The sequence below is a fragment of the Camelina sativa genome, chromosome 5 (genome assembly GCF_030686135.1).
Source record: "Camelina sativa cultivar CO46 ecotype springtype chromosome 5, ASM3068613v1".
In the NCBI taxonomy this organism is placed as follows: domain Eukaryota; kingdom Viridiplantae; phylum Streptophyta; class Magnoliopsida; order Brassicales; family Brassicaceae; genus Camelina; species Camelina sativa.
Genome location: NC_141884.1, coordinates 10,465,886 through 10,528,532, shown reverse-complemented (window position 1 = coordinate 10,528,532; position 62,647 = coordinate 10,465,886). Strand labels below are relative to the sequence as shown.

General features: G+C 39.1%; 7 protein-coding genes and 1 long non-coding RNA gene across 18 annotated transcripts; 5 read left to right on the top strand and 3 right to left on the bottom strand.

Annotated features, from left to right (window-relative positions):
- Positions 1 to 4,080: 4,080 nt before the first annotated feature.
- LOC104786437 (putative E3 ubiquitin-protein ligase ARI11) lies at positions 4,081 to 6,524 on the top strand. Its single transcript, XM_010511858.3, has 3 exons — positions 4,081 to 5,456; positions 5,935 to 6,034; positions 6,128 to 6,524. Exons 1-3 carry the CDS (start codon positions 4,260 to 4,262, stop codon positions 6,391 to 6,393), a joined length of 1,563 nt encoding a protein of 520 aa, XP_010510160.2. The 5' UTR covers positions 4,081 to 4,259; the 3' UTR covers positions 6,394 to 6,524.
- Positions 6,525 to 6,883: 359 nt separating this feature from the next.
- LOC104786435 (UDP-glycosyltransferase 74C1) lies at positions 6,884 to 9,623 on the top strand. The gene is made up of 3 exons (XM_010511852.3): positions 6,884 to 7,455; positions 8,233 to 8,593; positions 8,703 to 9,623. The coding sequence occupies exons 1-3, from the start codon at positions 7,172 to 7,174 to the stop codon at positions 9,426 to 9,428; spliced, it is 1,371 nt and encodes a 456-aa protein (XP_010510154.1). The 5' UTR covers positions 6,884 to 7,171; the 3' UTR covers positions 9,429 to 9,623.
- On the bottom strand, positions 9,589 to 13,254 carry LOC104786436 (integrin-linked protein kinase 1). 7 transcript variants are annotated; one of them, XR_015556646.1, is made up of 12 exons: positions 12,532 to 13,254; positions 12,368 to 12,442; positions 12,173 to 12,277; positions 11,999 to 12,084; positions 11,591 to 11,711; positions 11,410 to 11,489; positions 11,255 to 11,317; positions 11,032 to 11,153; positions 10,654 to 10,739; positions 10,285 to 10,419; positions 10,015 to 10,146; positions 9,589 to 9,836 (listed from the first exon to the last, which is right to left on the bottom strand). XR_015556646.1 is itself a non-coding variant. In XM_087449800.1 (12 exons), exons 1-12 carry the CDS (start codon positions 12,961 to 12,963, stop codon positions 9,830 to 9,832), a joined length of 1,434 nt encoding a protein of 477 aa, XP_087305926.1. In that variant the 5' UTR covers positions 12,964 to 13,254; the 3' UTR covers positions 9,589 to 9,829. The 7 variants fall into 7 exon arrangements, 3 of the variants coding, with proteins under 3 accessions (XP_087305926.1, XP_087305928.1, XP_087305927.1); XR_015556647.1 differs by having other exon boundaries at positions 10,285 to 10,409; positions 11,032 to 11,160; positions 12,532 to 13,204; XR_015556649.1 differs by having other exon boundaries at positions 12,368 to 12,438; positions 12,532 to 13,192.
- Positions 13,255 to 13,496: 242 nt separating this feature from the next.
- LOC104786433 (acetolactate synthase small subunit 1, chloroplastic) lies at positions 13,497 to 18,026 on the top strand. Its single transcript, XM_010511850.3, is given in 13 exon segments — positions 13,497 to 13,847; positions 14,117 to 14,330; positions 14,537 to 14,620; positions 14,744 to 14,812; positions 15,243 to 15,326; positions 15,479 to 15,631; positions 15,986 to 16,006; positions 16,008 to 16,073; positions 16,465 to 16,569; positions 16,650 to 16,772; positions 16,991 to 17,143; positions 17,381 to 17,446; positions 17,703 to 18,026. Coding segments are annotated over 13 exon segments (1,479 nt in total). The 5' UTR covers positions 13,497 to 13,596; the 3' UTR covers positions 17,793 to 18,026.
- A 1,357-nt stretch (positions 18,027 to 19,383) lies between these two features.
- Positions 19,384 to 22,338, top strand: LOC104749686 (ankyrin repeat-containing protein At5g02620). The gene is made up of 3 exons (XM_010471363.3): positions 19,384 to 20,771; positions 20,854 to 21,263; positions 21,342 to 22,338. Exons 1-3 carry the CDS (start codon positions 20,054 to 20,056, stop codon positions 22,206 to 22,208), a joined length of 1,995 nt encoding a protein of 664 aa, XP_010469665.2. The 5' UTR covers positions 19,384 to 20,053; the 3' UTR covers positions 22,209 to 22,338.
- A 118-nt stretch (positions 22,339 to 22,456) lies between these two features.
- On the bottom strand, positions 22,457 to 27,377 carry LOC104789098 (type II inositol polyphosphate 5-phosphatase 14). Of its 2 annotated transcripts, XM_087449794.1 has the most exons (11): positions 26,477 to 27,377; positions 26,129 to 26,381; positions 25,244 to 26,048; positions 24,881 to 25,005; positions 24,606 to 24,690; positions 24,258 to 24,423; positions 24,115 to 24,155; positions 23,726 to 23,993; positions 23,490 to 23,613; positions 23,046 to 23,406; positions 22,457 to 22,971 (listed from the first exon to the last, which is right to left on the bottom strand). In XM_087449794.1, exons 1-11 carry the CDS (start codon positions 27,318 to 27,320, stop codon positions 22,612 to 22,614), a joined length of 3,432 nt encoding a protein of 1,143 aa, XP_087305920.1. In that variant the 5' UTR covers positions 27,321 to 27,377; the 3' UTR covers positions 22,457 to 22,611. The 2 variants fall into 2 exon arrangements, with proteins under 2 accessions (XP_087305920.1, XP_087305919.1); XM_087449793.1 differs by having other exon boundaries at positions 24,115 to 24,423.
- LOC104749687 (uncharacterized) lies at positions 24,440 to 24,920 on the top strand. Its single transcript, XR_015556643.1, has 2 exons — positions 24,440 to 24,495; positions 24,567 to 24,920. It is a non-coding gene; the product is annotated as an uncharacterized LOC104749687 (long non-coding RNA).
- Positions 27,378 to 27,454: 77 nt separating the features above from the next.
- Positions 27,455 to 29,851, bottom strand: LOC104786432 (thioredoxin-like fold domain-containing protein MRL7L, chloroplastic). Of its 4 annotated transcripts, XM_087449797.1 has the most exons (7): positions 29,218 to 29,354; positions 28,943 to 29,101; positions 28,269 to 28,837; positions 28,056 to 28,137; positions 27,839 to 27,950; positions 27,640 to 27,755; positions 27,455 to 27,520 (listed from the first exon to the last, which is right to left on the bottom strand). In XM_087449797.1, exons 2-7 carry the CDS (start codon positions 29,081 to 29,083, stop codon positions 27,509 to 27,511), a joined length of 1,032 nt encoding a protein of 343 aa, XP_087305923.1. In that variant the 5' UTR covers positions 29,084 to 29,101; positions 29,218 to 29,354; the 3' UTR covers positions 27,455 to 27,508. The 4 variants fall into 4 exon arrangements, with proteins under 4 accessions (XP_087305923.1, XP_087305922.1, XP_010510149.1 ...); XM_087449796.1 differs by lacking the exons at positions 27,455 to 27,520; positions 29,218 to 29,354 and adding an exon at positions 29,684 to 29,851 and having other exon boundaries at positions 27,534 to 27,755; XM_010511847.3 differs by lacking the exon at positions 27,455 to 27,520 and having other exon boundaries at positions 27,534 to 27,755; positions 29,218 to 29,355.
- Between the last annotated feature and the right edge of the window lie 32,796 nt (positions 29,852 to 62,647).

Sequence of the window (62,647 nt, the reverse complement as noted above, 5' to 3'; positions counted from 1 at the left end):
CCTCAAAGCTGATGGCTCTTATGTGGATGATAGAGCGAGGTTGATTGAAGAGGAGATTCAAAGAGAGATTGATGCAGTCTCTCAACCCTCAGATGGCGCCTCACAAGGAGGTTCCTCTGTCACAGGGCTGACTCGGCTTCAGGAGGATGAGCTGTTCCATAAGGTAACATGATCTTATCCTCTACTAACTATTTGGAGCAGTTAATACATACTCTTATTCAAACATATCATTACCAGAAAATCTAGTTTAGTATTAATCTCTTAACTCTATCCTATATAAACGTTAACATTGTATCATATATTCTTATCTTCTTCACCAACTCTTCCTAGTGGTGTAGATTTTGATTTATACTTGTCTTACATATGTATATTGTTCTACAAGTATGAACTGCCATGAGTTACTACTTTTGTTGTCTACACTGTTTGATAACCTATACATATTCGCTTGTTTGCTCGAGTTAAAAGTGGGTGTTTGTGAGACAAATATTGATGTTTATGAGCAAAGATATTAACAACACTTTTTTCTTTAGGTGGTACCATCTCAGAATGGGAGGATCTTCGGTCTTGGGGGCAGAAACTACATCCGTGAGCGTGGAGAAAGCTCAGCTGGTGAAGTGGAAAGGATCTCTCTTGAACGTCAGCTCACATCTCTTCAAGAGCAACTGGCAGGTGTTGTGGAATTTATGAAGCAATATATGTCTGCAGGTGGCTCACAGTCTTTCCCATCGGCTCAACCAACTAATGGTACGAGTGCATCAGTTACCAGCCCAACTCAAGCCAACAACAGGGACAATCGAGATGCCAACCATGAAGATGCTGACATCCATCTCAGTCATCCAACTAATGTGCCGGATGAGACTCATGAACCAGAAGACGATGACGGTGATGCATATCACGGTAGTGACATCAACTGATGAACACTCAATATCAGGTTTCTTTAACCCCTGGTCGTTTGTTTTACTACTCTGAGCAGAGTCTTTTGTTTAATATCTCTGCTCTGCATTGTGGTCTTTTGCTCTGCTTTCTATTTCGGTTTAAAACTCTGCAGTCTTTTGTTCTAAACTCTGTTCTGTAATCTTTTTGGATCAAACTCTGCTGTATTTCCACTTTAAAACTCTGCTTCCTGTTTGATTATTTTGTTTTCCATGAAGCAACATATTAATCCTTGCATCAGAAGGCGACTAACGAGCCAAACTAACATTTCAAATAATTTACGGATCAAATCGATAGCTACGAGACACTTTTGTTGCAAGTTTGTTACAGATCTTTTTACAAACGTAGCTTTTTTAGTTACAGCTTATATTGTAATAAATCGAAACTAAGTGTTACACTCAGCCGTAGCTAACTCTTACTGAAGATCCGAAGCTATCTGTAGAAAATTTGCGACAAACTACTTGTCCCAAATGGTAACAAGTTACTCACAACCATCTTTGAAGATTTTTATGACTATGTAGCCACAACAAGAATTGTCCCTATTCGTAACCATTTGCTACTATTACGGTTGTCGGTTATTGTCTCAAAACTTCGTCAATAACTGTATCAATTGGTAGCAAATGGCTACACGCGAGGCTGTCTCTAATCTGTAGCTATTAGCGACGAATTGCTATGAAGGGAGTAGTTTGTGACGAGTAAATAATTACAACCAATTTTTGTAACAAATCTGTAACAAATCCTTTTTAGCTACAGAAAACTAAATATTGCCACACATTTTTTTGTAACTATACAACTTGTTTTTACTAGTGTGCAAACACAGGCGAGATAATTTTTAAACATACTAGGACTCAGACCCCCCCCCCCCCCCCCCCGCGATGTCGGGGAGGAAGTATTTTTAAAAAATAAACTAAATTTTAAATTATATATTATGAAAATATTTGAAAGTAATAGAATAGTTTGAATAAATGAATATTAAACATAAATTGTTAGTAAAAATACAACCACCAAAATCAAAAGTTATAATAAGAAAAGTATTATGGCAAAGAGACGCACCTTTGTAAAAAAAATTGTTTAAACTATTAGAAATATAAAATATCTAATATGAAGAATTATGGTAAAGAGCTACAATTAAAAAGCTACTACGACAAAGTGATCCTAACTGAGAATATTGAACTAATGGTTGTAATGAGTAAATGCAAATTTCTACTAAATAATTATAATTATAAAATATATTTAATAATGAGTGAAAATGTATCAACGAAAAATTTCAATTAAAATATGCAGCTTCTAAAAATAAAATAAAATAAATTTTAAATACTAAAATATTTTTTTAGCGAAAGTTATGATAAATTTTTAGCGAAAACTTATTCTGAACATCACACAAAACAAAAAAAAATAGTGAAAAATACTAAGATGGAATTTGAAAAAAATATTTGTAATAAAAACAATTACAATAGTAGTGGTAGATTATAGAATTTTAATTAAAATTTTAAAAGAATTTTTCTTTTAGATAAATACACATATTTAAAAGTTAGATTAATCTTATACATGTACATTTAGGAGACTCGAAATAAAATAACACTATATATACCATAGTAAATTATACATATTTTAAAGTAAAAAAAATTATGTGTACATAATTTTTCTTTTGTCAAACAGTTAAGATAAAATGTAATATTTGATATTATAAATATGATGTTTATGGATAAAACGAGTCCAATTATGAGTTTGATTACTAGGAAGACAAAACTTATGTGTAGTATATAACAATGTTAAATAAAATTTACGACAAAAAGTGGGTATATTCTCTAAAAAGTTTTACATCTATGTTAGTAATTAAGTAATGCTCACTCAGCCGATAAAAAAAATAGTATTGGAAGATGAAAAATAGTTATGATATGTCTTCATAATCAATATATTATAAGTGAGATAATAGAATGTGAAAAGAGAGTAGATGTAAGAGATGACGAATATATACTAAAAAAAAAAATAATAATTAACTATAAAAAATGGTAAAAGAAATAGATAAGTTATACATCACTTACTAAAATAAGTTTGACATCTACATAGATTTATATTTTCATCTTGAATAGTTATAATTTTATTCAACGGTTTGTATTAATAATAATAAAAATTATAGTCCCGCGCAACGTGCGGGTTATAAATCTAGTATGAATATAATTTTTAGTCAGAAATAAGAACTGTTTATAATTTTTAATTACTTAGTAAATTGATACTATAAATCGATATTCAATATATTAAAATTTGTCTAACACGAGTTAAAACCTAGTACGTACCACAATAATATTAATCCATGATTTTAAAATGTAAAAAATGATTTAAACAATCTAAATCCAAACTAAACCAAAAGATAAACAACAAAATAGTTATAAGTAAAAAAAAATATATATATATTGCATTTGCAGCACACCACTCAATTTTGATTATTTTTATACCATTTCTAATCATTTTCTTCAATCGACATAGTCTACCAATTCTCACATGTAACAAATTCTAGTTCATATACTATATAAATAAATAAAAAACTGAAAACGTAATCAAACTTTTCAAATACGATCGATGCAAACAATACTAGATCACCGATTAACATGAGCTTCGTTAATTATTCTAAAAAGACCGGATATATAATATGCGGACTTTAACATTAGACCAAAAACTACATTAGTCACAATAGATTCGGATCTAGCTCGAGTTACAAAACATTACATTTAAAAAATCCATAAATTTTTTAAAAAAATCTACCAAATATTAAATCAAATCTTAAATATCTTAGATTTTAAATTTAATTTTAATTTGTTTTTATAATGTTGATATTAAATAGAGAGAAAAAAAAATAAAAACTGTCATATTTACTTTTAAAATATCTTAACCTTCCACTCGAGAAAAATTCTTTCAACAAATTTCAGAACTTCTGTTTCTAGAATACAAGAGAAAAGGAAAAAAAACAAAATTTGATGTAATTTTTTAGTGAGACACATAATAGATATTTATATATTACTTATAAATATGTGGGACCTAGAGAAACTGTCATTTTTTAGTGAAGCTATACGTTTCAGTTTACTGAGATGAATACACGTGGCGAAAGCTATTGGTTATATGATCCCTAAATATTGAGCTTGAGAAACCCTACTAGTAGTAAGCCTACCTATAAAATTAAAGAGAAGCGGCGAGAACTTGTTAGAGTGAACCCTAACTTTCTGAGGAGTTTGATTTCGTCAGCTTATCAGAGTTTTGATTTCGTCAGCTTCCCAATAAATTAACCTCAAAATCGTTTTAGGGTTTTTTTTTTTTTTTTTGAGCGGGTCATGGATGATTCAGATGACGACATCATCTATATCGACTCAGACGAGGAGAATCTTCTCAGCGATGATGAAGAAAGAGAATCTGATGATAACTACGACGGATTAGCTGAGGACGACCATCAGATGTTACGATCTCAGAAAAGTTACAGAGTTCTCAAAGACGAAGACATCCGCAAGCATCAAAGAGACGATATCGAACGAGTTTCATCGCTTCTGTGTCTAAGCCAAGTCGAAACGATCGTTCTGCTTCTTCACTATCGCTGGAGTGTTAGTAAAGTTGAAGATGAATGGTTTACGGACGAAGAGAAAATCCGTGAAACCGTTGGTATACTGAAGGAGCCTGTCGTTGATGTCAATGGTGAAAAAGAAATCGAATGTGGGATTTGCTTCGAGTCATACACTGGAGGGGAAATCGAAAGGGTTTCTTGTGGTCATCCTTATTGCATTACTTGCTGGACTGGTTACATCACTACAAAAATCGAAGACGGTTCGGGATGTTTGAGAGTTGCATGTCCCGAGCCTTCTTGTTCCGCTGCTGTTGGTCAAGACCTGATCGATAAGATCGCTAAGAAAGAACATAAGGAGAAGTATTATACGTATTTTCTTAGATCTTATGTCGAAGAAGGGAAGAAGTTTAAATGGTGTCCATCACCGGGATGCGAATACGCTGTTGATTTTGGTGGAAGTAGTACTAGTAATTATGATGTTTCTTGTTTGTGTTCGTTTAAGTTTTGCTGGGATTGCTGTGAAGACGCTCACAGTCCTGTGGATTGTGAGACGGTGTCAAAGTGGCTACTAAAGAACAGGGATGAGTCCGAGAACACGAATTGGATACTTGCTAAGACAAAGCCTTGTCCTAAATGCAAGCGTCCGATCGAGAAGAACCAAGGATGTAGCCATATGTCATGCTCAGCTCCGTGTGGATTTTATTTTTGTTGGAATTGCCTTAAATCATTGAATGATCACAAGGCTTGCAACGGGTTTAAAGTAGACAATGAGGATGAAGCTAAGAGAATAAGGGCTAAAGATCTCATCGATAGATACCACCATTATTACGAACGATGGGCATTCAATCAATCGTCGAGGGTCACGGCTGTAAGTGATCTGGAGAAATGGCAATCGATGTGGCTTAAGGAGCTTAGTGCAATATTGGGCACACCAGAAACTCAGCTCCAGTTCACCGTAGAGGCATGGCTTCAGGTTAGTATAAGTATATATATAATGAATCTTTGATTTTAGTAACATGGTGAACCCCTTGGAAAAGTATGTGGATAGAATACAACAGCTGCGGCATAAAATTGAATTATTTACATTGTAGATAAACGATAAAAGCCTTACATTATATTGGAAAGATCATCTTGAAGATGAACAACCTATCATGGATCACTAAAAAGTGTGACTAAAATTATTCCACCATTATGCGCCTTGGGCTCTTTAGGTAGATCTTATTGATTACAAAAAAAAGGTATGTGGATTGTAATTTGTACAGCAGAACATAATCTAGGAATCACTACATAGTATAAAAAACGGGAAAAGCTTTATTAAATTGAAAAAAATCATCTTAATGCAAATTAAGTTTTCGGAATAGCGAAATCATTCCACCATTATGAGAACTATCAATGAGACTTTTGTTAATGACAACATTATTGTTGGCATGCAATTGATTGTACTGTTACAGATCATCGAATGTAGGAGGGTCTTGAAATGGACCTATGCATTTGGATACTACCTAATTAATCATGAACCCTCCAAACAACACTTTTTCGAGTATTTGCAAGGTCAGTTTTTGGTACGGAAACTCTTACTTTGTGTTTAATATTAATTTTCTCCATTAATTTTAGCAGAAGGTTTGTTGTGTTGTTGTTGCTCAGGAGAGGCGGAAACTGGTTTGGATAGACTTCACAAATGTGCAGAAGAAGAGTTGAAACAGTTTATCGCTAAAACTAAAGACCCCAAAAAACATTTTATGAAGTTCCAGGCGAAGTTAATTAGTTTGACTAAAACAACCAAATCCTACTTCGAAAATTTGGTGAACGCATTGGAGAATGGTCTTACTGTGACACACAAGGAAATCACCAAATCCACAAAAGGATATGAATCTCGTATCAAAAGACGTAAGGTGGTGGCAAAAGGTTAAAATTAATTTAGCAACTTGTGACTTATTTTCTTTGAAAGACTCTAGGGGTTTTATGACTTTTTTGTTTTTGTTTTCTTAAAACCTTATCTCTAATGATTATTTATATAGTAAGTAATTGCAAATTTGCTATATACTTTGGCTTTTGAATTTTGATTGTTTTATGTTTCCTTGTGTGCAAATTTGGTGAACCATAATTGTTAAGCTTCTCCGAAAAAATTCTCTAGATCAGTAAAAAAAAAAAAAATCTCCTTTTTAAGGTTAAAGAAAAATTAATTACCATTCAAAATATGGCAATGAAACTTCGACTAGCAAAACAAATGAGATCACACTACTTAGACATCTATAGAGAAAACAGCCAATACAAATATTTTCCAGATTATAAAGAGAGAAAATAATGAAAATAAAATACATATCATCGGACCCACGCACCCACCTAACCTCCTCCCTTCAGGGCTTTATCTACCCACCACCACCGCCACGTTTATTATATGCATTGGCAAGAATCTTCTTTCACCATCACAACTTTTTTAATCGTCGTGAAACTTGAAGATTGCTCATCCCTTCAAATTTTAGCCTCAGTTGAGTTAAAACCAGAAGAGAAAAAAAAAAGGAGATTAGGCAAGTACTGTATCCTGAAAAAAGTTAATCCACATCGTAAATAACGAGACATATCTATATAACACTATACCCACTTAACTTACATCGGAGACACATAAACTAGAATATATCAAACCACTTATATTGTTTCTTTGGCCCGAACAAATTTACCAAAAAAAGAATGAGTGAAGCAAAGGGTCACGTACTGTTTTTTCCATATCCATTACAAGGCCACATTAACCCAATGATCCAACTCGCTAAACGCTTATCCAAACAAGGCCTCACCACCACACTCATCATCGCCTCCAAAGACCACGGTGAACCTTACACCTCCGACGATTATTCCATTACTGTCCACACCATCCACGACGGTTTCTTTCCACATGAACACCCTCACGCCAAGTTCGTAGATCTTGACCGTTTCAACAACTCTACTTCTCGTAGCCTCACTGATTTCATCTCTAGGTATACATAATTAAATTTCCAATATTTTCGCCTGTTACATCTCTTTTTCATGTTCAATGTAACCTTTTAAACGATGTCCCCGTTTGGGGAAAGGGAAAGCGACTGAAAAAAAATAAAAAATTTTCCAATATAATATGACATATATATGCCCTAGTTATTTTAAACGTAATTTCCATTGTTCAAGAAAGCGGTCTAGGCGGCCGCCTAGGCGCCATCTAGGTGCTAGGCACTCAGCAGACGTCTAGATGACCGTCTAGACCGCCTAAAATCACATAGTATTATTTTAATATAATTTTTAATTTTTAACTACATATATCTAAAGTTTTAAGGTTTATATTCATATACATATATATAAATGTTCATATTTTATTCATCTAAATTAAATAAATGCATTTTTATAATTTTAGTTTATGATTTATTTTTTTAATTCCTTCTAACATATACTTTTACATAATTTCATATATAATATTATATATATATATAATGTTTTATATTATAAACGCCTAAACCGCCTAAAAAACGCCTAAATTCCGACTAGGCGTTCTAGGCTCTAGGCGTTGGGTCACCGCCCAAATACCGCCTAGCGCTTTCTTGAACACTCCTTCCAATATAATATGACATAAGCTTTTTTAGTGGATTTGAAATACTTTAGACATAATGCAATACCCGTGTTTGTTAGTACTATTAATTTCAGTTTCTTAACTTTTTGATGACATTACATGCAAAAACGTTATAAATCTACTCTTATATATACATATATATCTTTTGTATATGCAGTGCGAAGTTGTCGGCCAATCCTCCAAAAGCTCTGATCTATGATCCATTCATGCCCTTTGCATTGGACGTAGCCAAGGACTTGGGTCTATACGTTGTGGCCTATTTCACTCAACCATGGTTGGCTAGTCTTGTTTACTACCACATCAACGAAGGTACCTACGATGTTCCCGTTGATAGACATGAGAACCCAATCCTTGCTTCGTTTCCAGGTTTCCCATTGTTAAGCCAAGATGATCTGCCTTCGTTTGCCTGCGAAAAAGGGTCGTACCCTTTTTTACATGAATTTGTGGTTAGGCAATTCTCTAATTTACGGCGAGCTGACTGCATTCTCTGCAACACTTTTGATCAACTTGAACCTAAGGTAAGGTTATGACTTATGATTTAGATATCGTACGTTTTGGTCATGTACTTGAGTTTGAGAAGATGGAAAGTTTTGTGGAACTTCTTTGAATCTTTTCTTTCTTGCACAGGTAGTGAAATGGATGAATGATCAGTGGCCGGTGAAGAACATTGGACCGGTGGTTCCGTCGAAGTACTTGGATAACCGGTTGCCTGAAGACAAAGATTACGAACTCCAGAACTCTAAGACAGAGCCAAATGAGTCTGTTTTGAATTGGTTGGGGAAAAGGCCGGCGAAGTCGGTGGTTTACGTGGCTTTTGGGACATTGGTGGCTTTGAGCGATAAACAGATGAAGGAAACCGCAATGGCTATAAAAAAAACTGGATATCACTTCTTGTGGTCCGTTAGAGAATCCGAGAGAAGCAAACTACCCTCTGGTTTTATCGAAGAGGCGGAGGAGAAAGACTGTGGACTTGTAGCTAAGTGGTTTCCTCAGCTAGAGGTTTTAGCACATGAATCAATCGGGTGTTTCGTGTCACATTGCGGATGGAACTCGACATTAGAGGCACTGTGCTTAGGGGTTCCAATGGTGGGAATGCCTCAGTGGACGGATCAGCCCACAAATGCTAAGTTTATAGAGGATGTGTGGAAGATTGGGGTTAGAGTGAAGGCCGACGGAGAAGGGTTTTTAACTAAGGAAGAGATTGCTAGATGCATTGTTGAGGTCATGGAAGGAGAGAAAGGGAAAGAGATGAGGAAAAATGCTGAGAAGCTTAAGGTGTTGGCTCGTGAAGCTATCTCTGAAGGAGGTAGTTCCGACAAGAACATTGATGAGTTTGTCGCTCTTTTGGGTTAATAATTTGAAACTGAGATTTCGTCAGTTTGTTAGTTGATTACCTAATAACGACGTCTTTGTCTGTTAAATTCTGAGTGTTGTCTAAGTTGGTTGTCCTCTGCAAACAAATCCATATGTGATTCCTGTTAAAAAGAAGAGGTCTATGTTTTTAAGACATAACTAGAATAAAGAGCTTTCTTGCTACTTATATAAAAATATTGTACATTTCATCTCAAAACGCTCAGTTCTGTGGCATTAGAGAATGTCCGCGGTATACATTATACATTGTTACACGATGAGACTGTGACAAATCTGAGAGGGCTGTTTCTTTTTGTATGCTTTGTACCGATTGTTTTAGTAAACACTCTTGAATTGCTATGTTCCTCATGTTTCTGAGTCAAACCTCTCATGGTCTTTTTGTATTATCTCCTGAGAAATCATCCATTTGATTGAGAAACAAAGTCATGGTATATGTAAGAGCTAGGGTCTATAGTGGATACGAAAAAATCACGATTTTAGAAGAATTCGGCTTAGCTATGGTGAAACTAGAAATGCAAAAACATAAATGATAATTAGGAGCTGTTAAGAGAAAGCTTTTATTTTTTACCAAGGGAACTTGAATGTATCTTTCCACCACCCCTGTTTTGAGCAGTGTACAAAGATCTTGTCCAATCGAACTATGATCTCAGAAAATGTTGGCCTAACAAAAGTTTCCGCATCCCAGCATTCCTCAATCAATCTGTTTAAATAATAATTGAACCAATGAGCTGCAGTAGGTTGGATAACGAAAGAATCAAGGACCAAGCAAATGATGTCACTTTACCCTAAGTGTAAAAACAAGTTGTGTTATAGAGTTGATAAAGATTAGTACACTTACTCTCTCAACTCTTGGGGGCAACCTTTTGACTTGGCCTTAAACGAAGGTCGTCTTCCTTCCAAACACATTAGCTTTACTGCCTCCTCCGGGGGCTTAGGATGGAAAGGTTGTACTCCTTCAATCATCTGAAAAATACTATGATAAACTTATTAAAAGATTGCTGCAATGAGATTTGTTACAGAATGGTTGAGAATCAGAGTAAATACTTTTAGAGAGCATATAGAACAGTGAGTGGATTAAACTCTGACTAGATACAGAAGTCAAGAAACGCATAGGAGCATTATTAGCGCGCATGTTTGACCATCAGGATAACTAATAGGTACCTCATATAAGACGACATCAAAAAGTATGGATCCATAAGGCACCTACCTCATATAATACGACACCAAAAGAGTAAGAATCCACACTCCTGTCAAATATTTCATCTTTGTAAACCTCAGGTGCCATACAGTAATCTGCATACAATATACAAATATCATCTTATTAAACCATTGCCTAATGATCGTCAAAAAGACAAAACCATTGCCTCATGGAAATCGATCATTCTTATGAACCGTTTTCTATACTTAAAATAGTTGTATCAAAGTTTCTCAGAAATCTAGATGTATGATCTACATCCTATGCCCACAATTCTGTGCCAGAACTCTGTTGAGAGTCCCAAATGAGAGGCTGTGGGTCGGGATTTCATAGACGAGATATGGACACTTCTTTTGGGTAGCCAGAAGGAATTACGCATTTAGAACTTACTTGAAGGATCTATATGGGCCGAGTGATTAAGGATTCTGGATTTATCAGATGGTAACTTTCCAAAACTTATCAACCCAAACCCCGCCACCTTCAGATGTCCTCCATTATCGAGCATAATATTTCTGGCACCTTACAAGAAGTTGTAAAAATTAGATAACGAGGGTTTAAAAATACGTTCTCATAAAACTTAACGTGCAAATACTTCTTTATTTAGTTATCTTACTTGGGTTTGAGATCACAGTGGATTACTGGTTCTGGTTTACACTCGTGAAGATAATTCATTCCCCTGAGAAGAGTCAAATGATTTGTTCAGAAGATTAAAAAAAAATGCGGTTATAATGTAAATACAATCTTGCAAAAAAACAAAATGGCACATGCCTGGCCATATCAAGTGCAAATCTTAAAACTTTGGCTGGAGAAAGACGACCTTTCTTTTGAAGATAGCCCCCCAGGTCACCCTGCAAGTTACCACCAAGCGGACAAAATTATTTCCTAGAATCCAAAAATTGCTTATTGAGAGAAAAACGTTGTAAGTTATAAAAAAGAGTGAGAAGCTTACTTTAGGATGGTATTCAGACACAATCATCATGGGGACGTTTTGAGTAACAGCTCCAACAAATTGCACAACATTAGGATGACGAACCTTCTCGAATAAAGTAAGTTCGTGTTTGAACGCATTTCTGTGTGTAAACAATAAAAATCGGATGAATAAAATTGCAGAAAAAACGTAATACATGAAAAGCAAACAGGACAAACACACAGAGAATGAAGTGAAATACAGAAAACATTACTGGAAACGCACACATCCAACATAGAGGACTATATAGGAACTATGACATTATCGCTATGAACATAACAAATGCTTTCAATGATCTATAAATTAACTCAAGAAGAAATCCAAGCTCCATTTTGACCTGTTTGCTAACTTAGAAAGATACTCATTGAAGAGAAGAGAGTAAAAACATACATAGTTTCATGATCCTTGTAAAGATCCTTATCAAGTATCTTTACAGACACCTTAGTTCCATTCCATTTAGCCACTTGATATATTCCCTGCAATATAGTCTTTGTTAAAAAGCACTAAATGAAAAAACAAAAGACATCATTAGCTGGAAGTGGGAAGCAAAAAGAGAGCTCTTGCCTTTGAGATACCATCAGCTTTACGAACTTGAAGTTCCTGCGGATTTAACTCGTATTCAGGAACTTCACGAGGATTCGCCACAGACATCGGTGTCCTTTTGGTTTTCTAAAAACCAAGAGAAGAAAAAATGCAACTAATAAGCACATTGAAGATATGAAAAAGAACATGAAAAAAGAATAATAGAGGTACACGTACCGGAACTTTAGCTCCACGAGCTTTCAAAATGTTGAAAATATCCATGTTACCATAATACTTAGCATCAGCAGCTGCCTATCCACAACAACACAAACCCCACAAATTTCAAAAACCAAAAAATCTAACCAAAAAACGAGAAAACGATCAAGTCGCTGTCACATTACCGTGCTTCCCCAACGATCACGAGCATCGATGTTAGCTCTCCTTGTAAGAAGTAGCTTGACAACGTCAATATGACCTTCACAAGCAGCGATATGAAGAGCAGTACGACCATCAAGATCAATACTATTAACATCAATCCCTTCATCAAGCAGATCCTGAACACCTTCAACATCACCTCTACAAGCAACAAACAGAAGCTGCATAGTTGCGTCGAGGTTATCCGGCACAGCGAGCTGCGGACGGTTAGAATCTTCAGGACTACTCCGTCGAATCGGATCTAGAGACGATTGTCTACCGAAACTGAATCGCATATTGTTCCGACGAGGATCGTGTGAAGTTTGACGCGTGAATTGACGACTTAGCGTACGACGAAGCGATCCTGTTGAGAATTGTCTCGAGATTCCTCGTTTTAGCTGCCCCGCGAGATTCGCCATGATTTCTCTTCTTCTTCTTCCTCCTCTCTCTCTCTCTTTCGTCTTCTTCTGAAAAATTCAATTAGAAGGATAATCACATTTTTTGTATTTTTTTTTCCTCGAGAAAATTGAATCTGTGGGGATTATGTTGAGATCCGCGAGAAGGATTTTAATTTTTAATCACGGGTGAAGAAGAAGAAGAAGATATTATTGGCGACTTATTGACTTTTGATTTGACTTTTGCTTTCAATCATTGTTTCCCGCATGTCCCGCGTTAATTTGGACTCTTCTTGATCGTCCACTCTTTTCGGTGGCTTTACCGGAAATAAAATTAATTTAATTATCGCTATCTTTCGCAAAATTGTGAATTTTTAGCTTAAATTTCCCATTATTACAATTAGGTCCTGAAATAAAATTGACTTTTCGGTTCTTACGTGGAGCTGACGTGTCGGCCTTATCTAAGTTGAAGCCTTTTGGGCTTTTCTTTTTTTTGAGGCCATTAATTTTCTAAAGTCTATATAACCGGACCAAACCGGCCGGTTCGACTTACATATATTCCTACGCTCTGAACGATCTCCTCTTGTAACGTTTTCGTCGTCTTCAGTCTTCTTCAGTAGCAAAACAAACTTTGGGGGCTTCGTCTCTTTAATTTCAATGGCGGCCATTTCTGTAAGTTCTTCACCATCGCTTCGATGCTTGAGATCGGCATGTTCCGATTCGTCTCCTGCTCTCGTATCCTCGACGCGTGTGTCGTTCCCTTCGAAGGTTTCGTATCTGTCAGGTAAATCTTCGAACCGTGGCGAAGAAATGGGTAAGAGAATTGATGGAATCGTTAGGAGCGTCGATGGGAAGATCTCTGACGCATCTTCTTTCCCCGAAGCTTCATCTGCGACTCCAAATTCGAAGTAACTATGAGTTTTTTTTCAAAATTTATTTTAATTTCGTAATTTTCCGTTTCCTATTTGATATGTAATTTTAAGCATCTCCGTATTGATTTGTGAAAAACAACATTTTCATGCAATTGTGTTTGGAATTAATTGATTTTTTTTTTCACTCTCAGCTTTGCTTACTATTCAATTGATTGATTTTGTTGAGATGACTTGGCTTTGCTTAATAGAATTTAATTCCTGAACGGAGTTCTATCACTAATGTTTTCTTTGTATGGTAAAAACAGGGTGAGGAAGCACACAATTTCAGTATTTGTTGGTGATGAAAGCGGAATGATTAATAGGATTGCAGGAGTCTTTGCGAGGAGAGGTTACAATATTGAGAGTCTTGCTGTTGGTCTTAACAGAGACAAGGCTCTGTTCACTATTGTTGTTTGTGGAACTGAAAGGGTGCTTCAGCAGGTCATCGAGCAACTTCAGAAGCTCGTTAATGTTCTAAAGGTTGTCTTTTTTTTCTAGATCCTATTTCTCAGTTTCTACTTTACCATAGTATGCATCAGCCGATTTGCATGAAGATTTTGATGGATTTTCTTAGGATTATGTTCAGAATTCGGATTTGTACTTAGCATCTTTAGTCATCTGTGTTAAAAGATTACATTTGCGATTTCCTTTTCCATTCCCTGAATCGACTTCGACTTGCCAATTAGGTTGAAGATATCTCAAGTGAGCCGCAAGTGGAGCGTGAACTGATGCTTGTAAAAGTGAATGCACATCCAGAATCCAGAGCAGAGGTAGTCTTCCTTGCCTATGGGATATAAGAGTTTACTGTACTTGCTGGTTGCTTTTGATCTAGTGCAGAGGTGGTGTTTATTTTCTTTCCAATTTTGACTAGTTTCTATCTAATGAATTTACAGATCATGTGGCTAGTTGACACATTCAGAGCTAAAGTTGTAGATATCGCGGAACATGCCTTGACTATTGAGGTATCTGCTTATGTTGTTATTGATCTCTGTTTCGCACTATAGCTTATGGTATTAGACTTATTTTTCGAACCTCTTACTAAATATTGGAAGACATAAGATATCTTATTTAGGGTATCATTTGCAAATTTCTATCCAGTGGTTGGATTTTCTTTACCTTTTGAAACTGGTGATAATCCACATGCAGACTCTTTTATGGGATGTACATTCAGTTTGTATGTATTAAGGCTATCTGTTTGTCTGTTAATTTAATATAACAGAGAAAGATCTTCAATAGGTTGCTACCTTTGATTACACTGTGCTTATAATCTGCTGCATTCTGAATTGTATTGCCTATGCTAATTTTTGTAGGAGTGCTCAATGTTGTTTTTACCTTGGTCATGAGGACATGGAATAAAATAATTGGTTTCTCTAATTTTAAGCTATCTTGCAGGTAACTGGAGATCCTGGAAAAATGATTGCTGTAGAAAGAAATTTGAAAAAGTTTCAGATCAGAGAGATTGTACGGACAGGAAAGGTAGTGTATTTTTAGAATAACTAGATTGTATACCTGTTCCCTTCTAATGTTTTATGTATGTGTTAGTTACGTCTTTGAGTGGGCATAAAGACATAGATCTCAGAGGACTTTCACTAGTTTAGGGGAACTGGAATGACGATTTTACATAACAGATAGCACTAAGAAGGGAAAAGATGGGTGCAACTGCTCCATTTTGGCGATTTTCAGCAGCATCCTATCCAGATCTCAAGAAGCAAGCACCTGTTAGTGTTCTTCGAGGTAGCAAAAAAGAAGCCGTGATCCCTCAAAATGAAACAACAGCAGGGGTATGTGTTTCTCTCCTCCTAAGATTGCTTTAGCGCAGCTTAAAGTTCCTCACTTTCCTTTCAAAGATCTTGGTTGCATATTAATAGGTTTGACGGTTTTACTCCCCTTTATATGGTTGCTGCCTGTGATTAAATGGCACTGCAACGGGGAATTGTACAATCTTTGATGGTCTGCAAGTGTTAATATGCTTGCATATAGTTAAAAACCTACAAACTATTGTGATTTTCGTGGAGCAGAAATTTTTGAAGCATGCAATTCTAATGCCCTTTTCGTTTTTTTCGCTCTAGCTACACTAAAGGTTTTCAAATGTTTGCTAATCGTACTGCTAAATTTGATCTTCTCCTTAAATGTAGGGAGATGTTTATCCCGTTGAGCCAACCTTCTGACCACATGGTACATCGTGTTCTCGACGCACACTGGGGACTTCTCTCTGATGAGGATGTAAGACAGTTCTTTACTATGTATATAACATCTATTGAAACCGCCATGTGATGCATTCCATGAATTTGCTAAATAGCAATATGAAATATTCAGTTATCAATATGTGGTTTCAACTCCAGAATTCCACTTGTATTTTCCATTCAGGCTGTCTGGAACTCCAAATTTCGATAATCCATTTTGTTAATAGTACGGATTAACGATTTTCCTACATTTAAAGTTAGACATAGTTAGGTGTGCTTGATTTAGTTACATTAATGATACATCAATGGAGTGTGTACGATAGTTGTGGAGATTGTATTTATTTATTTACATAGCAGAAATTGAAGGAGTTCGGGTTTTTTCTAAGCTATATTGTTTTATTTATCATAGTTATACTTTTCTGATCTTTCAGACGAGTGGACTACGGTCGCATACTCTATCTTTGCTTGTGAATGATGTTCCAGGAGTTCTTAATATTGTGACTGGTGTTTTCGCTCGAAGGGGATACAATATTCAGGCATAGTCTTTACCTCTCTTACACGCACACATACATTGTATTTGGGTTTTACTGATTCACTGAAAGATCTTTTTCTTTAGAGCTTGGCTGTAGGCCACGCTGAAACCAAGGGCATTTCACGCATTACAACAGTTGTTCCTGCAACAGATGAATCGGTCAGCAAATTGGTGCAGCAACTTAATAAACTTGTAGATGTGCATGCGGTGAGATTACAAAAAGCAACTGTCTTTCTTATATATTAAACAGTTTTGAATGTTTTTGATGACAAGCTATCCTTTGCTTCTTAGACCTAGTGCCCTTTATTTAAAATGTAGATTAGACGAAGAGCTTCTGCTAACTGTACGAGCTTGATGAAAATACTTCAGAGCATGATGTACTGTAACTTTTCGAGCAGTTATTAACTTTCTGAGGATTTCTGCAGGTCCATGATCTGACTCATTTGCCATTTGCTGAAAGAGAACTGATGCTGATTAAGATTGCCGTGAACGCTGCTGCGAGAAGAGATGTCCTAGACATTGCTAGTATTTTCAGGGCTAAAGCTGTTGACGTATCCGATCACACAATTACTTTGCAGGTAAAATACATTTCTCATCAATTGGATTTTTATTGTGTAATTGCATCACAGATGAGAAATCCTATCAGTTGGGGTTCTTTTAAGTTTCACATCGTTCCATAGGTCTTCTTCACCTTGTTTAACGTAATCAGAGTCCGTTTGAAACAAAAATATGAAGCAGATTTGGATTTAATTTTAAACTTTTTGTTCCTTTAGTGTTTTGGATTTGGTACTGAAATTTGTTGGCTGTGAATGTAGCTTACTGGGGATCTAGACAAGATGGTTGCACTGCAAAGGTTGTTGGAGCCCTACGGTATATGCGAGGTTTGTTTCTCAATCAACTTTCATCTCTTAGTGGATGCTATAATAACCCCATAGGATTCTTGCCATGGTGCGTCAATTATTCGGAGAAAGTCCAAAGATTAAGTTGTAGTCTCTCTAGTAAAATGAATAACCAAAGTTTCATGATGTATGGTTCTTAATCTTCTGGTTGTGCGTAGAACAAGAAACAGTTTGACAAGCAGTGCTACTGTTGACTTACGCATCGTAATAATCTTTCTAATGAACAATCAAATCACAGGTTGCAAGAACCGGACGCGTTGCATTGGCTCGTGAATCGGGAGTGGACTCCAAGTATCTTCGTGGATACTCCTTTCCTTTAACTGGTTGAACAGACCAGAGTGCATCCATGGGAGAGCAGAAAAACTTTTTAAGGTAAAAGTCAAAAGTTTCGTAACACAATTTATGAGCCAACGCAAATAGAGAGACTGCGTAGATATGTTTGTGGCTTATTTTACAATTATCAGGTCTTTGGGGGTTTTTTTGGCTCCATTTCAGTTCCTTTCTTTTTGAGGGGAAAAAAAGAAGAAGTTATGATTAATCAATCTTCGTCTTCGTTTTCAAATATTGTGTTAATCTTATGATTCTTATCATCTCGCAAGATCACACTTAAGTTATTATTAGTATCAAAAAGTTACTGACTAAAATAGAGGGAACACAAATGGACTTTGTAAATGTTAAAGACTCAAAAGTCAAACTAAGTAAGCCTTGACTGAGCCGGACGTGTACCTACAACGTTTGTCCCTACTTTGTCTTCTAGAAATTCTATTCACTTACATTAATAACTTAATGTTGACTTTTATCTGTTTACATAGACTTAAGTAAAAACGATTGTCTGCTAAAACATTGTAAATTACACTCTAATTTGAGCCAAAATTTTGGCTCGAAGGAGTTATAAACTGTTGTTAAACTAAATCTAACTTTTATGAACGTGAAAGTCCGTCCATACGACTCTTATACAGTTATACTTTTAGGCTTTAGCCACTTCTCTAAATACATCTGACCCATTTTAGTTTACATGACTATTCTAATTTTAAATCGGGGAAAGCTTTGGAGTTAGGATCATTGGATGACATGTGATATCAAAAGCCTTCTTTTTCTTTATCTTTTTGACAATATGATATCAAACCTTAGATTTGACAAAAATAAATGACACTTTTGCAAGGAAGTATATTTTATATTTTCTGATATGCATGCATATGAGAAGGAAAAAAGTATGATAATTGCATATATAAAGCATAATTATTAAAAAGCACATGGTCGGTTTACTCGTTTATTTTAATTTCATAATCTGTCTGTAGTGATTACAAATTTATCGGGGCACTATGAATGGATCGATAATTTGTTTATTGTTTTCTCGACCGAAGGGACAAACTATTTTATATTTTTCTGATCTTATATGTGATTGATAATTCAAATAATGGACAGTCTCTCAATTCCACTTGCAGTTTATAACCTTAAATTTTAGGTATGGTTGTTCCACTATACTACAATAGTATACTAACATATTTAGCAATTTCTTTTCCCTTTTTCCTTTTTCAAACTTACAAAAAAAACTAATGTGGATTCTAGTGTCTCCGATTATAAATTTTTGGTTAGAAAAGTGAAAAAAAGTTGTAAGAAAGGTAAGTCTTTTTTAGCCGTCCTTGGTTTTTGTTGTACAAGACAAGTATATATACATACTTTTTACATTACATCATTGTATTTGTACGTACGTACAATAAAAGAAAGAAATCGTTAATTAACTAACAAAGTGATAAACAATACATAAAAAAAAAAACCTCTAACTAAGTGAGACTGACTCAAACTTTTATAACAAAAGTTGTGTCCTACTAGCTCTTGTTTAGACTTTCAACTTGGATTAGGTGACATGGCACTATCCATCCATCCATAGAAGAGTCAATGAAATGAAAAGACTCTTTGCAGAAAAATAAATTATATAGTCGACAAAACCAAAAAAAAAAGTTTCAACTTTTATAATTATCTCTTATCATTACATAGAGAGAGAGTGAGGTGAAATAAAAGCGTGTTTATTTTTTAAATAAAGAAGGCACTAACAAAAGAGTTTGTGGCTGCTGAAATTCTTCAAACTGATTATGATGTTGATGTTCTGCTTCTTCTGACACCTTCTCTCTCTCTTCTCTTTTCGCAGCTTCTTGTTCTTCTTCTTCGTCTCCGGCCTAACAACAACAAACTTCACACATGTGGTCAGATAGCACGAGAAAGGCTTAAGCTTTTTTTTCAAACCCTTGTTTAAATTCCAGCTTTTTTGGTGTTGTTTCTCTTGGTCTTCTGGAGGTAACTGAATCAGCTTCAATCTCCGATCTTTTAATCGAGTTCCAAGTTTCTTGACAGCTTAGGGGACGATTCGACATGAACTCTTGAGTCTTGTCTTCATCTTGATATACATGGATTCTTTGAGGTGATGATGTCATCAAAAGCTTAGTCCTTTTTTTTTGTCTTCTCAAGATTTGTGTGTAATTAGAGATTAGGGTTTTTTGTTTGGTTAGATTTGGGGGGAGACTTAGATCATCTGGGTTTAGGTAGTTTTGTTGATAACGACGATAAATAAATTCGAGTAAAATCGTAGATATGACTATAATGGAGGAGAAACAGAACAGTCCTGTGGGAGAGAAGCAACAGAGCTTTAATGGTATTATGTTAAACCAAACACAAGAGAAGCCGACAAAGTCAATGGAGAAACAACAGAGTTTCCGATGTGTGGTTGAGAATCAACCGAGAAAGGCCAGAGCTTTAGAGAAACAAGTGAGTTTCCAAGGTGTTAGTGTAGAGAACTATCAGCAAAGCAGACTCGGGAGATCAATGGAGAAGCAACAGAGTTTTCGAGGTGTCAACAACGTTGAGAATGATAATCATAAACGTGGTGTTATGGAGAAGCTACCTAGTTTTGGCAAAGCAACAATGGAGAGGCAGAAGAGTTTCCGTGGTGGTTTTTTAGAGAAGCAGAAGAGCTTCCGTGTGGTTATGGAGAGGCAATTGAGTTTTATAGGTGAGAGGAGGAAGAAGACTGAATCACCTGGGAAAAGAGGAGACTCTTCTCTTCATATCGCTGCTCGAACTGGGAACTTAAGTAAGGTTAAAGAACTGATTCGAGGTTGTGGGGATGAGTTGAAAGAGTTGTTGTCAAAGCAGAATCTTGAAGGAGAGACTCCTCTTTATACTGCAGCAGAAAATGGGCATTCGGTTGTTGTTGAGGAGATGTTGACGCATATGGACCTTGAGACTGCTTCCATCGCTGCTAGAAACGGGTTTGATCCATTCCATGTTGCAGCCAAACAAGGCCATCTCGGTATACAGATTTTTGACTATCTTCAAATCTTTCTCTATTCTCAATGGATTGTTCTCTTACTTGGTTTGTCTTTCTTTTGCAGAGGTGTTGAAGATACTGTTGGAGGCATTCCCAAATTTGGCAATGACAACGGATTTATCATGTACAACTGCCTTACACACAGCTGCAACACAAGGACACATTGATGTGGTGAATCTTCTTTTGGAGACGGACTCAAATCTGGCTAAGATTGCTAAGAACAACGGTAAAACTGCGCTTCACTCTGCAGCAAGGATGGGTCATGTGGAAGTTGTTAAATCTCTGATAGGTAATGATCCAAGCATTGGGTTTAGAACCGATAAGAAAGGGCAAACTGCTCTTCACATGGCTGTGAAAGGTCAAAATGATGGGATTGTTGTGGAGTTGGTGAAACCTGATGTTGCGGTTTTGAGCGTTGAGGATAACAAAGGAAATACGCCATTGCACATTGCCACAAACAAGGGGCGTATTAAGGTAATGGCTCTTTACTTTTCTCAACTGTAATGATCCTTTTTTAGTTCTCATGTAAACTGTTAATTGACGTCTCTGCAGATAGTGAGGTGTTTGGTATCGTTTGAAGGCATTAACCTCAATCCTATAAACAAATCTGGAGATACGCCACTTGATATCGCTGAGAAGATAGGAAACGCAGAGCTTGTGTCAGTTCTGAAGGAAGCTGGAGCCGCTACAGCTAAAGATCTCGGAAAGCCACAAAACCCAGCTAAGCAACTAAAGCAAACAGTTAGCGACATCAAACACGAGGTACAATCTCAGCTCCAGCAATCCAGACAAACAGGTGTAAGAGTCCAGAAGATAGCAAAAAGACTCAAGAAGCTTCACATTAGCGGTCTAAACAACGCTATAAACTCAGCAACTGTTGTGGCTGTACTTATTGCCACGGTGGCTTTTGCAGCAATCTTCACAATACCCGGTCAGTACGAAGAGGACCCGTCGAAAGGATCATTGCTAGGACAAGCTCATATAGCAAACAAAGCACCGTTTCTGGTCTTCTTCATTTTTGACAGCTTGGCACTGTTTATATCCTTAGCTGTTGTTGTGGTGCAGACTTCAGTTGTTGTGATTGAGCAGAAGGCGAAGAAGAAGCTTGTGTTTGTGATCAACAAGCTCATGTGGTGTGCTTGTCTGTTCATATCCATTGCCTTTGTTTCTCTCTCTTATATTGTTGTTGGCAAACAGGAGATTTGGTTGGCTGTGTGTGCCACTGTTATCGGCGGCACGATTATGTTGACTACGATTGGTGCGATGTGCTATTGTGTGGTCATGCATAGGATGGAGGAATCTAAATTGAGGAGCATAAGGAAAGAGAGAAGCAAGTCTCAGTCTTTCTCTATGTCTCGTATGCCGTCTGATTCAGATATTCTAAATGGTGAATACAATAAGAGAATGTATGCCCTCTGATTTGTAGAGAATTTGGACAATGAGGTCTCCCCAGAATGTAAGAATAACCAATATATACTTGTATTTTTGTACCTGTAAGCCATTGCTATCTGAGCTTCTCGACTAGAATAACATATCTGTTATGAGTTCATTAGCTGTGAAATGTCTTCCTTTCGAGAGAGAGACAAAGAGAGACAGAGAGAGAAGTTCACAGTACTCTGAAGAACAATCTCAAAGCAATCTGCTCTGTTATCCGATGAATCAAAGAATGAAAATGAAGAAACTATAACTGAATGTAACCCGAATCTTAGTTTTGAATATAAGAATTTCAATCTCCTAGTGGGTCTGTTAGCATTTCCTTTGATGGCATCACAGTTCTGTTCCTAAGATCTAGCTATAGTTGTGATGTTAACAGGAATCATCATCAACCACGTCTGGTGGAGTCATCGGTTCTGTGTCTGGTGCTTCCACCGCGGTTAGACTCTGTCTGGTAACGAGTGGAACCCTCTAGAGTCTTTGTCATGCTGGTCGTTTTAGAATGAACAATACTAAGGGATTTGGCAGCTGACGAGCAGTGACGGACTTTGATAGAGTGGCTTGTTGTTCTGGTCGAGCAGCTTCCCTGAACGATTATGATCAGGGTCACTTCTTTGTCAGAACTGTCTTCACAAAATGGGTTTTGTTGGATGCCATCAATGGACTCGTCTGAGGTGTGAAAGTCTTCATGATGAACCTTCACCTGCAGTGAAGCATCTGGTTTTATAATCCCAGCTCCTGGAGAAACCTACAGATTTTTGTAATAAATATTATTAAATCTTGTCAACTGGGAAATCATTGGTATAAAAGGAGAATAATAACCTCGAGCCAGCGAGGGAGACCAAATGTGCCTCGAGAATTATTCTCGGGGTCCTCTCCATCCTCTCTAACGAGAGTTTGACCCTTACAGACGATGTTGAAGATGGCTCTACTCGAGTTTGAAGTGTTTCTGATTGTAAAGATGAATGTGTCCTGACTATAAAGAAGAATGTTGTTGGTGCTCACTGATGTTTCTGGAACCAATTTTAGTTCCTCGAACATGGAAGCGAGTTTCTCATTGGACCTTACTATTTTCCCTAGCTCTTGTCTTCGCACAGATTTATCGGTGTGAGCTATGTTAGCATGAATTTTGCACCGCACGGGTTTGTGATCACTCTCAGTCACATCCATACAAGCTTCATACCTGCAAACACAATGCAGAGGAGGGTGTTGGGAAAGAGGGAAGGGGGAAGAAAAGAGAGAAAAGATCGTGATATGGAACATTACATTATAGTACATGCAACTACAGGACACTGCAAACTACACTCCGAATATGTGAGTGATTGATTGTCTCTATATATAACTCTGTCACACCACGCTGGTATTCGCTTTTTCTCCCCTGAATCATACCCTGGAGATAGGAGCAGCATAGAAATCAATTAACATTGTCCAAATCTTTCTCTTCCTAAAAGCTTGTTTCGTTAGTGAGAAATTTGCAGAGTATTTCAAGATCTATTTTTTACCTCCAAGACCTGGTTTATTCTTTTCAAATTTGTAAGTTGGCGGGAAGGTGATTAACGCCTCACGCATTCCTTGGAACACTTTTCCCTCATTCATCTCTTGCCTAAGTTGGTCTTTCTCTCTAAGCCAATCAAAAGACCGGTGGGAAATGAAGTCTCTCGCTTCATCATAGGTTATACCAAACAACCTATAATTGAAGTCACCGAAAAATGCAACCAGATCTGCTGCTGCTAAATCAGACTTCTCCTCTTCACTGCTGATGTTTGTATTCTAGGAAAGAAAAGAAAACGAACAATAACATTAGCAAGGGACAAACAACAGGAGCTTGAGACGAAGATTGTGAACCAAAATTATAAATGCTGTTAGCAATGCTAGTATAGTAAGTTCTTACAGTGTTATTCTTTAGAGCTTGAGCAGAAGTTGACGCACCAGCTGCAAGAGAGAGGGCCCATGGCAAGCCAGAAGAATAAAGGAGCCAAAATAAGTACGTGGAGAAGCCAAGAGAGCAAGACAAAAACAGGTACGGTACTATACCAGCTGCAGCAGTATATACACTTTGTCCTTTAGAGAAGACCATTGACCGATATATGTGATTGAAATCCGCGTTTCTCCGAGTAACTGCCTCCAGGTGAGCAGCCAAGTGACAGTTCACAAAGCACATAATTCTGTCATAAACTCTGATTCTCAAACCCACACCTCCCTGTTTTTGACAATGTAGGAACAATAATATGTGAGCAATAAGATCAACAATGATGACTCATTTTCATCGGAGGTTAGCCATCAAAATCCATTATCATTGATTATTGGATCATGCATCAGACTAAATAATTTTGTGTCATACAGAAGTACAGAACCAAGCGAAAGAGAGATGTAAAGGCAAACCTTGTTGCCAATGGCGCGGCCAAAGCCACATGGAACTGCTGCGACATCAAGATCTCCGACATGTGTTCTTATACTCTTCCTCACCCTAAACAGAAAGTTATACGACATGATGTGACAAAAGATGATTAACCTGGAATATATGATTTAACTTTACACTCTTAAGACAGGTTAAAGACTTAAAGTGCTATGTAAGGAAAGAAATGACTGTTATCTGGTCCACCTGCAACCACTCGAGAAACCAAAAAATGTAACACATCTGAAATGACTTTTCCTACCAAAGAGATATTAGCAGTCCTGCTAACTGCCTTGAACCCATACGTTCAAAAGTATTTCTCTCATCCAGTGCATTTCCAATTGCATCAAGCCACCATTGTCCCACGGCACTTCCTTCAACCCCTACCTACAACCGAAACACCAATATGAGCTGACGTAAAATATGTAGACAAACAGCATTGTCCCGGTATTAAGCATATGAATCCGCATGCAACATTTTAACATTTTAGTGAAGAAAGTTAATCTCAATAACTAGTGATCCTAGGTAGTACTGGACCAGTCTGTAGTTGTGTTAATGATCTGGTCAACCGGTTTTGATTTGAGAAAAATAGTCATGAGTAAATAACTGTAAGAAAAGGAGTTACCGTTTCCTTAGCAGTGGACATGGCTAGGAAACCAGCCCCCATATCCACCTCTTGCAACCCAATAGCAACAATGCCGACATCTGAAACAGCAGAACTCAGCCAAGACACAAGCGCCCCACGTGAGGCCCGCCCTTCACCAACATTCCAGGTACCAACCAAGATTTTAACACTGTCTTGTCGAGCATAGGACATTTCCTTTTGAGAGAGTTCCGTTCGGATTACGCTGTCCAGAGGTCCTGGAGATGTCACATACCATCCTCTTACACCACCATGAGTTGCTAAGCTAAAAATGAAACCACCACCTGCTGCTAGCTTTATCACAGGTTCATTGTGTGAAACCCAGCTTGCAATTAGCTTTCCACCAAGATCCAAGACCTGGATGTAACCACTTGCATAACCCACATATATTCGATCACCAAAAATGCAAAAGCACAGAACAGCCTGCTGATGATGATTCACCTCCCGCAAACGGTTTCCATTTCCGTCCCACTGAGCAATTACGCCATTCATGCTTCCAGTCCAAATTGATCCATCTGCCGCTATCGCAATAGCTTCTACCTTCCTCGTGTCTTCTGCAAAAGCTCCAGTACTTCTAGTGGCTGCTCGACGAACAGCTCCTGCAGCTCCCATTATGGCATGGCGCGATCGTTGCAGAAACCCCTGTGACTTTTCCTTTTTTGGTGCGGAGAAGAACTTCACTTTCGTTTCTTCAACTTGTTGACCTTGCGTTGGTGGCATGTCCACACGATTTTCGACTTGGCCATCAATATTAAAAACTTTCACAAGCTCTTTATTCTGGGCATCCCTGCACAGATAGATCTCTTTGAATAATCATAGTAGAACCACAACAGAGACTATTGCATGTCATTAAACAAAAAAACCTACCAGATTGAGAACGATAGGTGCTGCACAGCCCACACTTTAGCTCTTACTGTATCAACTAACAAAAACTTGACATCTGATGAAGATATGCTGCATGTACCATTGACAGTAACTTGGCTCCTCAGGTCAATGCCAGACCTCTCCACTAACAATGCAGCCATATGCTTCTCCTCCGGCTTAAGCACCAGAGACTTCTCTAAAGAATCCAACGTCCATATTTTTATCAATCCGCCATCAGAACATGACCACATATCACCTGCAACATAAAAAAGAAGAGACCAAAAAGATTGGAGAATACAAATACGAACCATCAAAAACTAGATTAACTCTCTAGAATCAGAGAACACTAACCATATGAGCTTATGACAATATAATTCACAGGACCACGATGAGCTTGCCATGAGAGTCGTTCCTTGAAAGGCTTTGAACCATCCGCACTAGTCGTACTCGGCTGATCCATTTTCCAGGCCCTAATTTTGCCATCCTTGTGGCCAGTCCACACAAGCCTATTGCCGTGGTCAATCATCAAACACAAGGCAGGTGAGGTCGGAACAGATTCATGAAACGGCGCTGTATCCTCATCCCCTCGACGTACCTGCCCACCAAGGCCACAACCAACCTCGTATGCTTCCTCCAAGTTCCAGAACCTCACGCCGTTCTCTTGTCCCGCCCATAGCTGACTTTCTGTGCAAGCAATGTTTCTGAGAAACTTTCCCGTCTGTGTCTCTCTTAACGGATGCGGTCGGAGTTCCAGACATGGCGGCCGTCCAGGATTCACCGCAGCACGCACCGGCACTTTGAATACGTCAGTGCCGCCTCCTGCGCCGATGAATTCTGGAAGGGACTCGATACCATCCTCCCTGCCACCGTCATCTCCACCTAGCTGTGATGCTGGTTTGGATGGAGGTGTGACAAAACCGTAATCCTCCCCGTTACCTCTTTCGTCACCGGTTCTGCCATCGATGATGACTACTCCTTCGGTAGAGAACTCGCCGGAGGAATCAAAATATATAGCTTCAGAATCCGACGTTACAGATTTAGAGCCCTCATCAAGGCTATATTTGCGGATCGGGTGGTGAGGCTTCTGTTCACATTGCTCAACATAGGAATGCGTTTTACGCGGTGGCAGCGGATGAGCGGGGACGAGTGATGCCAGCGCCTCCCGCTCATCTGCTTCAATGATAACCGAATCCATGGAAGAAGAAGATCAAAAGAACTCACGAAATGAAGAAATTTGGAAACCGGAACGAATCCAACCATGAAGAGGAAATGAGAAGGAGAGATTGAGAGAGAGGGAGAGAGAAAGGGAGAAGAGAGCACGTCACGAGAGAGAGAAACATGGTGATCAAGTGTTTACGGACGCGAAGTCTCTGCTTCTGTGACTCATATCATGTTCTATAAATAGCAATTTCAAAAAACAAAAGAAAACATATATTTCACATTCAAAAGATTGATTACTTCTTTAGTTCATACATTACAAAGATCACAAAGGCTTATGCTTAATTGACACTTACATCGACTAAAGGAATCTGTTCTTGTGAATTATCCACACCATTTAAACAAGGTGGTTTTGCAGCTCCATAATAGAAGAAGGCCATGATTTTTGAAAGCTCTTCTGCTGTTCTAATGCCTGAAAATATGTTTAACTGTTCTAAGTACAACAATATGGTTAGAGATTTTGGTACTGAACAGTTTTAGGTTTCGAGACAATACCTTTCTCACGGTATAGTATCTTTCCGGCTTTAGTGAAGATGATCTCTGGGAACACAGATACTTGCAATGCAGAGACTAAATCTGTCTCAACCACAGCATCAACAGCAACACACTGGAAGTAATAATGACCCAGGAGGAGGATTAAAGCACAGAACATAACAGACAGCAGAATTTAAGAATGGTTTTGAAATTGGTAAAGAGATGTTCAAAAACTTACCCTTGGTGAAGGAAGTCCACAGTTCCATATTACCTGAATCGCTTTCTCTAATTCTTCCCTGAATTTTTCGTTTTCCTTTGGCCTGGAATTAGCCCAAACTCGTATCAAATTTTAACAACAAAGCTAGAACTACTATAGCCAAGTATAACGAAATGAAAGAGACCACTAGCATAAAAAAAATTTTCAGTAAAACAAACTGTTACTACAACCAACCTTTTGTAGCGGTTGTGAACAAGAACCATGAGAGGACTGATATCTTTGAACACCGTCTCCTCCCATTCTGCAGTTGTGAGATCTTTAATCGGGCGTATATAGTTATCATCTTGCCAAACAATCTCCTTCTCACTATCATCTCCTTCATCATCGTCATCATCATCCTCCTTCTTTTCATTCTTAATCGTTATCTTGTTAAAGAAGTGGTTGAAACTAAACCCCCAACCATCAGCATCCTCAGGCCAATCAGGATCCTCTTCATTCACAACAAGTGGGTAATCAGCAAGAAGCTTTTGCATCTTCCTCCTCTTCTCAACCATATCAATCTCTTCATCTTCTTCCACATCTGGATGCTTATCAATCACATCTCTTATCGTCTTCCTCCATTCCCTTCTCTCTTCTGGATCATCAAGACTCGCTTCATCTCCAGAGGTATCTTTTTTCACTTCCTCATCTTCCTCATCTTCACTGTCACTATCTTCTTCTTTTTCTCTCCATACCTTTTTCCCAAGTTTATCAACTAACCCAAAAGCTTTCACATTTCTTCTTGACCTCGTAACATTCCCCTTCTTTACCACCCCATACGTCAGAGCACAACAAAAAGGTTTCAAATTTAAACAATTTGTGACTCGTGTAATCAAAACTAAAGAGAATTATGTGATTCGGAGACTAACCGAATAGGAGGAGGAAGCAATCTTCACCGAACCGACAACGTCAAAACGATGTCTTTGGAAATGGGGAAATAATAAAAGGGAAGAGCTAAATCCATTTTCTTGAACAGGGCAAGTGAACTGTGTCGAATATGGAAGAATCATTTCTCCTGAAAACAAAATCTAAACACCGAAAGAGATTTTTCAAGTTCAATTCCAAAATTGAATCGCCCAGACAAAAAAAAAAAAAAAAGGACAAGAGGAAGAAAATATAATTGAATAGAAAAAATTAACAAAACTTGAGTTGTGTTTTTGCAAGTCGATTTGAAAGCTGTATTTGTATTTGCCTCTGCTTCTTCTTCTTCTTCCCCAGCAAAACAACAACAAAAACAAAACTTAAAACCCTACAGAAACCTCTGTTCTGTTTGTTAATTGGGATAGAATCGTACTACACCAAAGTTATATCAAATAGGAGTATGACACGTCAGAAACAAATAATTTTTGTTTTGTTATAAGTACCAACCTGTTGAATCAAGAGCAACTTTGGTAGATAACCATGGTAAAAGAAAAAATAGAGAGAATAACATTTTGGCAGAAATAGTTAGTAAATAAAGTTTTTTTTAAGGGGAAAAAAGCTAAAAAATACTTCATCTATTTTTTATTTGGAAGTTTAATACCGATCTTTTTTGTTGGAAGAAAAATACTTTATCTAATTAGTGTTGGTCTAAAAATACTTCATTTTTAAAGTTGTTGGTAAATTCGTACCTGTGACTTAATATCCGTTAATGACGTTCAAGAATTAGTTGACGGTGTTAATTTATAGATAAACGTGATAAGTAGATATCTAGACTTGTTAACAAACTATGATGTTAAGTTTCTCATGGTGTAGTGGTAACAAAGAGGTTTTTCAATCTAAACCTGGGTTCGACTCCATGCTTCTGCGTTATTATTTTCCAAATTTTATTAGGGGGTTGTATTGGTTTGAGATTTATGAAGATTTTTGAAGAGTTCAACAAAATCATTAAAAATGAATAAGTGAAAGATTGTTAAAGATTGCTAAAGAGTTTTGTTGATTAATTTTCTAAAATCTTGTAAAGTCTTCCAAACAATCCCTGTATTTTTATGATACTTTCCATGACTTTATTTTGTAAAGAAAGTGTCTAAAATCATGAACCAATAACATAATAATTGAACTCATTAACAATCCTAGATTCTTTTGTTTTAATTGAATAACACAAAATTTTTAATGATTTTATAAAAGTCTGAATCCAATAACTCAGATTTGTTAAGATTTTAAATGACTTTTTACAAATCACAAACTAATAACACTAAATTTTAACAGAGTTTAACAAAATCTTGATCTAATAACAACAGATTCTACATAACATTTAAAGTCTTTAAAACTCTTTTCAAATCTTAAACCAATAACCCCCACTAAAACTAATGGCAAACTCGTAAATATATCGTCTTCTTCATTAGCAGCGGCGGTGATGTCCAACCTTCAATTAAACCAACCAACGAACAGATCTCCGACGGCATGGTGGTGGCTACGGTGGGACGGGTTGAGAAGGAGGAGTGACGTCGGTAGGGTTGAGTTTCGGGTAAGCAGTGAGAAGACGTGGCGGTGGCGGGAGCGGAAGAGATCCCTAGGCATTGCGATTGGAGCTTTTGTTTTGGGTTTGGCTATTCTTACACTCGCAGGTTGGTTATGTCTCATCAGACGTAGAAGAAAGACACAAGAACCTCAGATCTACGAACCTAGGTTTCGTTGAGAAAATAAATACTTTGTAACCACCACACCATGAGAATCTAATCGTTATTATTTTCTAGCAGTTATATATATCTACTTATCACGTTTATTTATAAATTAACACCATCAACTAATTCTTTAACGTCCGTTAACAGATGTTAAGTCACGGGTACGAATTTACCAACAACTTTAAAAATGAAGTATTTTTAGACCAATACTAATTAGATGAGGTATTATTCTTCCAACCAAAAAAGACCAGGTATTAAACTTCCAAATAAAAAATAGATGGGGTATGTCATATATTTACAAGAATGAAAAAAACATGCAACAGCTTAGAATTACATGAATTATTCTTAATCTCATATGTCATGCTTGCGTTGCTGAGATATCAGACTAGAGATGAGAGAGGGGGGGGGGGAGCAAGCACCGATAAAGCCAAACCAAAAGGAAAAAATTTAGATATAGAATGAGAGATGAGCAGCAGAAGAGTGGAAAATTGGAAAATGAGATCCAATGGTAAAGAGATCCAATGAAGGGGGTAGTGTATGAAATAAAAAAGAGATCCAGTAACATACAATAAAAGTAAAGGATTTGGTGGTGGTGGTTATGGTGATTGTCGCTATTAGAGACATGAAGATGAAGAAGATGGTGAACACAGAGGAGAGAAGAAAGAGAAAATAAAAAAAGAGACAGGAGGAGAGCAACGTAATTTTAAGTTGCATAGGGGACATATGACATGGGTGATAGTTATTTTATGAATTATTTCTAAAAGTATAGTCATCTAGTATATATACTCTTGAATCAATGCTATGGTCATGCAATCGAAATAAGTTATAAGTCAATGTATCATAAATTCATAATCATACAAACCAAATTTAGGGTTTCTTCTTTAATTTTCATGTTGCTTTTTAACCTTGATCTGGTTCGAATATTCGACCAGTTTCTTCCATAGATCTCCCATTGTCCATCCTTTAGATACAATTCCGTTACCTATATATATAAATTGATCAGCACGAAACGTTCCTCTCTTTTATAATTCAATGTAAGTAAATGAGAAACAAAACTTGACTAGAGCTTCAAATCCAAATGTGCCGGCAATAACCTGAAGCTTGAATTTGCCGCATGATCGAAAAAAAAAACAGTATTTGTTTTGTTTATGCTTTGTCTTCCCCAACGAAAATTTTAAGCCTCATGAAACCCCAATTTTGTAAATTGAGATAGGATGGTAGGCCAAAACTCGTCAAATAAAGTCGAAGTGATACGCATTATCCAATAAAAATAGTGATCCAACTACAACTAAAGGTTCTGTGACATTTTTGTATCTTTTATTTAAATTTTTAATTAGCTAGTACTCCTTCTATTTCACAAATAATATGGTTTTAAGACTTTATTTATTTGTTTCATAAAAAATATCGTTTGTATGTTCAATATCTAATATCATTTTATTACCTATTATTTCAACTAACTGATTAGAAAAAGTTTTTAATGTATGTAAAGATAGTATACTAAAAATTTACATATATATATTTGTGTTTATGCGCAACATGTTGAAATTACACTTTGTGATACATAAGGGGTATTAGCTTTAATATGAATGAAAAACAAACTTGGTGGCTTTAAAGATATAACAAGTATCATAAAACAAAATTGGTGAGCTGCAAAACATAAAATTAATTAGTGAAATTAAGTCGTTTAACCTGTTAGTAATTAGAGACCTTAAGTCGTCTAACTTGTTAGTGACCTTAACGGTTATGCTTTTCAGAACACTTACTCAATATGGTTGGAGAGGAATGGTCGGCGTCATGGAGAACCACCTACTACGGTAGAGAAGTTAGTCAAGCTGATAGATAAAAATGTCCGTAACCGGCTAAGCACCATGAAAGGCGAGGATACTAGCATCCAAACCTGGTTTGCTGCCAGATTTTACTAGATATGCTTACTTGTTTTATTTTTAAAAATGTTGAAGACTTTCTATACACAAGTTTTGTAAACAGTATCTTTTTCTTTGAATACAATTTAATATTAAATTAAAAAAAAAACACTTGTTAGTCATCTGGTTTGGATCTCGTGACATGTTACACACTAATAATTTTTTTCTTTTTCTTTGACGCATATCACTAACTATGTTAATATATATTTTACCAAACAAAAGAAAAGACGGGCCGATCAGAGTACAAGAAAAACAAAGTAAAAATACTTTTTTTTTGAACAAAGTAAAATTACTTTTGTGAATAAAGTAAAGAAAAATGACTGGAGTATGAAAAACTGCACAACGAAGAACCTAAAATTTCGACCAAAAAAATGAAACTAAGAAGAAACTAAAATCTATTTAAGTAGTCAACTTTCTATTTTACCATTCACCGTGCAATCTCTCTAGCAATCGACTATTTGTTCTCCGTTCTTGCAGAGAAAGCCATACAAATTTCCTCGAGTGTGCGTGAAGATGGATGCAGAGAGTCATTAGAGGATATTTGATGACACCCCAAGGAGAAGGAGAAGCATGAGAGATTACTCATTTTTCTCCATACATGGATACCTGGTTCCATCTCCGTCTCCTATTTATGCTCCAGCTCTAACTCAATATCCAGATTTGTAATTGATTGTTATTATCTTTGTGTTCTAAGTATTAGGTTATTTTGTGCGGATCTTCTTTCAATTATAAAGTTTGTTACCTTCCTTAGGGAGAACAATGCAGCTATTTCATTTTCTTTTTTGCACTGGATAGTATTTTCTCACTTCCTTTTATTTCATTTAAACTTCACTCACAAATACAAATGTTTTGATTCAATGTTATTAAGAAGATTTGATCGAAATAGGACAATCAAACAAACAAACCATGTGTAGGTTCTCTTCTTCTCTCGTTTTTCAGCCGCTGGTTCGAATACTTAACCAGGTTCTTCCATAAGTATCATATTGTATTGTATTAGGGAGATGGCCCACTATGCATTTTACAAAGGCCTATATGCCAAATTTATAAAATAATTCTTTACAGAAGGGCCCAAAAAACAAGAAAAAAATTTGTCTTAGTTTTTAAAAATGAGGAGACTAGCATGCCTATTTTCATTTTATCCCTGTTTTTTCAACTTCTTGATTAGTAAAGTATTGTTTAGTATATCTAAAAATAGTATAATACAAATTTACATAGTTATCTTAATTTACTACAACATACTGAAATTACACTCTTTGATACATAAGGAGTATTAGCTTTGATATGTATCTTAAGTTTATTACATGTTTTTTAATTAAAAATTATTAGTAAAAAAAACTCAGTGGCTCTAAAGATATCACCATTTTCATAAAACAAAATTGGCGAGTTGCAAAACATAATAATAATTAGTGTACCTAAGTCATTTAAAATGTTTGTCCTCGGGTTCAGACCTCGTGACACATTACACACGAATAATTTTTTATTTTTTCTTTTGACGCATGAAAGGAAATAGAAAATTTTCTTATACATTACCCTTTGGATTCCGACTTAAACATATTTGAAAATCATTAATTATGCTAAAAATATATTTTACCAAATAAAAGAAAAGACCGGCCAATCAAAATACAAGAAAAATACAAATTAAACTACTTTTGTGATAAAGAAAGTTTAGACAAATAACTCGAGTAGGAAAAAGAAGAACCTAAAGTTTTGACCAAAAATTAAAGAAGAAGTAAAATCTACTTAAGTTGTAAACTTCCTCTCTTATCATCCATCCTAGAGTCTTTCTACCAATCATCTATTCGCTATTCGTTCCTGCAGAGAAAGGCATACAAATTTCACTGAGTGTGCGAAAAAATGGATGCAGAGAGTGATCAGAGGATATTTGTTGACACCCCAAGGAGAAGGAGAAGCAGGAGGGACTACCCAATTGTCTTCATGCCTGGATACTTTGTTTCACCTCCGTCTCCTTTTTATGCTCCAGCTCCAGCTCCATATCCAGATTTGTATTTGATTGTTATCATCTTTGTGTTCTAAGTGTTATTTTATTTTGTGCGGATCTTCTTTTAGTAAAGTTCGTTACCTTCCTAATGTAAGCAATGGAACTGTTTCATTTTCCTTTTTGCACTAGATAATATTTCAACCTTCGTCTCCTGTTGATGCTCCAGCTCTAACTCTATATCTAAATTTGTATTTGATTGTTATTATCTTTGTGGTCTAAGTGTTATGTTATTTTGTGCGGATCTTCTTTCAATTATAAAGGTTGTTATCTTCCTTAGGGAGAACAATGGAGCTATATAATTTTCCTTTTTGCATTGGATAGTATTTTCCCACTTCCTTTTTATTTCATTTAAACTTCATTCACAAGTACAAATGTTTTGATTCAATGCTATTAAGAAGATTTGATCGAAATAGGACAATCAAACAAACAAACCATGTCTAGGTTCTCTTCTTCTCTCGTTTTTCAGCCGCTGGTTCGAATAATTACCCATGTTCTTCCATAAGTATCCCATTGTCCCGTGTTAGGGAGGTGGCCCACTAGACATTTTACAAAGGCCTATATGCCAAATTTGTAAAACAATTCTTTACAAAAGGGCCCAAAATAAGCAAGAAAAAAGTTTTTCTTAGTTTTTTAAAATGTGGAGAATGGCATGCTTAATTTCGCCTTATCCCTATTATTTCAACTTCTTAATTAGTAAAGTATTTTTAGTTTATCTAAAAATAGTATACTATAAATTTACATAGTTATCTTAATTTATTTCAACATATTGAAATTACACTCTTTGATACATAAGGAGTATTAGCTTTGATATGTATCTAAAGTTTATTACGTTTTTTTTAATAAACAATTATTAGTAAAAAAAAACAACTTAGTTGCTCTAATGATATTACCATTATCATAAAACAAAATTGGCGAGTTGCAAAAGATAATAATAATTAGTGTACCTAAGTCATTTAACTTGTTTGTCCTCTGGTTCAGACCTTGTGACACATTACGCACTAATAAATTTTTATTTTTTGTTGACGCAAGATAAGAAATAAAAACGTTTCTTATACGTTTCCTTTTGGATTCTGACTTAAACATATTTGGAAATCATTAATTATGTTAAAAATATATTTTACCAAATAAAATAAAAGACCGGCCAATCAAAATACAAGAAACATACAAATTGAACTACTTTTGTGATAAAGAAAGTAAAGACAAATGACTCAAATAGAAAAACGAAGAACCTAAAATTTTGACCAAAAAAGAAAGAAGAAATAAAATCTATTTAAGTAGTAAACTTCCTCTCTTATCATCCATCCTACAGTCTCTCTACCAATCAACTATTTGCTATTCGTTCTTGCAGAGAAAGCCTCACAAATTTCACCGAGTGTGCACAAAAATGGATGCAGAGAGTGATCAAAGGATATTTGTTGACACCCCAAGAAGAAGGAGAAGCACGAGGGGTTACCCAATTGTCTTCATGCCTGGATATCTTGTTCCACCTCCGTCTCCTGTTTATGCTCCAGCTACAGCTCCAGCTCTAGCTCCATATCCAGATTTGTATTTGATTGTTATCATCTTTGTGTTCTAAGTGTTATGTTATTTTGTGCGGAATTTCTTTCAATAAAGTTTGTTACCTTCCTGATGTAATTGGATGATAACAATGGAACTATTTCATTTTCCCTTTTGCACTATATAATATTTTCCACCTCCGTCTCCTGTTTATGCTCCAGCTCCAACTTAATATTCAGATTTGTATTTGATTGTTATTATGTTTGTGTTCTAAGTGTTATGTTATTTTGTGCGGATCTTCTTTCAATTATAAAGTTTGTTACCTTCCTTTGGGAGAAAAATGGAGCTATATCATTTTCCTTTTTGCAATGAATAGTATTTTTGCACTTCCTTTTTATTTCATTTAAACTTCACTCCAAAATACAAATGTTTTGATTTAATGCTAATAAGAAGATTTAATCGAAATAGGCCAATCAAACAGACCATGTTTAGGTTCTCTTCTTTTCTTGTCTTTTAACCGTTGATTCGAATACTTAACCAGGTTCTTCCATAAGTATCCTATTGTACCGTATTAGGGAGGTGGCCCACTATGCATTTTACAAAGGCCTATATGCCAAAATTGTAAAATAATTCTTTACAGAAGGGCCCAAAAAAACATGAAAAAAACTTGTCTTCTTTTTAAAAATGAGGAGACTAGCATGCCTATTTTTATTTTATCCCTGTTTTTTCAACTTCTTGATTAGTAAAATATTGTTTAGTGTATCTAAAAACAGTATAATACAAATTTACATAGTTATCTTAATTTATTACAACATACTGAAATTACACTCTTTGATACATAAGGAGTATTAGCTTTGATATGTATCTTAAGTTTATTACATGTTTTTAATAAAAAATTATTAGTAAAAAAAACTCAGTGGCTCTAAAGATATCACCATTTTCATAAAACAAAATTGGCGAGTTGCAAAACATAATAATAATTAGTGTACCTAAGTCATTTAACTTGTTTGTCCTCCGGTTCAGACCTCGTGACACATTACACATGAATAAATTTTTATTTTTTCTTTTGACGCATGAAAGAAAATAGAAATTTTTTTTATACATTTCTCTTTGGATTCCGACTTAAACATATTTGAAAATCATTAATTATGCTAAAAATATATTTTACCAAATAAAAGAAAAGAACGGCCAATCAAAATACAAGAAAAATACAAATTAAACTACTTTTGTGATTAAGAAAATAAAGACAAATGACTCGAGTAGGAATGTGACAACACGTCTCGCGGACCCCACTAGCCCTCTGCTAGCTGCCCCAATGGACCGTCCGTGGACCCTGCTAGACCCCCGCTAGCCGTTCCAATGGACCCCAAGCTGTCCTACAGGGCATCGATCCTAACCCATCACTGTGGATATCCAAATCAACCAGTAGGTTATTGGTGCGCCAGGTGTCCCTCGAACCCTGGTCCCCACCCTTTAACAACCTTCCCACAGATAAGCTGTCACCAACTGAAACGATCCGACCCGTTTTTTTTTAATAATAAATAATAAGTATAATAATAATAATAATAATAATCTAAGCTAGTGGTCTCATACTCACTAGCCCTAACCATAAACACAACCAACAGCGGAAATAAGTATATTAATAATATCCAATAACCAATATCATATAACAATATTAATTCCAAAACCATAAACTAATATTCCAAAAAACATGAATCATAAAAACTAGCAATCTTAACCACATTCTAATGACTCAAATCTAGCAACCTAGCAATGCCAGACAACAACCAATCGAGTCCCTAGAACATCCTCCTCTTCATTGCCTTGATTCCACGGTCACACTTTGCCTTTACCTTCACCATAAACACAAATTGAGATGCATGAGTATTTTATAAACACTCAGTGAGGCAATCCTCCCATCTACTGGGCTATACACACAAGCAATAAGATCCCTACATGCCACCAACAACAATCAATAAAACAAACCAGGCAATATATAAAGCATGCATCATCCATCGTATCTGAAAGAAGGGTGTCGACCGACACCAGATGGTGTCTGATGTGAGCGCCGGACGCGGTCATCTTCGGAGTCACTCGGACGGACGGTCGCTACGGACGGACGGACGGACGCTGCGGTTGGAAAGACGCTGCAGACGGTTGAACGGTTGTTGCGGATGATCGGACGCGGATCTCCGGTTGCGGAACGACGATCGGCCTTCGAACTAGTTGATTCTCTTCAAGGCTTGATGGGATGGAGGGCATCGACCGATAAGAAACTTGACTCTTAGATCTCCGGAAGTGATGGACGGAAGCAGGACGAGATTTGCCGATGAATAACTCGACTCGGCAATCTCCGGAAGGATGGTCAGATGGGAGAACATCTTGGTCAGAAACTCGACCCGATCGGTTCTCAAGGAAATGGTCTGATGGGATGCTGCGTACGGATGGACGACGGACGCTGTGGATAGAAGGGTGGATCGTTGCGACGACACACGAGAGATGGCACGACCCATGATAGGGTTGGACTAGAAGGTCTCGAACCCGGTTCGCAAACCTTCTAGGGTTTCTCTGGAGCCAAGTCCCAGACTTGAGCGGAAGAGAGGAGTGAGACAAGAAACAAAGATTCTCTCTTTGAAAATTAATTCAGTATTCAAGTCTGCCTTTTACAAAAAGGGTTTAGGCCTTTTTATAGGGAGGCTTACATAAGGGAACACTTAACCGTAGAAAACGTGGCCATGATCTAAACCATACACATGGCCATAAAGAAAAAGCAGAAGCAAAAGAAAACAAAGACCAATCCAACGGTCAAGAGAGATTTCAAAAGAGATAAAGGAAAGGAAAGAAGGAGATAGGGTTGCCACGTCATTGGTGGGACGTGGGTGATAGGGTCTTCACTTCCTTGGCTCCTAAGCATGTCAATGAATGTTTCCAAGTCATGAGCCAAGCGGGAACGAAGTGGAGATGCACTAGATTTCGCTGCCTCATTAAAACCTCTTTGGTAAACCTATTGGGACAAACCCAAAGTAGGAAAAAGAGTACAGCTCCTTCTAATTGCTAAGGGATGTCTTCACCTTGGCTTGGTGGTGAAGACACACATATCAAGCTTCCCAAATCTGGTCGCGCCCTAGGCTCTTCTTTAGTGATGCTAGCCATGAGCCCTTGGTGTAAAGGTTGGAGCTTGGCTTGAAATGCCCATAATGTGACTTGTCTTGCTCCTCCTTGATGATCCTTGGGGACTGGTTGGTGCCGCACATCACTAGGAAGGCCGGTCCCAAGTTGTCCCGCAGGTGGTACGAGTGGGCGAGTGGTGTCCGAGAGGTGTTTGGGTGTTGTCCGAGAGGTGTCCGAGAGGTGTCCGAGAGATGCGAGTGTTCATGGCCGAGTGACCGATCCTGTGCTCACATCATTCCCTCCCTCTTATAGAAGTTTTGACCTCAAAACTTTGCTCATCACCTGGATCAAAAAGGAAACCCAAATCAGCAGCATCAAAAGTTCAACCACGGTTTATTTTACCAGAATCAAAAGGAAACAGTAAGGCCTTTAGAGAAAAGGATAAGATTTCCCCGATAAGGCCAGTGGTATTGGTCGCTCAAATCCCTTCATGAACCTTGGTTGCTTGCTGAGACTCTCCTGGATGCCACACAAAAGTTTGATCCGCACCAAAGTTGCAAAAATGCCTCGCCATAGGCCCTTGTGCGGTAGTGGTCTTGGCGCTAAGGGTGGAGAAGGGTGGCACGGTATTGGCAACTCCTAGCTGGAGCATTCTACTTGAAGTAGTCAAGAATAATACCGAATGAAAAGACCCTTCAATGGCCATCTTCGGTGGTTCTACTTTCTTGAAACTCCCCATTACCGAGTGAGCACCGGATAGTAAACTGATCACACGGCCAGAATCTTCTTTGGCGTCGCGTGTCCTGGGTGAAGACTCACGCACCGTGTCCTGCTCCGAACATGGCGGTCGAGTGTCGGCTCGGTCTTGATCAGGAGCGGTAAGGAGTTTGCCACGGTTCGCTTGATGGCCTGGACTTGTACCTCCGAGCGTAATGGCTTGATGATCGGGAGGCTCAGCTGGTGTCTCTATGATTCTTCCCGGGCCAATGACTCCTTCAGGACCGACTTGTTGACCGAAATCCCGTCTTAAGCTCAGCACACAGTCAACTTGCTCCGTTGGTGCGGCGTCCTCAAACAAGTTGGTATTTGGCCTGTTCCGCATCAAATCATCTTGTTCCGGCTGGTGAGGAACTCGCGGGTCCGGCGTTGGTGAAGACACAAGGGCCAAGTGTTAGTTCCGTGATGATTCTCCATGGGTGTAAGATGTCTCTACTTGGCCCAACATTTCACCAAGGTGTTGGAGTTGAGATTGGATAGAGATCAACTCGTCCATGAAACTTGTTGCTCCAGGAGAAGGCACCGGCTTCCTTGAGGCTTGTTCCCTTGATTTAGTCTATGATCCCACTATGCTTGCCTTGGCTTTGTCTTGACCGCGGCTAGGCTTGTTGACCGGTGATGCGTGTGGACACCAGCTCGGAAGACCTTGATTCCAGGTGCGGTAGGCATTAGACTTGCTGGATGATCCGTACAGTGACAAGGTCGGAAATCTATGGGTGCAACTCGGGTACACCACTTGCTGCTCTCGGTGTTGCCAGGGTGGCACGTAGTAACGACCCAAGTTGTCGCCATCGGAGTCTTCGTCACTAGTTGGCCATGGCTCGCGATGAGTAGCGGTTTGTGAAGTAGACTGCCAATAGTAGTCTGATGACCCATGCCGTGTCCCTCTGGTTATGGACCTTCTTTACAGTCCTCTTCGTACCGTGATGCGTCCTCGGTAACCTCTTGTTCTGAATCAATGCCTTGACGTTCTTCGTACCACGGTTCGTCCTCTGGTTCTGGTTCACTGCCATGGTGTTCTTCGTACCATGGTTCATCATCGGAGTAAGGATCGTCATGCTCCATACTTGATCAATGTTGAATCAAACATGGGTATCGATCGTGGACTTGGGACTAGGTGCGGCCGACGGTGGTGGGACGATGGTACGGGTGGATGGTACGGATGGCCGACGGTGATCGGAAGTCGATATGGACGGTTGATACGGAAGGCTAGTACAGACGGCCAATGGTGGTTGGACGTTGGTACGGACAGCTTATACGGACGACTGGTACGCACGATGATATGCGGTATGGTCGGCCGGTGCGTTGGCTGTTACAGACGACTGGTACACGGTATGGACGACTGGTGCGGACAGCCGATGTTGGTCGGACGTTGGTACAGACGATGATATGTGGATGTTGATACGCTGATGCGGCTATACGATCAGAAGTTGATTCTCGAACGACGACATGGACTTGGTGCGTACGCGATGCGCTGGCCGAGTGAGTCAAGTACCTCGTCAAAACAAAAGAGAATATTCGTGAGTATAATGCGTCTAAAGGATGATGGATAAGATATTTCTTTGGGACAGTCAATGATTGAGGACAACAATGCAAAACGACAACCTATGACTAAAACAAAAAGCAACTACACGCTCCTAAAAGCAAACACACGCACAAAAAGTAAAAACTTTTGGGACCACAACACAAATTTAAAAGCAAACACGCTACTTTATGGATCTAACGAGTCCTAGGCAAGAACTATGATGAACAAACACAGAAACAGGATGAACAAACGAAGGAACAAACGACCTAACGAGAGAACTATGCATAAATTGAAAACTAGCGTACATATGCGACGCTAAGGACGAAACTAAGGAACCGCAAATGACAAAGACAAAAGCTTTAACGATAGAAGGGAAAAGATCTGGATTTTCAGAAAGATACAACCTTTGGAGGACCTTTTAGCTCTGATACCAACTGATGTGAGTGCCGGACGCGGTCGTCTTTGGAGTCACTTGGACGGACGGTCGCTGCGGTTGGAGAGACGCTGAGGACGGTTGAACGGTCGTTGCGGATGGTCGGACGCGGATCTCCGGTTGTGGAACGACGATCGGCCTTTGAACTAGTCGATTCTCTTCAAGGCTTGTGGGATGGAGGGGATCGACCGATAAGAAACTCGACTCGGCGATCTCTGGAAGTGATGGACGGAAGCGGGATGAGATTTGCCGATGAATAACTCTACTCGGCAATCTCCGGAAGGATGGTCGGATGGGAGAACTTCTCGGTAAGAAACTCGACCTGATCGGTTCTTAAGGAAATTGTCGGATGGGACGCTGCGTACAGATGGACGACGGACGCTGCAGATAGAAGAGTGGATCGTTGCGACGACACACGAGAGATGGCACGGCCCGTGATACGGTCAGACTGGAAGGTCTCGAACCCGGTTCGCGAACCTTCTAGGGTTTCTCTAGAGCCAAGTCCCGGACTTGAGCGGAAGAGAGGAGTGAGACAAGAAACAAAGATTCTCGCTTTGGAAATTAATTCAATATTCATGTCTGCCTTTTACAATGAGGGTTTAGGCCTTTTTATAGAGAGGCTTACATAAGGGTACACTTAACCCTAGAAAACGTGGCCATGATCTAAACCATACACATGGCCATAAAGAAAAAGCAAAAGCAAAAGAAAACAAAGACCAATCCAACGGTCAAGAGAGAGTTCAAAAGAGATAAAGGAAAGGAAAGAAGGAGATAGGATTGATACATCATTGGTGGGACGTGGGTGATAGGATCTTCACTTCCTTGGCTCCTAAGCATGTCAATGAATGTTTCCAAGTCATGAGCCAAGCGAGAATGAAGTGGAGATGCACTAGATTTCGCTGCCTCATTAAAACCGCTTTGGTAAACCCATTGGGACAAACCCAAAGTAGGAAAAAAAGTACAGCTCCTTCTAATGGCTTAGGGATATCTTCACCTTGGCTTGGTGGTGAAGACACACATATCAAGCTTCCCAAAGCTGGTCACGCCCTAGGCTCTTCTTTGGTGATGCCAGCCATGAGCCCTTGGTGTAAAGGTTGGAGCTTGGCTTGAAATGCCCATTCTGTGACTTGTCTTGCTCCTCCTTGATGATCCTTGGGGACTGGTTGGTGCCGCACATCACTAGAAAGGCCGGTCCCAAGTTTTTCCGCAGGTAGTACGAGTGGCCGAGTAGTGTCTGGGTGTTGTCCAAGAGGTGTCCAAGAGATGCGAGTGTTCATGGCCGAGTGACCGATCCCGTGCTCACATCAGTGTCGATCGACACTGACAATCTAGTGTCAACCGCCACCATACTGGTGTCGACCGACACCATGCCCGACACTCCCAAAAACCCTAGTTTGTGTCGACCGACACCTCTACATGGTGTCAATCGACACTCGCCAAAGTCTCGAGCCATCCTCGCGTAGGTGTCGACCGACACTCTAACTGATGTCGATCGACACCGATGCCGAGCATCGATTTCATTCGATCAAAAACTCCGAATCTTGCCTCTAATCTTCTCCAATCCGATCCATGCATTCCCAGAAACCAAAACACAGCCATAACAGCCACAAATAACCATAGAGAAGTCAAAGAAACAACCACATAAGCACCAAATCACATAAAAACTAGAGATCTTAGCTTAGATAAGCCATGGTCATGCACTCACCTCTCTGCAGGAAGAATCTGACAACCAATGACGAATCCAACCTTCCTAGCAAGCTTCTAGCTCCTTACTAGCTCCAAATCTCTCAAGAACAGCCAAGCAATCTCCCAGAGTCACCAAAAAGCTCAAGAACACACTTTTTCTTTGTTTTCTCTCAAAACGGCGAGAGACAAAAACAAAACACGACCCTAGGTCGTTTTCTCCCTTTTATAACTCGGTTCAATGGTTTCCTTAAACCAAACTGGTCCAAATCGATAATTAAATCAAACTGGTCGAACCAGAGAATATTGGTGTCGACCGATCAATTGGTGACAGCTTGTCCTGTGGAATGTTGTTAAAGAGTGGGGAACAGGGTTCGAGGAACACCTGGCGCACCAATAACCTACTGGTGGATTCCAATGATTAGTTCCTGTCCACGGTGAGGGGTTAGGATCGATGCCCTGCAGGGCCAAGTTGGGGTCCGTTGGGACAACAAGCTTTCATACGCGAGTTGGAACCATCGGAGATTGTAACTGAGATCGTGGTCTCGTCTGGTTCTAGATCGCTACGAGATTTTGTGGGAAGCTTTGTGAGGTCTAGGGCTAGCTGTTCACCGGAGGGATTTAATAGTTAACAGACGTTTCTAGACTGTTTCAGGCGCGTGGAGAGTCTCTCCTGGTTATATTTGTTGTTAGAATCACTTGTTAAGGTGAGTGCATGACCATGAGCTTATCTGAGCGATTGGGTTGTATGACTTGTTTTGTGTGATGTTATGTAGGTGTGGTGAATGTGTTTTATTTGTGGCTGTACTCTTGATTTGATTGTGTGTATAGCTCGTAGATGGGAGGATCGCCTCACTGGGTATTTCTGGTAATACTCACGCATCGTTTGTGGTGCAGGTAATGAATGTGTAGCGTGGAATCATGGCGATGAGGAGAAGGATGATCTGGGGTCTCAGTTGTTGTGTTATGTTATTTGTTGTTGGTTTATAGTTTGGGTTGTAATTAAATATTATGGAGTATTTAATTATATTATTTATATTATTATTATTAAAAAAACGGGTCAGGTTGTTTCATACATAAGGAGTATTAGCTTTGAATTTATCTAAAGTTTATTACGTTTTTTTTAATAAACAATTATTAGTAAAAAAAACAACTCAGTGGCTCTAAAGATATTACCATTATCATAAAACAAAATTGGCGAGTTGCAAAACATAATAATAATTAGTGTACCTAAGTCATTTAACTTGTTTGTCTTCTGGTTCAGACCTCGTGATATATTACACACTAATAAATTTTGTTTTTGTTGACGCATGATAAGAAATAAAAACGTTTCTTATACATTTCCTTTTAGATTCTGACTTAAACATATTCGGAAATCATTAATTATGTTAAAAATATATTTTAGCAAATAAAATAAAAGACCGGCCAATCAAAATACAATAAAAATACAAATTGAACTACTTTTGTGATAAAGAAAGTAAAGACACATGACTCAAATAGAAAAACGAAGAACCTAAAATTTTGACCAAAAAAGAAAGAAGAAATAAAATCTATTTAAGTAGTAAACTTCCTCTCTTATCATCCATCCTACAGTCTCTCTACCAATCAACTATTTGCTATTCGTTCTTGCAGAGAAAGCCTTACAAATTTCACCGAGTGTGCGCAAAAAATGGATGCAGAGAGTGATCAAAGGATATTTGTTGACACCCCAAGAAGAAGGAGAAGCACGAGGGGTTACCCAATTGTCTTCATGCCTGGATACCTTGTTCCACCTCTGTCTCCATTTTATGCTCCAGCTACAGCTCCAACTCTAGCTCCATATCCAGATTTGTATTTGATTGTTATCATCTTTGTGTTCTAAGTGTTATGTTATTTTGTGCGGATCATCTTTTAATAAAGTTTGTTACCTTCCTAATGTAATTGGATGATAACAATGGAACTATTTCATTTTCCTTTTTGCAATTTATAATATTTCCACCTCCGTCTCCTGTTTATGCTCCAGCTCCAACTCAATATTCAGATTTGTATTTGATTGTTATTATGTTTGTGTTCTAAGTGTTATGTTATTTTGTGCGGATCTTCTTTCAATTATAAAGTTTGTTACCTTCCTTTGGGAGAACAATGGAGCTATATCATTTTCCTTTTTCCAATGGAGGAGGAATATATTGTTAGAGGGGGATAATTGTAACGCCTGTGTCCCGAGAAATTATGAAATATTGGAGTTTATATCGAGAATTGGAGTAGATTCGGTTTAGTTTCCGGTTGGTTTACTAAGCTGGTCAATTTATTAATTAAATCAAAGGAAGGTTTAATTAAATTCTAGTTTAGGTAAATCTCGGTTTAATTTAATTAAACCCAAAAACCCTTTTTGTTAATTAGAGGACGCCTCCTTCCTCTTATTGTCGTGAATGACTGAAAGAAAAAAAAAGAAGACGTGCTCATTCACGTGTGAGAAGAAGAGAAGGGACCAAACTTGATTTTTGTGTTCAAAGCCAAAGGGAGCAGAATCGTTAGGGTTTGGAAGGAAAAAGTTTCGACATATCAAATCGTTGTCAAAGGTAATGAAATTTGTTTCGTGAGACACGTTTTTTCAGACATGAGTTGGAACCATCGGGGATTGTAACTGAGATTGTGGTCTCGTCTGGTTCCAGATCGGTACGAGATTTTGTGGGAAGCTTTGTGACGTCTAGGGCTAGCTGGTCACCGGAGGGATTTAATAGTTAACGGACGTTTCTGGACTGTTTCAGGTGCGTGGAGAGTCTCTCCTGGTTATATTTGTTGTTAGAATCATTTGTTAAGGTGAGTGAGTGACCATGAGCTTATTTGAGCGATTGGGTTGTATGACTTGTTTTGTGTGATGTTATATAGGTGTGGTGAATGTGTTATTGGGTGACCTGTTCAATGACTGGTTTGTTATGTTTTATTTGAGGTTGTACTTTTGATTTGCTTGTGTGTATAGCTCGTAGATGGGAGGATCGCCTCACTGGGTATTTCTAGTAATACTCACGCATCGTTTGTGGTGCAGGTAATGAATGTGTAGCGTGTTTGTGGTGCAGGTAATGAATGTGTAGCGTGGAATCATGGCGATGAGGAGGAGGATGATCTGGGGTCTCAGTTGTTGTGTTATGTTATTTGTTGTTGGTTTATGGTTTGGGTTGTAATTAAATATTATGGAATATTTAATTATATTATTTATATTATTATTATTAAAAAAAACGGGTCGGTTGTTTCATACATAATGAGTATTAGCTTTGGTATATATCTAAAGTTTATTACCTTTTTTTTTATAAACAATTATTAGTAAAAAAAACAACTCACTGGCTCTAAAGATATTACCATAATCATAAAACAAAATTGACGAGTTGCAAAACATAATAATAATGAGTGTAGCTAAGTCATTTAACTTGTTTGTCCTCTGGTTCAGACCTCATGACACATTACACACTAATAAATTTATTTTTTTTGTTGACGCATGATAAGAAATAAAAACGTTTCTTATACATTTCCTTTTGGATTCTGACTTAAACATATTTGGAAATCATTAATTATGTTAAAAATATATTTTACCAAATAAAATAAAAGACCGGCCAATCAAAAGACAATAAAAATACAAGTTGAACTACTTTTGTGATAAAGAAAGTAAAGACAAATGACTCAAATAGAAAAACGAAGAACCTAGAGTTTTGACCAACAAAGAAAGAAGAAATAAAATCTATTTAAGTAGTAAACTTCCTCTCTTATCATTCATCCTAGAGTCTCTCTACCAATCAACTATTTGCTATTCGTTCTTACAGAGAAAGCCTTACAAATTTCACCGTGTGTGCGTAAAAAATGGATGCAGAGAGTGATCAAAGGATATTTGTTGACACCCCAAGAAGAAGGAGAAGCATGAGGGGTTACCCAATTGTCTTCATGCCTGGATACCTTGTTCCACCTCCGTCTCCATTTTATGCTCCAGCTACAGCTCCAGCTACAGCTCCAGCTCTAGCTCCATATCCAGATTTGTATTTGATTGTTATCATCTTTGTGTTCTAAATGTTATGTTATTTTGTGCGGATCTTCTTTCAATAAAGTTTGTTACCTTCCTAATGTAATTTGATGATAACAATGGAACTATTTCATTTTCCTTTTTGCACTATATAATATTTCCACCTCCGTCTCCTGTTTATGCTCCAGCTCCAACTCAATATTCAGATTTGTATTTGATTGTTATTATGTTTGTGTTCTAAGTGTTATGTTATTTTGTGCGGATCTTCTTTCAATTATAAAGTTTGTTACCTTCCTTTGGGAGAACAATGGAGCTATATCATTTTCCTTTTTCCAATGGAGGACGAATCTATTGTTAGAGGGGGATAATTGTAACGCCTGTGTCCCGAGAAAATATGAAATATTGGAGTTTATATCGAGAATTGGAGTGGATTCGGTTTAGTGTCCGGTTAGTTTACTAAGCTGGTCAATTTATTAATTAAATCAAAGGATGGTTTAATTAAATTCTGGTTTAGGTAAATCTCGGTTTAATTTAATTAAACCCAAAAACCTTTTTGTTAATTAGAGGATGCCTCCTTCCTCTTATTGTCGTGAATGACTGAAAGAAAAAAAGAGAAGAAGTGCTCATTCACGTGTGAGAAGAAGAGAAGGGACCAAACTTGATTTTGGTGTTCAAAGCAAAAGGGAGCAGAATCGTTAGGGTTTGGGAGGAAACAGTTTCGACATATCAAATCGTTGTCAAAGGTAATGAAATTTGTTTTGTGAGACACGTTTTTTCAGATGCGAGTTGGAACCATCGGGGATTGTAACTGAGATCGTGGTCTCGTCTGGTTCCTGATCGGTACGATATTTTGTGGGAAGCTTCGTGACGTCTAGGGCTAGCTGTTCACCGGAGGGATTTAATAGTTAACGGACATTTCGGGTCTGTATCAGGCGCGTGGAGAGTCTATCCTGATTATATTTGTTGTTAGAATTACTTGTTAAGGTGAGTGCGTGACCATGAGCTTATCTGAGCGATTGGGATGTATGACTTGTTTTGTGTGATGTTATGTAGGTGTGGTGAATGTGTTATTGGGTGACCTGTTCAATGACTGGTTTGTTATGTTTTATTTGAGGTTGTACTTTTGATTTGCTTGTGTGTATAGCTCGTAGATGGGAGGATCGCGTCACTGGGTATTTCTGGTAATACTCACGCATCTCATTGTGTTTGTGGTGCAGGTAATGAATGTGTAGCTTGGAATCATGGCCATGAGGAGGAGGATGATCTGGGGTCTCATTTGTTGTGTTGTGTTATTTATTTTTGGTTTATGGTTTGAGTTGTAATTAAATATTATGGGGTATTTATTATATATTTATATTAATATTATTAAAAAAACAGGTCGGGTTGTTTCAGTTTGGCATAAGAGTCCTTACGGTTCTAGGATGGTTAAGTGGATGGTTTAGAGCGGTTTAGGAATTTAATTGGGTGAATTATTTTCCTGTTGCTTGAGTTATGATCTTGTGTGATGGAATTGATTATGACTAGTTAGTCAATTTGTTTGTGGTATGGAGTCCTAGTATCATCCTCTTCGAGCCTTCAATGAGATTTCACGGTAAGATGTGTGCTTTGTGTGCAGTTTTGAATTGTGTGGTTAGCTTTCTGTTCTGGGTAGTGTAGATGGTTAAGGGTGGAGCAGTTGCTGGTCGTGGACGCGGACGTGGTCAGGGACGTGGTCGTGGTCGTGGTAGGGGCAGAGTCCCAGCAGTGAGTGAGTCTGTTGAGCAGAGTGTGACAGCTGAGGGTGTTGGCGAGTCGCAGGACTTTCAAGAGGGGTCCATGAGTGTGGTCGGTGGTGGTACTGATAGGACCGTAGGCGCTGAGGGGGTCGGTGTGGGCGGTGTCGGTGCTCGAGTGGCTGGTGGTGCTAGGGTTCTGGGTGTGGGAATCCCAGCAGATGGAGCCCCTGTAGGAGGTGTTGATCTGGCGGGCTTGTTGACACAGCTGTTGGAGCGGATACCAGGGGTGAGTCCGGCTCAGGCTCAGGTAATACCACCAATGGTGACGGAGGAGCAGCAGCCAGCGGCTGCGGATGTGAGAGCTCATGGTCGTTATTGTCCATGCTGAAGGAGATGCGTGGCATCGATACTGCATGGTTTTCAGGTGGTACAGATCCTACTACTGCAGATGCGGGGAGGACGAGTGTAGAACGTAACTTCCAGACTCTGAGATGTCTTGAGGAGTTTTGGGTGGACATAGGGGTCCACAATTTGGTTGGTGATGCTCAGGTATGGTGGAGATCAGTGGCTGCTAGGAGAGTGCAGAGGGAGATGACTTGGGCTGACTTCGTGGAGGAGTTCAACCGCAAGTACTTTCCGAGGGAGGCAGTAGACCGGTTGGAGGTACAGTTCCTTCAGTTAGCTCAGGGGACACAGTCAGTGAGAGAGTTGGACTTGGAGTTCAGTCGACTTCTATCTTATGGGGGTCGGGCTATGGAGTCTGAAGAGGCCCATACCAGGAGGTTTATGAGGGCTCTTCGGGAGGATCTGAGGGTTCATTGTAGAGGACGGAGATATGTCATGCGTGCAGAGTTGGTTGAGACTGGAGCAGAGATTGAAGAGGATATCCGGGCACAGGCAGTGGCGGTTAGCCCAGCAATTCAGACGAGTGAGACTCAACCGAAGCAGGGACAAAAGAAAAAATTGGAGGGCACGTCAGGGGCGAGCCAGGGCGGTCGAGGATGCTTTGGATTCGGGAGCAAGGATCACAAACTGGCAACTTGTCCCAAGAGATACGGTCCGCAGAGGGATCTTCGGGTGTGCTTTCACTATGGGGTGGTGGGGCATGTAAAGCCTCGCTGTCCTAAGTTGCAGCCATTGGCAGTGGCGGTGTGATTATGCACAATGATTGAATGTGGATGTCTATGGCGTGTGATTATGCACAATGATTGAATGTGGATGTCAGGGTTGATGGTGTTTCAATCTCGGGTTTAGTGTTGACTAGTGGGGTCAGGACTTTGTTTGACCAGTGGGGTCAGAATTGTGTGGATCAGTTGGTTCCGGATTATGTAGACCAGCGGGGTCGGGATGGTGTTGACCAGTGGGGTCGGGATGGTGTTGGCCGGTGGGGTCGGAATTGAATGACCAATGGGTTCAGGGTGGTTTGGACCAGTGGTGTTCCTGTTGCGGTAGACCGGATGGTTGGATGGTGCGAACCATAGCGACGGTTGTTGGAGGAGTTTTGCAGATGAGCTGAGGTGTATTTAGATTCGAGGACGAATCTATTGTTAGAGGGGGAGAATTGTAACGCTTGTGTCCCGAGAAAATATGAAATATTGGAGTTTATATCGAGAATTGGAGTGGATTCGGTTTAGTTTCTGGTTGGTTTACTAAGCTGGTCGATTTATTAATTAAATTCTGGTTTAGGTAAATCTTGGTTTAATTTAATTAAACCCAAAAACCCTTTTTGTTAATAAGAGGACGCCTCCTTCCTCTTATTGTCGTGAATGACTGAAAGAAAAAAAAGAAAAGAAATGCTCATTCAGGTGTGAGAAGAAGAGAAGGGAGACCAAACTTGATTTTGGTTTTCAAAGCAAAAGGGAGCAGAATCGTTAGGGTCTGGGAAGAAACTGTTTCGACATATCAAATTGTTGTCAAAGGTAATGAAATTTGTTTCGTGAGACACGTTTTTTCAGACGCGAGTTGGAACCATCGGGGATTGTAACTGAGATCGTGGTCTCGTCTGGTTCCAGATCGGTACAAGATTTTGTGGGAAGCTTTGTGACGTCTAGGGCTAGCTGGTCACCGGAGGGATTTAATAGTTAACGGACGTTTCTGGACTGTTTCAGGCGCGTGGAGAGTCTCTCCTGGTTATATTTGTTGTTAGAATCATTTGTTAAGGTGAGTGAGTGACCATGAGCTTATCTGAGCGATTGGGTTGTATGACTTGTTTTGTGTGATGTTATGTAGGTGTGGTGAATGTGTTATTGGGTGACCTGTTCAATGACTGGTTTGTTATGTTTTATTTGAGGTTGTACTTTTGATTTGCTTGTGTGTATAGCTCGTAGATGGGAGGATCGCCTCACTGGGTATTTCTGGTAATACTCACGCATCGTTTGTGGTGCAGGTAATGAATGTGTAGCGTGTTTGTGGTGCAGGTAATGAATGTGTAGCGTGGAATCATGGCGATGAGGAGGAGGATGATCTGGGGTCTCAGTTGTTGTGTTATGTTATTTGTTGTTGGTTTATGGTTTGGGTTGTAATTAAATATTATGGAGTATTTAATTATATTATTTATATGATTATTATTAAAAAAAACAGGTCGGGTTGTTTCATACATAATGAGTATTAGCTTTGGTATATATCTATAGTTTATTACGTTTTTTTTAATAAACAATTATTAGTAAAAAAACAACTCGGTGGCTCTAAAGATATTACCATTATCATAAAACAAAATTGACGAGTTGCAAAACATAATAATAATTAGTGTAGCTAAGTCATTTAACTTGTTTGTCCTTTGGTTCAGACCTCGTGACACATTACACACTAATAAATTTTTTTTTTTTGTTGACGCATGATAAGAAATAAAAACGTTTCTTATACATTTCCTTTTGGATTCTGACTTAAACATATTTGGAAATCATTAATTATGTTAAAAATATATTTTACCAAATAAAATAAAAGACCGGCCAATCAAAAGACAATAAAAATACAAATTGAACTACTTTTGTGATAAAGAAAGTAAAGACAAATGACTCAAATAGAAAAACGAAGAACCTAAAGTTATGACCAACAAAGAAAGAAGAAATAAAATCTATTTAAATAGTAAACTTCCTCTCTTATCATCCATCCTAGAGTCTCTCTACCAAACAACTATTTGCTATTTGTTCTTACAGAGAAAGCCTTACAAATTTCACCGTGTGTGCGCAAAAAATGGATGTAGAGAGTGATCAAAGGATATTTGTTGACACCCCAAGAAGAAGGAGAAGCACGAGGGGTTACCCAATTGTCTTCATGCCTGGATACCTTGTTCCACCTCCGTCTCCATTTTATGCTCCAGCTACAACTCCAGCTACAGCTCCAGCTCTAGGTCCATATCCAGATTTGTATTTGATTGTTATCATCTTTGTGTTCTAAATGTTATGTTATTTTGTGCGGATCTTCTTTCAATAAAGTTTGTTACCTTCCTAATGTAATTGGATGATAACAATGGAACTATTTCATTTTCCTTTTTGCACTATATAATATTTCCACCTCCGTCTCCTGTTAATGCTCCAGCTCCAACTCAATATTCAGATTTGTATTTGATTGTTATTATGTTTGTGTTCTAAGTGTTATGTTATTTTGTGCGGATCTTCTTTCAATTATAAAGTTTGCTACCTTCCTTTGGGAGAACAATGGAGCTATATCATTTTCCTTTTTCCAATGGATAGTATTTTTGTACTTCCTTTTCATTTCATTTAAACTTCACTCCAAAATAAAAATGTTTTGATTTAATGCTAATAACTAATAAGAAGATTTAATCGAAATAGGCCAATCAAACTGTGACACCCTGGTTTCAGAGACTTGCGGAGAGGTTTAAAAGAATTGATTTGGCTACCTATGTCACCAAAGTGCACTTATCTTTTTGGTCAAGGATCCTGAGAGAACACCAGAGTTAAGCGTGCTTGAGCTGGAGTAGTGTCAGGATGGGTGACTTTCCGCGAAGTGACTGTCGGAACTGTGCGAGTGAGGACAAAACACAGGGAAAGATCATGTGGTGATTTTTAGGGACACTAATAAGTCTTTAAAACCTCCCGGACTTAAAAAACCGACCGTCGGATATGGATGGGCTCACAGGCCTAGTGAAAGGACGTGAGGCCCATTAAGGAAGGTGGGCCTATGGAATGGGATTAGACATGGGGCCCACTGAGAGGTGGCGGTCGGGGCATTTCAAGTGGTATCAGAGCCGAACCCAGATGAGTGTGGAGTCGAGTGGGCTCACACTCTCGGGGGTGACGGTCTTGGTGTGCAACGAGGACGTTGCGATCTGTTACTAGAGTGAATTGTGACACCTTAATTTCAGAGACTTGTGGAAAGGTTTAAAAGAATTGATTTGGCTACCTATGTCAACAAAGTGCACTTATCTTTTCGGTCAAAGGTCATGAGAGAATTCTAGAGTTAAGCGTGCTTGAGCTGGAGTAGTCTCAGGATGGGTGACCTTCCGGGAAGTGACTGTCGGAACTGTGCGAGTGAGGACAAGCCATAGGGAAAGATCATGTGGTGATTGAAGGGACGGTTAAAAGTCTTTAAAATCTCCCGAACGTAGCAAAACGACCGTCAGATATAGATGGGCTCACAGGCCTAGTGAGAGGACATGAGACCCATTAAGGAAGATGGGCCCATGGACTGGGAGTGGACATGAGGCCCACTAAGAGGTGGCAGTCGGGGCGTTACACAAACAAACCATGTTTAGGTTCTTTTCTTTTCTTGTCTTTCAACCGCTGGTTCGAATACTTAACAAGGTTCTTCCATTAGTATCCTATTGTCCTGTATTGGGAGGTGGCCCACTAGGCATTTTACAAAGGCCTATATGCCAAATTTGTAAAACAATTCATTACAAAAGGGCCAAAAAAAAGCAAGAAAAAAGTTTTTCTTAGTGTTTTAAAATGTGGAGAATGGCATGTGATAACAGGATTTTCACCCAGGGTATCAATTCCCTATGCAGTTGTAGTACAAAGGTTTATCAATCCAAATGGTTGTTATTCTAGCAGATAAGATATGATCAGAAGCAAGCAAGTCAAGCCAAGTAATAATGGGGGTTTTATCTAACAACCTAAAATGAGCAAAGGTAAATAAAAGAGCAAGAACCACACGACCTAAGCACTCGATGCAAGCATTCGAGTACCGGATCGAGTGGGTGATCGGGTGACAGAAATAATCAAGAACACAAATATGAACAGCTTGAAGGTATACATGAAGCTGGTGATCGAGTACCAGTTCGGGTAAGGGGTCGAGTTATGAAATAAAACTAAACAGTCAAGATAAGAAAGCTCCTAAGGATGGGGTAATTGACTCATAAGTGTTCCTGGCCAATTTGGGATGTCCTACATGCCTCAAGCAATTATTCCCTAGACAATGAATCTCTAAAATCTTGCTAAAACACTCTCGTAATAGAAACAATCAACCTTAGTCACTCCCCAACCCAACTCCCGTTGGATAAACATGACCAAGCAGGCATTACAAACCGATTCATTATTGTCAATAAACTCCTTACACATCTAATCTCTAAGGCTAAGTGAGTAAATCTATAGCATTGATTGATTCAAGTATTTCAACAACATCTCTCGATGGAAAAACACCCTAAATCTAGTCTCAACCTCTCGGTATGAAAATAACATTAAGAACACCAATCTAGAAAGGAATTTATATAAAATAAACAATCAAGATAAGACATCCTAACCGATCAAGAACACATATTTTTCTATCCCATCCTTAGAAACTTTATTTCACTACTTGGATCTTATAGTAGAAAGCATAAAAACACAAATGAATGAAAATCGCATTGTATTGAAAATAGGATAAGAGTAGTAGAGTACAGAATCGAAAACTAAGAAGAATAGCAAAAGAAACAAAAACAAATCCTAACAAAGTGGAAAAAGTGTTTGAATCGCTCAGTATTGAAACGACCTGACCCTTTTTTAAAAAAAAAATAAATAATAAATATATTAATATAATATGATAATAAACAACTAAGCTAGTGGTCCCATACCCACTAGCCACCTAACCACAATCACACCAAACAGCGGAAATAATAAAACCAATAAAACAATAACCAATATCAATTAAACCGTAATAATTCCAAAATCATAAGCTAAAGATCCAAACAATATAAACCATAGAACCAGCAATCCTAAACAACATTCTATGACTCAACTCTAGCAACCTAACAAAAGCCAGACAACAACCAAATGAACCACTAAAACATCCTCCTGTTCATTGCCATGATCCCACGGTCACACTTTGCCTCTACCTGCACCACAAACACACTGAGATGCGTGAGTATTACCAGAAATACCCAGTGAGGCGATCCTCCCATCTACGAGCTATACACACAAGCAAATCAAGAGTACAACTACAAATAAAATATAACAAACCAACCATTTAAACAGAACAACCAATAAAACTTTCACCACACCTACACATCATCACACAAAACAAGTCATACAACCCAATCGCTTAGATAAGCTCATGATCCCGCACTCACCTTAACAAGTGATTCACGAAAATAACTACAACCAAATGAGAGGCTCTCCAATAACCAAGAATAACCAAACTCGCTCCTACAACCAATCACAACAACAAACAAACATTGAAAAAAAACTGATAGAAAAATCAGAAAAGAACAACCTCACAAGTGAAACTACGAAATAAAAACAAACCGTTAACTTTCTAATCCCTCCGGTGAAAAGCAAGGTATATATGTCCAGAAGCTGTCCACAAAATTTCAGCACGATCAGATAATAGATGAAACCGAAATCGTCCCCGTAACACCCGCTGATCTCAATCCGCGAATGAGAACAAACGTCCCCACGAAACTCAAATTCACTTTTGTAAAAATGAGAGTGTACGAAAATCTCTTAGCTACAACCTTACCAAAAATCAGTATCTTTCGAAAGGATTTGTCTAGTCGGATCCTCCTTCACCCAAACACCGACAGTTCTGTTTCTCTCTTAACTCTAAAGAAAAAGCTTGATCTCCTTCTATTTCTCCTTTACACCAAATAACCAAGACTTATCTCTCTTTCTCTCCCTCCCTCTGATGACAATTTCGACCAAAACACAAAAACAAGAGAGGAGGCGTGGCTTTGAGAAATAGATAAGGGATTTTTGGTTTAATTAGATTAAATCAGTATTTAATAAAACCAGGATTTAATTAAACCAAAATTAATTAAAATCCATTCTTTTGGTTTACTCAACATAATTCAAACTCTATTCCCGGAACACGGATGTTATTATTCTCCCCCACCAACATAGATTCGTTCTCGAATCTCGAACAATCATCAGTCAAGGACTCCCGTGCAACCGTCTCCACGGCCCGCACTCCTCCGACTAGTCTACAGAAGGTCACCTCTAGGCGATAGACTCACGCTCCAGGCGTTATTTGCTCTCAACTATTGGACTTTTCTTTACTCATAGGCCTAAACCTTGAGTTTTTATTGGCTCTTCATCAGACCTAAGTCTGCATGCCATAATGTTGGCTCCTCATCGGGCCTAAGCCCGCATGCCATAATATATAAGGAAAAATCCAACTCGTCTCTCGGGTTGCCACCCTCCAGCGCCCCCGGATCGTCATCCGAAGTCGATATACCAACCATATTTACAAGCCACAAAGTCTCAAAATATGGCAGTACTAGGAGAATCTAAGTCCTCCAAGAGTCGCGAGCAAACAATTCTGAACACGTCTGAGTCCTATCCCTATCCAGATTTCCTTCCCGTGGCTCGCGTAGAACATCTCAATGCCCTACCAACCACATATCCCCTCACTGGAATACCTCATGACCACACAAGGATCATATACATGCCACAAGGGCCACCATAAAGGACAAACAAAATATACTAAACAGGACCGCCACCAAGGCCAAACAAATGTCCTAAACAGGACCGCCACCAAGGCCAAACAAATGTCCTAAACAGGACCGCCACCAATGCCACTCGTCCTGAAGGACCGTCACAAAGACAATATGTCCCGAAGGACCGTCACAAAGACCATCTGCCCCGAAGGACCGCCTAAACAGTCACTCTGGCTAAACAGCCCGCCACAAAAGCCACACAATTGGCTAAACAGCCTGCCACAAAGGCAACACAATGGCTAAACAGCCCGCCACAAAGGCCACACAGGGCTAAACAGCCCGCCACAAAGGCCACACAATGTCTAAAAAGACCGCCACACACGGGCACATTGACTCGAAAGTCCGCCACTAAGGCCACACAATGTCTAAAAAGACCGCCACACACGTTACACTGACTCGAAAGTCCGCCACTAAGGCCACACAAGCTTATCCAAGGCTCTTCACCGCTAAAATGGACAAATTCTAACTCCCGTAAAACTTTCCATATTTAGCACTTTCCATATTTGGAAACTTCCATCTCAGAAAACTTTCCTCCAAAAACCCGCCTCACGGAAACTTTGTACCCCGAGCACCACCTCATCTTGTTACTGGGTCGCACAACCAACCACCCCAAGCGACCGAGTAAACAAGAGAGATGGGCTGGAATACTCCATTCCCGCTCCAGCCACGGATTACAGTTGGGACCAGACTAGACAAGTTCAAGTCGCGGCTTGCTTCTCATACCACTTCTTAAACCTTGCCTTCATCCTCGCCTCAGGCTCCCAAGTCTGCTCCTCCACACCATCACAGTCCCAAAGGACTCTCATCAAAGGAATCTTCTTCTTCCAAAGTTCCTTGATCCTCCTCTCGAGAACCCTCACTGGTCTCGCCTCCAACATCATGTTAGGCTGAAGATCCTCAGGAATCTTAGCCAACACCTGCTCACCCTCACGGAGAAACTTCCGCAACATAGACACATGGAAAACCTTATGGAACGCACGCATAACCTCAGGTAACTCCAGACTATATGCCACTGGTCCAACTCGCTCAATCACTCTGAACCCATATACCTCGGACTCAACTTAGTCTCAGTCAATGACCTGTTCGGACCCTGCAACATGGCCATCTTGAGGTACACTCTGTCTCCTACCTGAAACTCAAGATCTCTCCTCCTCCTATCAGCATAACTCCCCTACCTATCCTGAGCCTCCTTCATGTTCAGCTGGAGAACCCGAATCTTCTCTGAGGTCTCCTGAACAAAATCTGCCCCGTACATGATCCTCTCCCCCACCTGAGTCCAGCATAACGGTGTACGACACGGCCTCCCATACAAAGCCTCATAAGGAGCCATCCCAATACTCGCCTGATAATTCTTGTTGTAAGCAAACTCTACCAGGTTTAGGTGATCTGCCCAATGGCCACCCCAATCCAAAACACACATCCTCAGCAAATCCTCCAGCGTATGGATCGTCCTCTCTGACTGTCCATCTGTCTGGAGATGATAAGCTGTACTCATATGAACCTTAGTGCCCATCTCTGCCTGAAATGCCTTCTAGAACACTAAAGTGAACCTAGAATCCCTGTCAGACACAATGCTCGTTGGCACCCCATGCAATCTGACTAGATACAATGCTCGCTGGCCCCCATGCAATCTGACTATCTCTCTCACATACTTCTTAGCCAAGACCGCTGCTCCATCAGTCTTCTTAATGGCCAAAAAATGTGCTGACTTAGTCAACCGGTCCACAATGACCCAAATAGCATCAAAAGTCCGAGACACTGGCAATCCTACCATGAAATCCATCATGATCATATCCCACTTCCACTCAGGAATGGGTAGACTCTTCAGTAACCCGCCAGGAACCTGATGCTCAGCCTTCATTAGCTGACACGCATCGCACCTTGCTACACCATTCTTCATCCCGACCCAGTGATAGTACCTCTTGAGATCACGGTACATCTTAGTCGCTCATGGATGAATATAAAACTTACTTGCATGAGCCTCTCTTTGGATATCCTGCCTCAACTCCTCATCCTTGGGCACACAAACCCGACCGTGCACCAAGATAGTTCCATTATCTGAGACCTGATACTCTAAATCAACATCCTTTGAGGCATTCACCAGCCCCAAATCCTTCTCTTGAGCCAACCACACCCTATTCAGCAGGTCTGCTCTATCAACCGCCTCCAAACCCAACGGTTCCTGAGACACAACACATAACCTCAAAGCACTGATCTCTCCTACCAGAGACTCCAACTCCTGCTCAGGCAAAGCCAACACTGGCATAGTAGTCAACATCTCCTTCAGGCTTGCAAAACCCTCTACTCACTCATGTGACCAAACAAAAGGAACATCCTTCCCTATCAACTTAGTAATCAGACGTGCCTTGCTTACATAACCCTGCACAACTCTCCTGTAGAACCTGCCAAACCAAGGAAGCTCCTGATCTCTGTGGCATTCTGCGGTCTAGGCCAATCTCTGATAGCCTGAATCTTCTCCGGATCTACAGAAATTCCCTCTGCATAAATAATGTGACCCAAAAACTTATCTCACGCTGCCAAAAAACTGGACTTGCTCAACTTAGCAAACAACTTCTGCTCCCGCAGCTTCTCCAGAACTGCTCTCAAATGCATTGCATGCTCTTCAGGACTATTAGAAAATTTCAGGATAGCGTCGATGAAAATGATGACAGATACGTCCAGAAACTCCTGAAACACGCTGTTCATCAACCTCATAAACGCTGCTGGCGCGTTAGTCAACCCGAACAACATCGCCACAAACTCATAAACCCATACCTCATCCTTCTTCTTGACGAACACCGACGCTCCCCACAGTGAAGTGATAAGACAAAAGAGTCCCCTGCTCAACAAATCCTCTAGCTGCGTCTTCAGCTCTACTAAACAAAAAATCAAGTATGCCGACATCAGCTCACCGCCACCTGAATATCAACCTTCTTGTTCGTCCAAGAATCTCTTGTAACTTGCCTCTTAAAGAAACTTCCACAAGATAGCTTATTCCAGAGATGGCTTTTCCACTGGGCAATCCTCCACAGAAAATCATCAATACGAGCGTAATAAAACAAACAAGTACCAAACGTTCACATATTTTGATTCTCCGCGTCAGATGCTTTGCAAGCCGCCAACTCAACTCACTTGACTTGTTTTCCCCCAGCAAGCTTACCAAAACCTTGAACCTTGCAATCTCTGTCCATCACCAATGAACTCCATCCACCATCGTCGCAACGATTAGTTTATCCTGCCATGAAGGCTTCTCATGAATCTTATTTATCTGGCAACCATGCCCTTGCCGGCTCATACCTACTGCAGCTCCCCTTCCCGGGACTCCAGCACCACCGGCCACACGATCCTGGCGCATCAGCCACATATTCATGACCGCACAGGTCATAAAATCATGGTTCACCGGCCAACACACTAAAATCCAAGATTAAACCACCATCAATTCTCGAGGTCTACATCCCGTCATTATGTTTATACTCACGTCCTAGGTATTGCTTGCTCCCAACTTCTCCACCCTTAGGTCGCAACCTTCGAGCTATACCAATCTCACTCTTAGACCAGCGTCTTCGAGTTATACCGTCTCACTCTTGGACCAAAATCCTCAAGATCTCGGTATCAGGGGAACTACTCATCCCCTCAGGGGAACATCATCCCCTCTGCCACTCTCGGAGCCCTCAGCCTCTTGAGCTATCGGTATCCAAGAGAATCACCATCCCCTCAGGAGCAACAATCCTTAACGACTATAAACATCTCCCGACCAAAAGTACCTCCTGTGGTCCGAGTATAACATTGCAATGTTACACCTGCCACTCAACTTCTAATATCCAACTGGATTAACCCCCAAACAGAGAAATATCTGCTCCAACTGCATATGTCCACCCATCCGCCTCTCTAGTCTCGATACCTCTCGAGAAGAATCTCGCACCGGCCATCTACAACTGCTACATCCTCCTAACATAAGATGGAAACTCCTCAACATCTGCAGCCCTCGGCTGCACCCCGCCACATGCGGTACAACTGGAGCCTGCACTGGTACCCCTCTCGGTAACTGCTCCAACAGCACGCCAATAGATCCGCCAAGCGATCATCTCGACCCTGGGCTCAACCAGCTGCAACCCCACACATGGGTTCCCAGCACCTCCGGCACGCTCACCGGCTAACCCCTCTGGTCCCTCCTGATACGCTTGCGACCCTCTGACAAGTCTCTCTCCCAGAAGCTCTCGCTCTCTGTTCTGAGTGTCTGCGGCGTGCTCAGGCGAGAGGAAGAAGAGGGGGGTTTGGAAACCCTTTTAACCTAGCTGTTCAGTCCTGCCCGAGGGTCTGCTTGAGGCAGTGCAAGAGGATAAGGTCGGGTAGTTCCTCGGGTAGGTCTTCGAGTTGTTCTTCCTACTCTTAGATCCTCTTTGATCGACTTGAGGTTCAGACTGTTCTTCTTGCACAATAGCTCCTTCAGGTACATGCTCGGGTTTCACCTTGTTTTCCCCCATTTTAGGCTCTAAAGCACCTGTCTTCCAAAATGCACAAATCCAAAATGCACAAATGCAAGAATGCAACACCCTAAATGGCCTAAATGCAAATTCCTACAGTTAAGGACCTAAAAATGCTAAGGGTAGGGTATGTATAATGCAAAATATGGACAAAATAAGGTGTCTAAAACATGTAAATTAGAGAGTTATCACACCCCCAAGAAAGTAGTCCTCTAGCAAGAAAGTAGGAGGATGAGGTTTAAAAATGGGGACTCATAACCTTTTTGTGCTAAGAGAAGGATTCAAGCTATAGTCCTTAAAAATAGTTTAACGGTTCTAAGATCAATCAACATACTTACAAATATTTTTCTATGCTTGTCACCATGCATCGATCTAGTTCATCTTCCAACTAACAGTAAAGACTTGCAATTTCAAAGAACATCTCTTTCACATTCATTAAAGTGTTTGCCGAATTATTGCAAATGGAAAGTGAATCAAGCTCAATTGGTTTCAAGGGTAAGGCTTTTTTGTAGGTGGGTTTAAAACAATGTCTTTGGGTGGCTTTCTCTCAAAAGAAGGAATGCTAGACAGTTGTGAAAATTATCTAAGATTGAGAACAATTAGGGCATACAAAGCTTAACTCTTGATATTCTTTATGTCCAACACCCTAGAGTTAAACTGCCCACAAGCTTGATTTTAACTCTTTTTTTTTTTTACAATTTAACTTTAAACATCTAGCTCTCTTTTACAGATTTTTTTTCTTTTTCTTTCTTTGCTAAACTCCTAATATACCTATATTATTATTGTTTTTTTTTCTTTTTCTAGGTGACTATAGCAAGATCTTTCTCTTTTTTTTTTTTACTTAGAGACTTAGAGCTAATTAAACTGAACCTTATGGATTTTTTTCTTTAGTTTCTCTTTTATTCCTCAACCCAACCCCAAATAAACATGCTAACCACCTATCTTTCAAAACCGATGCTATTAGCTA

What these genes read in the sequence shown, in the direction of transcription:
- LOC104786437 (XM_010511858.3), top strand. Translation starts at nt 4,260, where the DNA reads ATGGATGATTCAGATGACGACATCATCTATATCGACTCAGACGAGGAG. An exon ending in CCGTAGAGGCATGGCTTCAG is followed by an intron (nt 5,457 to 5,934) that starts GTTAGTATAAGT and finishes GTACTGTTACAG; the next exon opens with ATCATCGAATGTAGGAGGGT. An exon ending in CTTTTTCGAGTATTTGCAAG is followed by an intron (nt 6,035 to 6,127) that starts GTCAGTTTTTGG and finishes GTTGTTGCTCAG; the next exon opens with GAGAGGCGGAAACTGGTTTG.
- LOC104786435 (XM_010511852.3), top strand. Translation starts at nt 7,172, where the DNA reads ATGAGTGAAGCAAAGGGTCACGTACTGTTTTTTCCATATCCATTACAA. An exon ending in CTCACTGATTTCATCTCTAG is followed by an intron (nt 7,456 to 8,232) that starts GTATACATAATT and finishes TTGTATATGCAG; the next exon opens with TGCGAAGTTGTCGGCCAATC. An exon ending in TTGATCAACTTGAACCTAAG is followed by an intron (nt 8,594 to 8,702) that starts GTAAGGTTATGA and finishes TTTCTTGCACAG; the next exon opens with GTAGTGAAATGGATGAATGA.
- LOC104749686 (XM_010471363.3), top strand. Translation starts at nt 20,054, where the DNA reads ATGACTATAATGGAGGAGAAACAGAACAGTCCTGTGGGAGAGAAGCAA. An exon ending in AGCCAAACAAGGCCATCTCG is followed by an intron (nt 20,772 to 20,853) that starts GTATACAGATTT and finishes TTTCTTTTGCAG; the next exon opens with AGGTGTTGAAGATACTGTTG. An exon ending in CAAACAAGGGGCGTATTAAG is followed by an intron (nt 21,264 to 21,341) that starts GTAATGGCTCTT and finishes ACGTCTCTGCAG; the next exon opens with ATAGTGAGGTGTTTGGTATC.
- LOC104786432 (XM_087449796.1), bottom strand. Translation starts at nt 29,083, where the DNA reads ATGATTCTTCCATATTCGACACAGTTCACTTGCCCTGTTCAAGAAAAT. An exon ending in TTGCTTCCTCCTCCTATTCG is followed by an intron (nt 28,838 to 28,942) that starts GTTAGTCTCCGA and finishes GGGGTGGTAAAG; the next exon opens with AAGGGGAATGTTACGAGGTC. An exon ending in GTGGACTTCCTTCACCAAGG is followed by an intron (nt 27,951 to 28,055) that starts GTAAGTTTTTGA and finishes TATTACTTCCAG; the next exon opens with TGTGTTGCTGTTGATGCTGT.
- LOC104789098 (XM_087449793.1), bottom strand. Translation starts at nt 27,320, where the DNA reads ATGGATTCGGTTATCATTGAAGCAGATGAGCGGGAGGCGCTGGCATCA. An exon ending in TATTGTCATAAGCTCATATG is followed by an intron (nt 26,382 to 26,476) that starts GTTAGTGTTCTC and finishes TTTATGTTGCAG; the next exon opens with GTGATATGTGGTCATGTTCT. An exon ending in GGACTGCTAATATCTCTTTG is followed by an intron (nt 24,691 to 24,880) that starts GTAGGAAAAGTC and finishes CTTTCTGTTTAG; the next exon opens with GGTGAGGAAGAGTATAAGAA.
- LOC104786436 (XM_087449800.1), bottom strand. Translation starts at nt 12,963, where the DNA reads ATGGCGAATCTCGCGGGGCAGCTAAAACGAGGAATCTCGAGACAATTC. An exon ending in CTCGTGGAGCTAAAGTTCCG is followed by an intron (nt 12,278 to 12,367) that starts GTACGTGTACCT and finishes CTTGGTTTTTAG; the next exon opens with AAAACCAAAAGGACACCGAT. An exon ending in AAGCTGATGGTATCTCAAAG is followed by an intron (nt 12,085 to 12,172) that starts GCAAGAGCTCTC and finishes ACTATATTGCAG; the next exon opens with GGAATATATCAAGTGGCTAA.